The 72,089-nt window shown below is 38.7% G+C and overlaps 2 protein-coding genes and 2 long non-coding RNA genes across 13 annotated transcripts; all 4 read right to left on the reverse strand.

Moving 5' to 3' along the window:
• Window positions 1-8,052: 8,052 nt before the first annotated feature.
• On the reverse strand, window positions 8,053-9,593 carry si:ch211-262h13.4. Its single transcript, NR_186750.1, has 3 exons — window positions 9,456-9,593; window positions 9,062-9,176; window positions 8,053-8,579 (listed from the first exon to the last, which is right to left on the reverse strand). It is a non-coding gene; the product is annotated as a si:ch211-262h13.4 (long non-coding RNA).
• Window positions 9,594-17,869: 8,276 nt separating this feature from the next.
• LOC141375427 (uncharacterized) lies at window positions 17,870-37,228 on the reverse strand. Of its 7 annotated transcripts, none has more exons than XR_012383474.1 (11): window positions 36,017-36,555; window positions 34,841-34,966; window positions 34,567-34,677; window positions 34,011-34,145; window positions 32,831-33,667; window positions 32,633-32,727; window positions 32,480-32,524; window positions 31,068-31,560; window positions 30,674-30,788; window positions 25,342-25,435; window positions 17,871-19,025 (listed from the first exon to the last, which is right to left on the reverse strand). XR_012383474.1 is itself a non-coding variant. In XM_073908870.1 (10 exons), exons 1-9 carry the CDS (start codon window positions 36,300-36,302, stop codon window positions 30,703-30,705), a joined length of 2,214 nt encoding a protein of 737 aa, XP_073764971.1. In that variant the 5' UTR covers window positions 36,303-37,228; the 3' UTR covers window positions 17,870-19,025; window positions 30,674-30,702. The 7 variants fall into 7 exon arrangements, 3 of the variants coding, with proteins under 3 accessions (XP_073764971.1, XP_073764974.1, XP_073764972.1); XR_012383476.1 differs by lacking the exon at window positions 17,871-19,025 and adding an exon at window positions 21,102-21,195; XR_012383475.1 differs by lacking the exon at window positions 17,871-19,025 and adding an exon at window positions 25,091-25,273.
• A 1,691-nt stretch (window positions 37,229-38,919) lies between these two features.
• On the reverse strand, window positions 38,920-47,087 carry LOC141375428 (uncharacterized). 4 transcript variants are annotated; one of them, XR_012383478.1, is made up of 11 exons: window positions 46,096-47,087; window positions 45,177-45,302; window positions 44,903-45,013; window positions 44,347-44,481; window positions 43,215-44,003; window positions 43,017-43,111; window positions 42,864-42,908; window positions 41,451-41,943; window positions 41,057-41,171; window positions 40,129-40,573; window positions 39,770-39,998 (listed from the first exon to the last, which is right to left on the reverse strand). XR_012383478.1 is itself a non-coding variant. In XM_073908874.1 (10 exons), exons 1-9 carry the CDS (start codon window positions 46,379-46,381, stop codon window positions 41,086-41,088), a joined length of 2,166 nt encoding a protein of 721 aa, XP_073764975.1. In that variant the 5' UTR covers window positions 46,382-46,651; the 3' UTR covers window positions 38,920-40,573; window positions 41,057-41,085. The 4 variants fall into 4 exon arrangements, 2 of the variants coding, with proteins under 2 accessions (XP_073764975.1, XP_073764976.1); XM_073908874.1 differs by having other exon boundaries at window positions 38,920-40,573; window positions 46,096-46,651; XR_012383479.1 differs by lacking the exon at window positions 44,903-45,013 and having other exon boundaries at window positions 39,778-39,998; window positions 46,096-46,643.
• Window positions 47,088-59,480: 12,393 nt separating this feature from the next.
• Window positions 59,481-62,334, reverse strand: LOC137496193 (uncharacterized). The gene is made up of 6 exons (XR_011016342.2): window positions 62,278-62,334; window positions 61,847-61,953; window positions 60,749-60,875; window positions 60,489-60,574; window positions 60,121-60,163; window positions 59,481-60,023 (listed from the first exon to the last, which is right to left on the reverse strand). It is a non-coding gene; the product is annotated as an uncharacterized lncRNA (long non-coding RNA).
• Window positions 62,335-72,089: the final 9,755 nt, after the last annotated feature.

Genomic DNA, 72,089 nt, shown 5'->3' on the forward strand with positions numbered 1-72,089 from the left:
ATCAATTTGAGAGGTGAGTCTTCTGTTTATCCTATTTGTCACCTGTAGGGCAAAGATCTGCCTAATGCATACAATCAAGTTTTTCTAAACTAGAACTTTCTCAGTATTATTTTTGTCTCTTTCTCCTGCAAAAAAATCAGGTGGAGAATTAAAAGTTGCAAAAGGAGAGCAATGTCAAGCCCTTGATGGTGAAAGTCAAGGCAATCACTGGGTGAGCTTTTTTTTTTTTTAAATGTTTATGTAGTTATTTTAAGCTTTAAAGACTGTGCTACAGTATGTCTTAGTAATATAGTGATGAATATAGGATATTAAATCCTTATATATTCACCCCTTTACAACCTAGGAATGTAAATTTTCACTTATTAGCCTTATGTACATGTGTATAGTTCAGTAGCAAAGTTGAAACTGTTTGCAAAGGAAAAAATAAGCAAATGATCAATTTATTAATTGTGGGTTGCACGATTGCCTCACAACAAGGTAACTGCCACAACACCAGCCACTGCCAATTCACTAGCCACAAGGGCAGCATAGCTGCACCCGGAAGTAAGGAGATCCACACATTACTTTTTTTTTGTCATTATTATGATTTATTGTGACAAACAAGCATATGTTTTAATACATTCATAACCGTGTTCATGTTTTAAAATAAAAAACGCTAAATTTGGCTATTTATAATCCTTAATAATAACTCCTGTATAGCAGTTCCACAACATTCTGACACTCGAATACCCTGTCAGTAATATCTAGTGGCTGGAAATGACCTTTTTACGGTGTCTGCTATAATGTAAATGTAGTTTTTGGTGTGTTTACATGGATGAATATGGCCACTGCGTAAATGCACAGTACTGTTACAATCTTATTGCTACATTAGATCATTATGATAACATGATATATGCCTTAGGGGATTTCCTGAAGATAAATAGCCTACCAAAAAATAACACAACTGAAATAACTATAGCAGTCACGATCGTCTGATCTTATATGAAGCAAAAGATCATGATGACATATGATGACGTGTGCAGGTGCTGTAATGATGTCCCATTTCTTAGGTGTTTATTTTGAAGCCGTTTATACTGTTTCAAAGGCCAAGGGGAAGGAGTAGGGGTAGGGGTACAAAAATAGAATTGGGATTGGGCCTATACCTACAGACAGTTCTGTCCAAACAGCTTAGAAAAGTAAATTTTTTATCCTTTTATTTTATTTTTTTATCCTAGGTGCCCTTTAAGTGAAATGCGTATGCAATATGCATCTTTATTTTTTATAAATACAAGGCTAAACATCATTTGCCTATATATTAGCATGTATTTTACTGGCATATATGGCGTATATGTGTCATATATGTGTCAATTTTGACACTTATATTTATGTAAGGAAACAAAATATATTGTAATACTGTAAATATATATATATATATATATATATATATATATATATATATATATATATATATCTATATATATATATATATCTATATATATATATATATATATATATATGCATTATATATATATATATATATATATATATATATATATATATATATATATATATATATATATATATATATATATATATATATATATGCATTATATATATATATATATATATATATATATATATATATATATATATATATATATATATATATATATATATATATATATATATATATATATATATATGCATTATATATATATGCATTAGGGATGTGCGGAGCAGCCGGTATTTGTATTTGTATTTGTTGAGGGGGGAAAAGTATTTGTATTTGTATTCGAGTAAAATTCAAAATGGCGCAAAAATATATATATATTTTTTCTATTACACTTCTAATTTACGTTATAGTGAAAGTATTGTTTAATTATACCCATTATATAAATTAGATATGCAATATTGGCTGTTGTTTTTGAACATGTGATAAGAAATGTCATTGAAAAGAAAATAACATAGAAGCCATTATCTCATCCATGGTTAAACCAACAACTAATAAAATACCATTGTGAATATTATGAACCCCACCACCACCGTTCTTGTTGAAGGACACTGAATAGACAGAATAAAAACGACCGACGGTCTCCCCCGATGGCCCGCGCTCACACCATATCGGGCCTCGGCACGCTTACGTCATCGCTGCTGCTCTGTTCAGTGAGAAGCGCTCTTTATGGCAAGCCTTTTTAGCATTTAAATCTTTGTTCTGACTCCATAAATATATTAGAGATATCTCTAATTATATTTTGACTAGTCATAATTATAATTCCACTACTCAGAATGACAATTAGACATATCTGCAATTACAATTGTACTAGAACGAAATCAGATGAATTTTGACAAGTAACAATTGTAATTGATATCTCTGAGTTTTTACTAGTCATAATACATTTAGAGATATTTACAAATATATTTGAAGATATCTCTAATTAATTTACTAAAAGTCTAATTACAGTTGTATATCTTGAATTGGATTTTTGACTAGTCAAAATTCGTTTGGAGATATATCTAATTACAATTGTGACTAGTCAAAACTTATTTAGAGATATCTGCAAATATTTTTCAATGGAAGTCAATAGAGGAATATAACTAGTCAGTCATAATATATTTGCAGATATTTCCAATCTGACTAGTCAAATTATATTATGACAAGTCAAAATATAATTAGAGATATCTCTAAATATATTTATGGATAGTCAGAACAAGGTTTAAATGCTAAAACGGCTTGCCATACACTCTCACCTAGTAGCACAGTGGAGAGTTCTCTAGTTATATCCTTTCAGTCCTTTGTTATGCATTGACATGCAGTCAAATATTTCGCCAAACAGTCCTTAGGGATGCGGCGACAAGCAGTCAGATATTTTACCGGACAGATCCGCCACTTTTGGCGCGCATAAACAATCATAAAGTCCTCGTGCTGCAGGAATGAGGAGGTCTGCTGAAGGCGCGCAGCTGACGTGCAGTGAGAGGTTTGCGTCTTTAATAAACCACGGCAGTTTGCGATCACTGAACAGTAAGAATGATTAATAAATCCATATGAAACAACCCCTTAAAAGTCACGTCTCGCTTTCAGTTTCGGGCTTTGGCGCGTTTTGTACTAAGCGTGTCTCTCGCCTCCGTGAAGTTGGCACCCCATAGAAACAAATAATCCCCAAAACTATGCCATTCGTTTGTGCTACGTTTGTGCTGATTTGTGCCGCAAAAACGAACGTTTGTGCTGGTTTGGGGTCTGAGATATTAAGCATTATTTTTTTTACCGTGTGACGTCACTCTCCACCCCATGTTGCGCAATTGACTTCAAAACAGCACAGGTCGTTTGTGCTCGGTTTGTGCTGGTTTGTGCCGTTAAAACGAATACGGTATCCGTTTTCCTCTTTTAGATATAAGCTAAATATTTCGGGAGCCGTGACGTCACTCTCCACCCCATTTCCTCCAAATCGCACAAAACTGGTGAGAATTGTATTAAAGTGTGATCAAATTATTGCTTGTTAATTAGTAAACATGGATCATAATGTACATCATGTTACATAAACCTGTATTATAAATACACCAATATTGAAGAGGTTTAATTATTTGAAGGCATTAAAAAAAGCCATCTGCTTATAAAAAATAAACTTTTCATTGAGAAATCACTAAAAGTCTGACCTAAATGTGATATAAAAGGTTTTTGCATACTGTTTTAGATTTTAGAAATAAAATTCTGCCATGTGAGAGGGAAAAATCAGCAATTTACACACATAATTTATTATTTACTTCACATTTCTTTTGGACAGATTCATCTAAAACAAAATTCCCATTCATTTTCAATGTGGGGTCAGCAACTACAGTAAGATCAGCTTTAAACATGTTCGATCAACAATCCGTCTCTCAATGACTTTCAAATCCAAGCTTATTTAATATGAGATGTGTTGATCTGAGATGCTGTACAATTGACACACAAAGCACAATTGAGTTTGTATTTATTCCTTTTCACCACACATTTTAAAGGATTTTCACAATACCTTTAAAGGTTTTTGAGTCAGACAGCTCCAACTTATTAATAACAATAACACAACTCATATCTACATTTACATTTACATTTAGTCATTTAGCAGACGCTTTTATCCAAAGCGACTTACAAATGAGGACAAGGAAGCAATTTACACAACTAAGAGCAACAATGAATAAGTACTAAAGGCAAGTTTCAGGTCTGTAAAGTCTAAGAAGGGAAGTGTTAGTAGTTTTTTTTTTTTTTTTTTTTTTTTTTTTTTTTGTACAGTTAGTGTGATATTCAAATAGGCAATTGCAGATTAGGAAGTGAAGTGGAGACTAAATAGTTGAGTTTTTAGTCGTTTCTTGAAAATAGCGAGTGACTCTGCTGTTCTGATGCAGTTAGGGAGTTCATTCCACCAACTGGGCAGATTGAGCGTGAGCGTCAATTCTTTCAAAATACCTGATTTATTACACCTGAAGATGAAACAAACGAATCACAATATTTATAATACATCACAATAGTCAGCGCTGAGAAGGCAAATGCTTTAGGTGTTAATTTAAATATGAATAATACACACACACACACACACATATTTAATAAAAGAAATCCAACAAACTCAACAATTATTGAATTATTTAAGTCCTCACAAAGGAATTATGTGGCAGCAGTGTGTGAATATCAGTCGCTGGTGATTATAACTCCAGCAGGTCATTTTGAATAAGGCTCTAAGGTCAAGTATAGGAGCGGTACTAACAGTGTACATATATATGTGTGCATATATACTGCTTATGGTCGCAAGAAGTGAAGAGTGTTGTACACAGTATGGTGTCCCCTTCACGTTTACTGGGACATCAGGACTCACACAATCTCTCTAACAGCACTTCCACCAGCAACACTGACCATCTATACCAGGGGTGGCGAACCCGCGGCTCGCGAGCCGCTTGCGGCTCTTTTACTGCTCTTGTGCGGCTCAACCTCTCGCGCGATTTAACATACATTAACCAATTGACTAACGCCCCATTCACACGGGGCTTCTGCGTCTCTTTCTGCTTTTGTGCGGCTCAACCTCTTGCGCGATTTAACATATAATAACCAATTGACTAATGCCCCATTCACACGGGGCTTCACGTTGCTCGTTGCAGAAGCTGGGAGTAGCTCAACTTTTCAAGCGCTTACGGACGCGTTAGCCAATCAGATCGCTGTATGCAAATACACCTGCTAGAAAGTGGCCTATTGCTGACTGAATTTTATTTTCTGACGCTTCCATTCAGACACGCCTTCAGTCAAGGGTTGACACTGAAGCCCCGTTTGATTGGGGCGCAACACGAGTGACGTGCAGTTCGTTAATATCAATCGTCATGGCAGAGTCAGGAAAACGTACAGCTAAGCGTAAATACGAAGATGAGGGCAGAACATTTTTATCTGAATGGGATTTTACACTGAAACTAGTGAAATCAAAGCATCGCTTTGTTCTTACTGACACACATGTGAAAGAGTTACTACGAGTAGCCACAACTGAATACGAGCCAGACCTGAAAAAGATTGTGGAAACCAAGGAATGTCAGGTGTCCCACTGAGTCAAGTAAAATGAGGTAGGCTAATTTAAATCCATGAAAACTATTGCGTTATATAATTAGGTGTATAAGTTATTGTGACAGATATACTGTTGTTTGCACATCTGTTGTGTGGCTCTTTGCAGTGATAAAGTTTTTTTTTTTTGGCTCATCATGCCAAACAGGTTCGCCACCCCTGATCTATACTGACCAGCCCTGCTTAGCTTCAGAGAGTCTTGTGCTGCAGGGTGAGATTGCTGTGGTGGTTGGTTGACAGTGTGAAGTGAAGATCGCTGTGTGTGTCTCTGTTTGACATTTACATGTTTTACATACATTTTTCTGAATTGATATACATGCGAGGGTGACATGGTGGCGCAGTGGGTAGTGCTGTCGGCTCATAGCAAGAAGGTTGCTGGTTCGAGTCCTGGCTGGGTCAGTTGTCATTTCTTGTTGGCGTGGGTCTCTGGATGCAGCCTTTATGATGCAAGCTGAGACTGCATCACTCAGAGATGCAACGTCAGACACAGTGCACTCAAATAGAGCTAGTGACATCATTGTAAGGGGTGGGGTTAGGTGAGCGCATTATAAAGCATTAGATGCAGCTCACATTGCACTGCACCAGGTCTGCATCCCGGTTTCCCCCACAGTCCAAACACATGCGCTATAGGGGAACTGAATAACTGCCACAGTGAATTACGCTACATGAATGGACCAAGTCTGGCTTCCATACAAGAGGCAAACATGGACCATATCTGGACCGAGTCTCAGCCAGGTTAATAACCCATAACTGGGCCTGAACTGGGCCAGATATGTTGGTGTGTTGCGACTGCAATGTTTTTATAAACCCATGAAGCATTTCGCATTACGGCTGAGCTTTTTCTTGAAGCCACCTGATTGACGGAATTTTTTCTTTACTCAAAAATAATTTAAATGTGTTTTAAAAGTGGGTCAAGATAGACCAAACTTACATGGCCCACATATACATTTAAACATCTGGGCCAAATACTACATTTGATATCTGGCCCAAGTCCTGTGTGCCGCCTGTAAGACGGTGCCACCTCAGCTAAACCTGGGCCATGTTGGCCCACATGCTGCATGCCAGTGCTGGACGAATGCCTGCTGTGCCAGCTTTATACCAAATCTGGGCCAGAATTCTTTGCTACCCGGGAATATTAACTTTGATCTAAACCATACCGGTCATCTGCTGCATAAAATATGTGCAGGATAAGTTGGTGGTTCATTCCGCTGTGGTGAACTCTGTGAAATCAGAATTATTCGCCCGCCTGTCAATTGTTGTTTTCTTTTTAAAATATTTCCTAAAGGATGTTTAACAGAGTCAGGCATTTTCACAACAAACTCTTCATGTACTCTCAATATACAAGACTATATTTAGAATAACAAAGTGCTTAAATGATTCAAAATGAGAATAAAACAGAACTGACAGCAAACTCACCGTTATCCAGCTCATACTCAGAGGCTCCAGGGAAATATTAGCAGTGTTTAGGAGACAATATCTGCATGAGGGACCACTTAAAGGGAGCGTTCACCCAGAAATAGAACTTCTGTGGTCATTTTCTTCTGTTGACCACAAGGGAAGATGAACTGAAGAATGTTGCAAACGCATGACCACTGACATCCATAGTAGAATAAACAAATAGTGTGGAAGTCAATGGCTATTCTTCAAAATATCCACTTTTGTGTTCAACAACAAACTCAAGCTAGTTTTGAACAAGTCTGGAATGAGTAAATAATGGCAAACCTTTCATTTGTGGAAATACAATCAACTTTATTCAGAGCAAAGTTCACACTGCCTCTGTAATGCTGATACTGCAGGATATCGATGGTAAGATCATCTGAAGAGGATGTGTTGTTTCTCCAGAGATTATGAGGATGATGATTAAATAAATCCACCATGAATGAGTTGAACACCGGCACTCTCAACATCTCTGATTTCACCTGTAAAATTCTGTCAGCATTAATCCCTCTTTACTTGTTTATGTGTGTTAGTTTATGTATATGTATGTGTATTATTATTATTATTATTATTATTATTTATTGTTATTAAAAGGCCCTCCACCACCACCTTACTCCTCCTAGATCATTTCTGATATCAGTAATTCTGAGATCTCCCTCATCCACAAAGTCCAGAAAAATACCAGAATTGTTTTCTTGTGGCAGTTTCTGGACTTTGTTTCTGAGCAACTTGGGGCTGTTGCTGTCCATGAAGGATGAGGGAGCTCTCTGATTTCATCTAAAAATATCTTCATTTGTGTTCAGGGGATTTATTTGCCAGATTAGTAATGCTTGCTCATTTCAGCCTAGGGCTGTCCAAACATAACATTACAAATATAGAAGTCTACAATTACTTTAGGGTCAGTGTTAGTAATGCACACATCCACCCACAACACAAACTGAAGAAAACAAGGCCCTCCACCACCCCCTACTCCTCCTAGATCATTTCTGATATCAGTAATTCTGAAATCTGAGATCTCCCTCATCCTCAAAGTCCAGAAAAATACACAAAAAAGATTTTCCGGCAGTTTCTGGACTTTGTTTCTGAGCAACTTGGGGCTGTTGCTGTCCATGAAGGATGAGGGAGCTCTCTGATTTCATCTAAAGTTCTCTTCATTTGTGTTCAGGGGATTTATTTGCCAGATTAGTAATGCTTGCTCATTTTTTAACAGTTTTGTAATTCATTATTGTTTTAAACCTTCTGCTTATCATATAAACCTGACCCAATGCTTTGTTCTGGTGCTGGTGTTTCTTCATCCTCATCCTCTAGAGGAACAACACGTCCTCCTCAAAATGCACTCAGATTTAACCATCCACATCCTCAGAGTCCATCACGGGTTTCCATTTCTGCCTGCACAGAAGAGGCAGTTTCCTGGCACTGATGACGACGCTGATCCTGCAGTGTTTGGGTCTCAGGACAGACTCTGGATCAGGCTCTGGTTCTGGATCAGTTAGATGTGGGTTCTTCTTGGCTTCTTTATGACGTTTGTGTTGGTTTTTATGAGTTTTTTTATAGAAATGTTTTGTTAATTTTCTGCAGAAGACCTTGCTGCTTTCTGTGTGAAGTCCATACAGAGAAAAACACAAGAGGAAATATAAAAACATGTCTGGCATTTGTCTAGCGCATATTTATATGACATGAGAAGCATCCCAGCGGGCACCTTGATGACAAAACTACATCAGAAACAGCATAAAAATGCAGATCGATTTATGTCAGCTGATTAACTTGACGTGTTTTTGACGCCAGTGTTAGATTTCAATTTGATGTCGTTTAGACGTCAAGCTAGTTTACATGCATTGTAGAGATATTTGTAATTTGTTCTTGAAGCTTTCAGATAAATAAAACATTTCTTATAATACTTTATGTGTCTTTATTTTAGTGGTCAAAAGGACATCAGTGTGTAGATGTCAGGTAGACGTCAAGGTTCTGACATCAAATTGATCAGGGTTTTGGACATGCTTTCTTATGTTGTTTTGACATCAAAGTGAGATCCTAAACCTGGTAAATGTAGTTCCCTTCAGGCTGTGTTGTGTTTACCTTCATCTGTATCGTGTCTCGTCTTCATTCTACGCTCTCTTCATCCAGTCGTGTTGTAAGAACTGATCAAGCGTCATGTTTTGTCTCAGACACTTTGTGATCAGATCTCGGCAGTCTGTACAAGGGGAAAGAAGGTTAATACACTGCTTATAAGACTACATCTTACTTATAAGACTGTATAATATTCACTAAAGCTGACATTTATCAAGATACCTTCTGAAATGTGGGATTAAAAGACTAACAATGACAAGGGCTGTATCCTAAACCGCCCCCTATACCCTTAATAGTGCAGTATTTGCCAAGATGTGCATAAATCTTCAGAATGTGCATAAAAATGTAGGTTTAACTTAAAAAATGAAGGTTATGGAAACACAGCTAGTGTCTGTTCACTCACCTCTCATTAAGCTGGGTGGAAGCGAAATCTTGCCCTTGACTTTAACATCGAAGTAGTTGACCAAGTCTCCGGTCATCATGTAATGCAGCAGGCAGCCTATAGCCCAGGCGCTAGATAAGACTGCTTTATCGTAGTTGTGTGCTTCCACTTTGTAAGCGCAGCCGAAGTCGATCAGCTTGATCTGCATAGTCTTCTTGTTGACCAGGATGTTGTCAGAATGCAGGTCGTTGTGCACGATTCCTTTGTCGATGCAATGCTGGACTGCCAGGACTATTTGTTGCACTAGGCATCGTGCCACAGGTTCGGCCAGCTTGCCCTTCTTGCTTACAAAGTCAGTCAGGACTACACAAGGCTTGGGGTACTCCAGGACCATTGAAATGCATTTAGGTTCATTAAACCACTCGTACATTTCGATTACGTATTTGCACAATGGCGGACGCTTCAGCATGAGCATGATCTCCACTTCTTTAAAAGGTTTGGTAGCTAAACCAGGCTGTGAGAAAGAGAGAACAGGGGTTAGTAGATGCAGATCTGAAGGAAGACTTCATTTAAAAGAGTAGTTCACGCAAAATAAATGTTTTCAGATTTCAGAAAAGCTTTATGCTCTTAATGCTCTAATAGCAATATATTTTGCAGAAGATTTTTCCGATATCGTGCGGCCCTAGTTCAACTGTAATCAAACGAAGCTCCAAGAACACTTTTGTGCACCAAAACACTGTAAAATGGCTGTGTGTGTGTTTGTCTTCTGCATCAGATCAGGGTTTGTGTTTACTGTGGTCAATGCAACTCTTGCCTGTTGCTCTACTGACTCTAATGGCCATACGCCATGCTGACCATAGTGTTGACCATAGTGAACACACTCTGAGCTGATGCCAACAAGAATACAAGAATTTGTTTGGTGTACAAAAGTGTTCTTGGAGCTTCGTTTGATTACAGTTGAACTACTGGAGATAACTGTTTTGACAATGTTTCTGGTATTTTTCAAACATTTTGAGTCCCTTGTTGTCTATGAAGGATGAGGGAGCTCTCAGATTTCATCTAACACATCTTCATTTGCGTTCTGGTTATGAACGGAGGTCTCGGGGATGAGGGATTAATAACAGAATTTCCATTTCTGGTAAACTAATGTTTAAATGCATGCTACGTTGCTTTAGTATTTCTGTATTACAGCCACAAACTACAGTAACTGTTCACATTAATCAGATTTCACCACAATATCTGGGCATAAAGGTCAATTTTACAGTAGTTTAGCGATGAAGAACTGCAAAATGACTTTCTTCAACTGGACCATGAGTGAAATGTTCATGCAGATTCACATGACTGGATTTGGCCTTTTGAAATTCAACTACGCAACAGTAAATGTGTCCAAACCATCAACGAATTAAACACAGAGTGATTGTTTTCCAACTTACTACATGGGTGGCATCGTTTCCCTTCTCAATCTGCTTGATGGCAACCTGCAAAGAGGAAATGCAATTATTCTTTTGCTCCCACATATTCTTCATCAACACAGATGCTCAATTAGACAATTAAAGACAGCAAAATGTGTAGTAAGAGAGTTTTACCTTCATGCAATCAGATTTACGGAGCGCTTTTTGCACTGTGCCGAAGGCCCCGCTTCCCAGAATAGCTCCCAGCTTGTAGAAACTTCCCAAAGGTCCTGAAAAAGAAGAGTTTAAGAGCTTTCAGGTCCATCATACTGATATTATCTTACACTAACAAATATATGTTGTATTAGCAAATATTATAGTACTGACGCCTACCATCAGAGGCTCCTAACGCCGAGATCTGGAGCCCCGAAGGTCCAGGGACAGGCTCTTCATCCGAATCTGGCTCTTTATCTGGATCTGGCTCTTCATCCGAATCTGGCTCTTCATCCTGATCTGGCTCTTTATCCGGATCTGGCTCTTTATCTGGATCTGGCTCTTTATCCGGATCTGGCTCTCGATCTGGGTCCGGCTCTTGATCTGGATCTGGCTCTTCACCCGGATCTGGCTCTCGATCTGGATCTTCACCCGGATCTGGCTCTTGATCTGGATCTGAATCTCCACCCGGATCTGGCTCTTCACCCGGATCTGGCTCTTGATCTGGATCAGACTCTGGATCCGGCTCTGGGTCTTCATCATACTCTTGATCTGGATCTGGCTCTCGATCTGGCTCTTGATCTGGCTCTTGATCTGGCTCTCGATCTGGCTCTCGATCTGGCTCTTGATCTGGCTCTTGATCTGGCTCTGGATCTGGCTCTGGATCTGGACCCAGCTCATGATCTGGATTGTGCTCTGAATCAGGATCTGGCTCTTGATCTGGATTTGGCTCTTGATCTGGATTGAACTCTGTATCCGGCTCTTGATCTGGATCAGAATCAGGCTCCCCTTTGTTCCGTCTTCTGCGGAGGAAAGGCTTCTTCATGAGCTTCCACACCCTCCTGAAGAAAGCCTGGATTTTGTTCCTCCTGCTGCCTTGTGTTTGGATTTCTGAAATGAAGGAAAAGAACAAAGAAAAGATCAGAGACGTGACGGTCAGTGATTGTGTTCGCTATTAGGAATATATAAATGTAAAACAGGAAAAATATAAAACATTAAATACATTATTTTAATTTCACAGGACCTTTAAGGAGTATAAATCAGGCCTGTGAGAATAGTTGCTTCATGTCTATAATAAGTGCATTAAACTATCATATTGTGTTGTTGATCTGATGATGTTCAGGTTTGATTTTGCCCTCTGTCTGCAACTTTTGAGCTGCTGATTTTCTCACGATTTGTACTAAGAGCAGCTGAATGTCTGTCATTTCTTTTGTGTGTGTGCAGACGGTCTCACTGGTTGTGTTTTCCTCCACATTGTTATCAGGAGAGGACTCATACGGTGCTGTACTGTCATCAGAATGCATTGACCAGTCCTCTTCCAGCCACGGACAGAAGTCGCTGCAGAAGCTGATGATCTCCAAAAGTGAGCCTGCATGACAAAACCAGTCTTAATGGTCAATAATCAGAAACGGAGATTAATGCAAACACTTTACTGGACTCATCATGATACTGTCTCATAAATATGGATGAGAGTTTATGCATGCTTATGACTGTCAACTATTACAACAGTCACCTGTGTGCCTTTGTTACCTGTATTACTGTAACTTGACATAAACAAATACATCATAACCTGTTATTGTCAGGAAAATTTACCAAGACAACATAACATGTCATAAATCTGTCATCAACATGATTGGCATGAGGCCGTTCTATTTTAAAATCACATTATTTCTCATTTTGTTTCATATATAACGTGTCTAATTTCATTTATACATTTATTTTAATCCTCCAATACACTCATAGATCTCCTCACCCAGTTTATAAAATGGTTTAAATGTAAGAAAGCTTACCTGTTGTGTTTTTCTCAAGTGCTGTACCGGCATCGGAAACCACAGTCCAGTCCTCCTCGTCCAGCCAGGGACAGAAGTTACTGCAGAAGCTGATGGTCTCCAAAAATGACCCTGGACACCAAAATCAGTCATAATGGTCAGTTTATTAATAATAAAATATATGAATGAAAATCTTCATGGATCAAAGTCTGTGTAAAACCCATTATTGATCATTTCTCATTTGTGTTTAAGAGTGTTTTAGTCATTTAAGTCTAGTGGCTGCTGACAAACTCACCGGTTGTGTTTTTCTCCACATTATTATCAGTAGCGGGTTCACCGGCATCCGAAACCACAGTCCAGTCCTCCTCGTCCAGCCAGGAACAGAAGTTACTGCAGAAGCTGATGGTCTCCAAAAATGAACCTGAAAAACAAAATCAGTCATGAGGGTCGATTTTCAGAAACTTTCTGAACTATTCATAACAAAACTTCTCCATGGAAAATGATGAACTATTCCTTAATGCACTGAAGATTGCTGCACGAACAGAAAATCATCCATTTTAACTCATACAATGAATTTCTGGCGTTCTAAAACATTTATTCCTAAATTATATATATATATAGTTCACAGTGTGTCTGATAATGTTTGATACTATTTGTTCTTCTGGAGAAAGTCTTATTTGTTTTATTTGGGCTAGAATAAAAGCAGTTTTTAATTGTTTAAACAGCATTTTAAGCTCAATATTATTCGCCCCTTTAAGCTATATTTGTTTTGGATAGTCTACAGAACAAACCATCGTTATACAATAACTTGCCTAATTACCCTAACCTGCCTAGTTACCCTAATTACCCTAGTGAAGCCTTTACATGTCACTTTAAGCTGTATAGAAGTGTCTTGAAGAATATCTAGTCTAATATTATTTACTGTCATCATGACAAAGAGGAAATAAATCAGTTATTAGAGATGAGTTATTAACACTATTATGTGCAGAAATGTGCTGGTGAAATCTGCTCTCCGCTACACAGAAAATAAGGGAAAAAATGAACAGGGGGGCGAATAATTCAGACTTCAACTGTACATATATATATATATATATATATATATATATATATATATATATATATATATATATATATATATATATATATATGTGTGTGTGTGAGTGTGATATCTGCATTTTCTAATAGGACACATCCTGAGGGGGTTAAGATAGTGCTGGATGTGTATTGATTGTTTTGGCTAGGCCCAGTGAATAGAAAAGTCTCGCTTTTGGACAATTTACCTCACAGGACAACTTTTCTCATCCTAAAGTCTATTTAAACCCCATTATTGATCATTTATTGTTATTGTTTCATGTGTAATGTGTCTTTTTCAATTCTACATTTATTTTAATCCCTCAATGCTTGGAGAATTATATCTCTACTCTTGTTTTTAATGGTTTTAACAGCTAATTAAGCTTGAGTGTTTGCTGATAGTCTCACCGGTTGCATTTCTCTCCACTTTATTAGCAGTAGAGGGCTTGTGAAGTGCTGTAGCGGCCTCTGAAACCACAGTCCCGTCCACCTGGTCAAGCCAGGGACAGAAGTCGTCGCAGAAGCCGATTGTGTCGAGCCACAAACCTGCCTCCGCTTTCTCCATTCCACCACACACAGATGCTGTTGCTGCCATCGCGTGGTCAAACACAGGCATCGTGTTTTCACTCATAAATTGTTCTACTTCACTCGTAAAAGTGCTGTAAGTCGACAGATAATTAGTAAATCGATCCATTTACTCAAACTCTGTAAACGCGCTCAAATGACAATCCTTTCACTAGCTTGATAATCACTGAACTGGAGAGTGGTTAGCCGCGTGACGTCACTTATGGAATTTTTGGAATGGCGTCTCTAGCCGCGTTTATTTTCAAAAGTTCAGATTCTTCAGAACAGCACAGAAATGAGTGAATATTACCGAGCCAGCACTGATTTCATATCTGAAACCGGGCCGTAATCAATACACAACAGCTCCTGTCAGAGTCTGCCTCAGAAATAACAGCTCGTCAATGTCAAAATGTCAGCCAATCAAATCAAACAGGGCGGGCTTTACAGTTCGCGGAGAATATTTCAAAATTAATTTCCCAAAATACTAAATTAATACTAAATTAATTAAATTGTTTTAGATTACCCCATTTGGGTTGGTGAATGTAACATTTAGACTACCTAATAATTAACACAAATCACAATAAATGTTATAATTGGGGGGAAATGAAGAAAACCACTGATTAATCTGAGTGAACACAGCAAATTGACAGTTTATTAAAGGAAAAGTCACATAGTTAAAGGTTCATTATTAGTGAGAATTGTATTAAAGTGTGATCAAATTATTGCTTGTTAATTAGTAAACATGGATCATAATGTACATCATGTTACATAAACCTGTATAATAAATACACTCATATTGAAGAGGTTTAATTGTTTCACGGCATTAAAATAAGCCATCTGCTTAAAAAAAATAAACTTTTCATTGAAAAATCACTAAAAGTCTGACCTAAAGGTTTCTGCATACTGTTTTAGATTTTAGAAATAAAATTCTGCCATCTGAGAGGAAAAAAATCAGCAATTTACACACATAATTTATTATTTACTTCACATTTCTTTTGGACAGATTCATCTAAAACAAAATTCCCATTCATTTTCAATGTGGGGTCAGCAACTACAGTAAGATCAGCTTTAAACATGTTCGATCAACAATCCGTCTCTCAATGACTTTCAAATCCAAGCTTATTTAATATGAGATGTGTTGATCTGAGATGCTGTACAATTGACACACAAAGCAAAATTGAGTTTGTATTTATTCCTTTTCACCACACATTTTAAAGGATTTTCACAATACCTTTAAAGGTTTTTGAGTCAGACAGCTCCAACTTATTAATAACAATAACACAACTCATATCTTTCAAAATACCTGATTTATTACACCTGAAGATGAAACAAACGAATCACAATATTTATAATACATCACAATAGTCAGCGCTGAGAAGGCAAATGCTTTAGGTGTTAATTTAAATATGAATAATACACACACACACACACAGCTATATATATATATATATATATATATATATATATATATATATATATATATATATATATATAAAAGCTGTTTTTTTTAAATGTCAGATTTTGTTGACAAATATCAAGCGTAATTTGTCCACCGTTTAATAAAAGAAATCCAACAAAGTCAATATTTATTGAATTATTTAAGTCCTCACAGAGGAATTATGTGGCAGCAGTGTGTGAATATCAGTCACTGGTGATTATAACTCCAGCAGGTCATTTTGAAAAAGGCTCTAAGGTCAAGTATAGGAGCGGTACTAACAGTGTACATATATATGTGTGCATATATACTGCTTATGATCGCAAGAAGTGAAGAGTGTTGTACACAGTATGGTGTCCCCTTCACGTTTACTGGGACATCAGGACTCACACAATCTCTCTAACAGCACTTCCACCAGCAACACTGACCATCCATACTGACCAGCCCTGCTTAGCTTCAGAGAATCTTGTGCTGCAGGGTGAGATTGCTGTGGTGGTTGGTTGACAGTGCGAAGTGAAGATCGCTGTGTGTGTCTCTGTTTGACATTTACATGTTTTACATACATTTTTCTGAATTGATATACATGCGAGGGTGACATGGTGGTGCAGTGGGTAGTGCTGTCGGCTCATAGCAAGAAGGTTGCTGGTTCGAGTCCTGGCTGGGTCAGTTGTCATTTCTTGTTGGCGTGGGTCTCTGGATGCAGCCTTTATGATGCAAGCTGAGACTGCATCACTCAGAGATGCAACGTCAGACACAGTGCACTCAAATAGAGCTAGTGACATCATTGTAAGGGGTGGGGTTAGGTGAGCGCATTATAAAGCATTAGATGCAGCTCACATTGCACTGCACCAGGTCTGCATCCCGGTTTCCCCCACAGTCCAAACACATGCGCTATAGGGGAACTGAATAACTGCCACAGTGAATTACGCTACATGAATGGACCAAGTCTGGCTTCCATACAAGAGGCAAACATGGACCATATCTGGACCGAGTCTCAGCCAGGTTAATAACCCATAACTGGGCCTGAACTGGGCCAGATATGTTGGTGTGTCGCGACTGCAATGTTTTTATAAACCCATGAAGCATTTCGCATTACGGCTGAGCTTTTTCTTGAAGCCACCTGATTGACGGAATTTTTTCTTTACTCAAAAATAATTTAAATGTGTTTTAAAAGTGGGTCAAGATAGACCAAACTTACATGGCCCACATATACATTTAAACATCTGGGCCAAATACTACATTTGATATCTGGCCCAAGTCCTGTGTGCCGCCTGTAAGACGGTGCCACCTCAGCTAAACCTGGGCCATGTTGGCCCACATGCTGCATGCCAGTGCTGGACGAATGCCTGCTGTGCCAGCTTTATACCAAATCTGGGCCAGAATTCTTTGCTACCCGGGAATACTAACTTTGATCTAAACCATACCGGTCATCTGCTGCATAAAATATGTGCAGGATAAGTTGGTGGTTCATTCCGCTGTGGTGAACTCTGTGAAATCAGAATTATTCGCCCGCCTGTCAATTGTTGTTTTCTTTTTAAAATATTTCCCAAAGGATGTTTAACAGAGTCAGGCATTTTCACAACAAACTCTTCATGTACTCTCAATATACAAGACTATAGTTAGAATAACAAAGTGCTTAAATGATTCAAAATGAGAATAAAACAGAACTGACAGCAAACTCACCGTTATCCAGCTCATACTCAGAGGCTCCAGGGAAATATTAGCAGTGTTTAGGAGACAATATCTGCATGAGGGACCACTTAAAGGGAGCGTTCACCCAGAAATAGAAATTCTGTGGTCATTTTCTTCTGTTGAACACAAAGGAAGATGAACTGAAGAATGTTGCAAACGCATGACCACTGACATCCATAGTAGAATAAACAAATACTGTGGAAGTCAATGGCTATTCTTCAAAATATCCACTTTTGTGTTCAACAACAAACTCAAGCTAGTTTTGAACAAGTCTGGAATGAGTAAATAATGGCAAACCTTTCATTTGTGGAAATACAATCAACTTTATTCAGAACAAAGTTCACACTGCCTCTGTAATGCTGATACTGCAGGATATCGATGGTAAGATCATCTGAAGAGGATGTGTTGTTTCTCCAGAGATTATGAGGATGATGATTAAATAAATCCACCATGAAAAGGCCCTCCACCACCACCTTACTCCTCCTAGATCTTTTCTGATATCAGTAATTCTGAGATCTCCCTCATCCACAAAGTCCAGAAAAATACCAGAATTGTTTTCTTGTGGCAGTTTCTGGACTTTGTTTCTGAGCAACTTGGGGCTGTTGCTGTCCATGAAGGATGAGGGAGCTCTCTGATTTCATCTAAAATATCTTCATTTGTGTTCAGGGGATTTATTTGCCAGATTAGTAATGCTTGCTCATTTCAGCCTAGGGCTGTCCAAACATAACATTACAAATATAGAAGTCTACAATTACTTTAGGGTCAGTGTTAGTAATGCACACATCCACCCACAACACAAACTGAAGAAAACAAGGCCCTCCACCACCCCCTACTCCTCCTAGATCATTTCTGATATCAGTAATTCTGAAATCTGAGATCTCCCTCATCCTCAAAGTCCAGAAAAATACACAAAAAAGATTTTCCGGCAGTTTCTGGACTTTGTTTCTGAGCAACTTGGGGCTGTTGCTGTCCATGAAGGATGAGGGAGCTCTCTGATTTCATCTAAAGTTCTCTTCATTTGTGTTCAGGGGATTTATTTGCCAGATTAGTAATGCTTGCTCATTTTTTAACAGTTTTGTAATTCATTATTGTTTTAAACCTTCTGCTTATCATATAAACCTGACCCAATGCTTTGTTCTGGTGCTGGTGTTTCTTCATCCTCATCCTCTAGAGGAACAACACGTCCTCCTCAAAATGCACTCAGATTTAACCATCCACATCCTCAGAGTCCATCACGGGTTTCCATTTCTGCCTGCACAGAAGAGGCAGTTTCCTGGCACTGATGACGACGCTGATCCTGCAGTGTTTGGGTCTCAGGACAGACTCTGGATCAGGCTCTGGTTCTGGATCAGTTAGATGTGGGTTCTTCTTGGCTTCTTTATGACGTTTGTGTTGGTTTTTATGAGTTTTTTATAGAAATGTTTTGTTAATTTTCTGCAGAAGACCTTGCTGCTTTCTGTGTGAAGTCCATACAGAGAAAAACACAAGAGGAAATATTAAAAACATGTCTGGCATTTGTCTAGCGCATATTTATATGACATGAGAAGCATCCCAGCGGGCACCTTGATGACAAAACTACATCAGAAACAGCATAAAAATGCAGATCGATTTATGTCAGCTGATTAACTTGACGTGTTTTTGACGCCAGTGTTAGATTTCAATTTGATGTCGTTTAGACGTCAAGCTAGTTTACATGCATTGTAGAGATATTTAGGGACCGAGCACCGAACGGTGCAAGGCCCTATTGGAATTGCTCCGTTTATTATTATTATTATTAGGGACCGAGCACCGAACGGTGCAAGGCCCTATTGGAATTGCTCCGTTTATTAGGGACCGAGCACCGAACGGTGCAAGGCCCTATTGGAATTGCTCCGTTTATTATTATTAGGGACCGAGCACCGAACGGTGCAAGGCCCTATTGGAATTGCTCCGTTTATTATTATTATTATTATTATTATTATTATTATTCTTTTCCGGAATGAATCGCGATTTTGAGGGGCTAAACATGCCCGAAAACTCACGGAACTTTGCACACGCCTCAGAAGTGGCGAAAATTTACGTTTATTATGGGTCTCGGAAGTGGGCGTGGCAAAATGACTCTACAGCGCCACCTAGAAAAATTAAACGGACGAGCCCCCGATCCATGAATCACGCACATGCACGAAAATTGGCACACACCTCAAACATGCCAAAACATACGAAAAAGTCTCTTGGAGCCATATCTCAAATCCAACAGGAAGTCAGATATTTTTAACTTCCTGCAGCGAAAAAGTGGCATTTTTGCCATTTCCAGGCGTTGTATTTTAACGAACTCCTCCTAGGGATTTTATCCGATCAACACCAAAATTAGGTTTTGTCATATAAAGGCCTTGGCGATGTTAAATTGCGAAGCTTTAGAGTTTTCGTCGATGGGTGTGTCCGTGGCGGCTTCGCAAACTTTGACGATTCGCCACAAAACAGGAAGTCATTATAACTCAGTGATACATTATCCGATCTGCCTCAAAATTCACACGCTTGATAAGCGTCCTGACCTGAACACGTTTACATGCCACTATCCAGATACAGTTATAGCGCCACCTGCTGGCCACAGGAAATGACATGTTTTACAGTGTGACAAACTCCTCCCACAATCTTTATTGTACCAGCACCAAATTTGAGTGGTGTTATCTGAAAGCTCTAGCGATGATATATTGTGAAGATCTAGAGTTTTCGCAGAGGGGCGTGTCTGTGGCGGCATGACAAACCTCAACGCTTCGCCATGGAACAGGAAGTCCTTATAACTCAACCACACCAAGTCCGATCAGCCTAAAACTTCACATGCTTGATAAAAGTCCTTTCCCGAACACATCCCCATAACAATAGTAAAGTGGGCGTGGCAAAATGACTCGACAGCGCCACCTATAAAAATTAAACGGACGAGCCCCTGATCTACGAATCACGCTCATGCACGAAAATTGGCACACACCTCAACCACGCCAAAACATACGAAAAAGTCTCTTGGAGCCATATCTCAAACCCAACAAGAAGTCGGATATTTTTAACTTCCTGCGGCAAATAAGTGGCATTTTTGCCATTTCCAGGCGTTGTATTTTAACGAACTCCTCCTAGGGATTTTATCTGATCGACACCAAAATTAGGTTTTGTCATCTAAAGGCCTTGGCGATGTTAAATTGTGAAGCTTTAGAGTTTTTGTCAATGGGCGTGTCCGTGGCGGCCTCGCAAACTTTGACGATTCGCCACAAAATCGGAAGTCATTATAACTCAGGCATGCATTATCTAATCTGCCTCAAAATTCACATGTTTAATAAGAGTCCTGACCTGAACACATTTACATGCCAATATCCAGATACAGTTACAGCGCCACCTGCTGGCCACAAGAAATGTCATGATTTACAGAGTAATAAACTCCTCCCACAAAATTTTTCGTATCAGCTCCAAGTTTGGTTGGTTGTTATCTGAAAGTTCTAGCAATTACATTTTGTTAGGGTCTGAAATTTTCACAGAAGGGCGTGTCTGTGGCAGCATGACAAACCTCAACGCTTCGCCATGGAACAGGAAGTCCTCATAACTCAACCACACAAAGTCCGATCAGCCTGAAACTTCACATGGTTGATAAAAGTCCTCCCCTGAACACATTCACATAACAATATTGAGTCACAGTCATAGCGCCACCTGATAGCAGAAGGTAGTTTGGCTTATAACTCAGCCAAACAATGTCCGATCTGCCTGAAAATTCACAGGTTAGATGAGATGCCTCTCCTAAAGACATCTACATGCCGATCTTGAGTCACAGTTATAGCGCCACCTGCTGACAGGAGGAAGTTTTGCATAAATCTGTGATTTTTTCTCAGGTTCTTTATATATATCGGCTGAAATTAATATTGTTCGCTGTTCTCTGTTATCCTGAGGCTACCGGGCGGCGGTGAGCCTGGGTGCGAGGTCCCTATCATCGCTGCTTGCAGCTTTAATTATTATTATTAGGGACCGAGCACCGAAACGGTGCGTAGGCCCTATTGGAATTGCTCCGTTTTTTATTATTATTATTATTATTATTATTATTATTCCGCCCCCTATCGGGGCACTTTTGAGGGTCTAAACATGCCCGAAAACTCATGAAAATTTGCACACACACCAAACCCGGTGTAAATAGCAGGTTGATATGGGTCTCTGAAGTGGGCGTGGCAAAATGACTCGACAGCGCCACCTAGAAAAATTAAACGGACGAGCCCCCGATCCACGAATCACACACATGCACGAAAATTGGCACACACCTCAAACACGCCAAAACATACGAAAAAGTCTCTTGGAGCCATATCTCAAACCCAACAGGAAGTCGGATATTTTTGACTTCCTGCGGCGAAAAAGTGGCGTTTTTGCCATTTCCAGGCGTTGTATTTTAACGAACTCCTCCTAGGGATTTTATCCGATCGACACCAAAATTGTGTTTTGTCATCTAAAGGCCTTGGCGATGTTAAATTGCGAAGCTTTAGAGTTTTCGTCGATGGGCGTGTCCGTGGCGGCCTCGCAAACTTTGACGATTCGCCACAAAACAGGAAGTCGTTATAACTCAGGCATGCATTATCCGATCTGCCTCAAAATTCACACGTTTGATAAGAGTCCTGACCTGAACACGTTTACATGCCAATATCCAGATACAGAAATAGCGCCACCTACTGGCCACAGGAAATGACATGTTTTACACTGTAACAAACTCCTCCCACAAATTTTATGGTATCAGCACCAAAATTGAGTGGTGTCATCTGAAAGCTCTATCGGTGATATATTGTAAAGATCTAGAGTTTTTGCAGAGGGGCGTGTCCGTGGCGGCATGACAAACCTCAACGCTTCGCCATGGAACAGAAAGTCCTTATAACTCAACCACACAAAGTCTGATCAGCCTGAAACTTCATATGGTTGATATACGTCATCTCTTGAACACATCCACATAACAATATTGAAGTGGGCGTGGCAAAATGACTCGACAGCGCCACCTAGAAAAATATAACGGACAAGCCCCTGATCTACGAATCACGCACATGCGTGAAAATTGGCACACACCTCAAACACGCCAAAACATACGAAAAAGTCTCTTGGAGCCATATCTCAAACCCAACAGGAAGTCGGATATTTTTTAACTTCCTGCTGCAAATAAGTGGCATTTTTGCCATTTCCTGGCGTTGTATCTTAACGAACTCCTCCTAGGGATTTCATGCTATCGACACCAAAATTGGGTTTTGTCATCTAAAGGCCTTGGCGATGTTAAATTGCGGAGCTTTAAAGTTTTTGTCGATGGGCGTGTCCATGGCGGCCCCGCAAACTTTGACGATTCGCCACAAAACCGGAAGTCATTATAACTCAGGCATGCATTATCCGATCTGCCTCAAAATTCACATGTTTAATAAGAGTCCAGACCAGAACACGTTTACATGCTAATATCCAGATACAGTTATAGCGCCACCTGCTGGCCACAGGAAATGTCATGATTTACAGAGTAATAAACTCCTCCCACTATTTTTTTTGTATCAGCACCAAGTTTGGTGGGTTGTCATCTGAAAGCTTAAGTGATGATATATTGTGAAGATCTAGAGTTTTTGCAGAGGGGCGTGTCTGTGGTGGCATGACAAACCTCAACGCTTCGCCATGGAACAGGAAGTTATTATAACTCAACCACAAAATGTCTGATCTGCCTGAAACTTCACATGATTGATAAAAGTCCTCTTCTGAACACATCTACATAACAATATTGAGTCAGTCATTGCGCCACCTGCTGGCAGAAGGTAGATTGGCTTATAACTCAACCACACAAACTCCGATCTTTCTGAAACTTCACATGGTTGATTAAATTCCATTACTGAAGGCATCTACATGCCAATCTTAAGTCTCAGTTATAGCGCCACCTGCTGGCAGATGGTAGTTTGCAGTATAACTCAACCACACAAAGTCCGATCTGCCTAAAACTTCACATGGTTGATAAGTTTCCTCTCATGAAGACATCTACATGCCAATCATGAGTCACAGTTATAGCGCCACCTGCTGACAGGAGGAAATTTGGCATAAATCTGTGATTTTCTTAGATTTTTTTAATATATTGGCTTAAATTAATATTGTTCGCTGTTCTCTGTCATTGTAAGGTCACCGGGCGGCGGTGAGCCCGGGTGCGAGGTCCCTATCATCGCTGCTTGCAGCTTTAATTATTATTATTATTATTCTTTTCCGGAATGAATCGCAATTTTGAGGGGCTAAACATGCCCGAAAACTCACGGAACTTTGCACACGCCTCAGAAGTGGCGAAAATTTACGTTTATTATGGGTCTCGGAAGTGGGCGTGGCAAAATGACTCGACAGCGCCACCTAGAAAAACTAAACGGACGAGCCCCCGATCCACGAATCACGCACATGCACGAAAATTGGCACACATCTCAAACATGCCAAAACATACGAAAAAGTCTCTTGGAGCCATATCTCAAATCCAACAGGAAGTCAGATATTTTTAACTTCCTGCAGCGAAAAAGTGGCATTTTTGCCATTTCCAGGCGTTGTATTTTAACGAACTCCTCCTAGGGATTTTATCCGATCAACACCAAAATTAGGTTTTGTCATCTAAAGGCCTTGGCGATGTTAAATTGCGAAGCTTTAGAGTTTTCGTCGATGGGTGTGTCCGTGGCGGCTTCGCAAACTTTGACGATTCGCCACAAAACAGGAAGTCATTATAACTCAGTGATACATTATCCGATCTGCCTCAAAATTCACACGCTTGATAAGCGTCCTGACCTGAACACGTTCACATGCCACTATCCAGATACAGTTATAGCGCCACCTGCTGGCCACAGGAAATGACATGTTTTACAGTGTGACAAACTCCTCCCACAAACTTTATTGTACCAGCACCAAATTTGAGTGGTGTTATCTGAAAGCTCTAGCGATGATATATTGTGAAGATCTAGAGTTTTCGCAGAGGGGCGTGTCTGTGGCGGCATGACAAACCTCAACGCTTCGCCATGGAACAGGAAGTCCTTATAACTCAACCACACCAAGTCCGATCAGCCTAAAACTTCACATGCTTGATAAAAGTCCTTTCCCGAACACATCCCCATAACAATAGTGAAGTGGGCGTGGCAAAATGACTCGACAGCGCCACCTATAAAAATTAAACGGACGAGCCCCTGATCTACGAATCACGCACATGCACGAAAATTGGCACACACCTCAACCACGCCAAAACATACGAAAAAGTCTCTTGGAGCCATATCTCAAACCCAACAAGAAGTCGGATATTTTTAACTTCCTGCGGCAAATAAGTGACATTTTTGCCATTTCCAGGCGTTGTATTTTAACGAACTCCTCCTAGGGATTTTATCTGATCGACACCAAAATTAGGTTTTGTCATCTAAAGGCCTTGGCGATGTTAAATTGTGAAGCTTTAGAGTTTTTGTCAATGGGCGTGTCCGTGGCGGCCTCGCAAACTTTGACGATTCGCCACAAAATCGGAAGTCATTATATCTCAGGCATGCATTATCTGATCTGCCTCAAAATTCACATGTTTAATAAGAGTCCTGACCTGAACACATTTACATGCCAATATCCAGATACAGTTACAGCGCCACCTGCTGGCCACAAGAAATGTCATGATTTACAGAGTAATAAACTCCTCCCACAAAATTTTTCGTATCAGCTCCAAGTTTCGTTGGTTGTTATCTGAAAGTTCTAGCAATTACATTTTGTTAGGGTCTGAAATTTTCACAGAAGGGCGTGTCTGTGGCAGCATGACAAACCTCAACGCTTCGCCATGGAACAGGAAGTCCTCATAACTCAACCACACAAAGTCCGATCAGCCTGAAACTTCACATGGTTGATAAAAGTCCTCCCCTGAACACATTCACATAACATTATTGAGTCACAGTCATGGCGCCACCTGATAGCAGAAGGTAGTTTGGCTTATAACTCAGCCAAACAATGTCCGATCTGCCTGAAAATTCACAGGTTAGATGAGATGCCTCTCCTAAAGACATCTACATGCCGATCTTGAGTCACAGTTATAGCGCCACCTGCTGACAGGAGGAAGTTTTGCATAAATCTGTGATTTTTCTCAGGTTCTTTATATATATCGGCTGAAATTAATATTGTTCGCTGTTCTCTGTTATCCTGAGGCTACCGGGCGGCGGTGAGCCTGGGTGCGAGGTCCCTATCATCGCTGCTTGCAGCTTTAATTATTATTATTCTTTTCCGGAATGAATCGCGATTTTGAGGGCCTTACCATGCCCGAAAACTCACGAAACTTTGCACACACCTCAGAAGTGGCGAAAATTTACGTTTGTTACGGGTTTTGGAAATGGGCGTGGCAAAATGACTCGACAGCGCCACCTAGAAAAATTAACCGGACAAGCCCCCGATCCACGAATCACGCACATGCAAGAAAATCGACACACACCTCAAGCATGCCAAAACATACGAAAAAGTCTCTTGGAGCCATATCTCAAACCCAACAGGAAGTCGGATATTTTTAACTTCCTGCGGCGAAAAAGTGGCGTTTTTGCCATTTCCAGGCGTTGTATTTTAACGAACTCCTCCTAGGGATTTTATCCAATCGACACCAAAATTGGGGTTTGTCATCTAAAGGCCTTGGCGATGTTAAATTGCGAAGCTTTAGAGTTTTCGTCGATGGGCGTGTCCATGGCGGCCTCGCAAACTTTGACGATTCGCCACAAAACAGGAAGTCGTTATAACTCAGGCATGCATTATCCGATCTGCCTCAAAATTCGCACGTTTGATAAGAGTCCTGACCTGAACCCGTTTACATGCCGATATCCAGATACAGTTATAGCGCCACCTACTGGCCATAGGAAATGACATGTTTTACACTGCAACAAACTCCTCCTACAAATTTTTTCGTATCAGCACCAAATTTGGGTGGTGTCATCTGAAAGCTCTAGCGATGATATATTGTGAAGATCTAGAGTTTTCGCAGAGGGGCGTGTCCGTGGCGGCATGACAAACCTCAACGCTTCGCCATGGAACAGGAAGTCCTTATAACTCAACCACACAAAGTCCGATCTGCCTGAAACTTCACATAGTTGATAAAAGTCCTCTCCTGAACACATCCCCATAACAATATTGAAGTGGGCGTGGCAAAATGACTCGACAGCGCCACCTATAATAATTAAACGGACGAGCCCCTGATCTACGAATCACACACATGCACGAAAATTGACACACACCTCAAACACGCCAAAACATACAAAAAAGTCTCTTGGAGCTATAACTCAAACCCAACAGGAAGTCGGATATTTTTAACTTCCTGCGGCAAATAAGTGGCATTTTTGCCATTTCCAGGCGTTGTATCTTAACGAACTCCTCCTAGGGATTTTATCCGATCGACACCAAAATTGGGTTTTGTCATCTAAAGGCCTTGGCGATGTTAAATTGCGAAGCTTTAGAGTTTTCATCGATGGGCGTGTCCGTGGCGGCCTCGCAAACTTTGACGATTCGCCACAAAAGAGGAAGTCGTTATAACTCAGGCATGCATTATCCGATCTGCCTCAAAATTCACACGCTTGATAAGCGTCCTGACCTGAACACGTTTACATGCCAATATCCAGATATAGTTATAGCGCCACCTGCTGGCCACAGGAAATGACATGATTTACGGAGTTACAAACTCCTCCCACAAATTTTATCGTATCAACACCAAAATTGAGTGGTGTTATCTGAAAGCTCTAGCGATGATATATTGTGAAGATCTAGAGTTTTCGCAGAGGGGCGTGTCCATGGCGGTATGACAAACCTCAACGCTTCGCCATGGAACAGGAAGTCCTTATAACACAACCACACAATGTCCGATCAGCCTGAAACTTCACATGGTTGATAAACGTCATCTCTTGAACACATCCACATAACAATATTGAAGTGGTCGTGGCAAAATGACTCGACAGCGCCACCTAGAAAAATTAAACGGACGAGCCCCCGATCTACGAATCACGCACATGCACAAAAATTGGCACACACCTCAAACATAGCAAAAAATATGAAAAAGTCTCTTGGAGCCATATCTCAAAACCAACAGGAAGTCGGATATTTTTAACTTCCTGTGGCGAAAAAGTGGCGCTTTTGCCATTTTCAGACGTTGTATTTTAACGAACTCCTCCTAGGGATTTTATCTGATAAACACCAAAATTGGGTTTTGTCATCTTAAAGCCTTGGTGATGTTAAATTGCGAAGCTTTAGAGTTTTCATCGATGGGCGTGTCCGTGGCGGCCTCGCAAACATTGATGATTCGCCACAAAACAGGAAGTCTTTATAACTCTGGCATGCAATATTCGATCTGCCTCAAAATTCACACATTTAATAACAGTCCTGACCTGATCAGGTTTACGTGCCGATATCCAGTTACAGTTATAGCGCCACCTGCTGGCCACAGGAAATGACATGTTTGACACTGTAACAAACTCCTCCCACAAACTTTCCCGTATCAGCACCAAAATAGAGTGGTGTCATCTGAAAGCTCTAGCGATGATATATTGTAAAGATCTAGAGTTTTTGCAGAGGGGCGTGTCTGTGGTGGCATGACAAACCTCAACGCTTCGCCATGGAACAGGAATTTCTTATAACTCAACCACACAATGTCTGATCTGCCTGAAACTTCACATGGTTGATTAAATTCCTCTCCTGAACACATCTACATAACAATATTGAGTCAGTCATAGCGCCACCTGCTGGCAGAAGGTAGTTTGGCTTATAACTCAGCCACACAATGTCCCATGTGCCTGAAACGTCACATGGTTGATAAGATTCCTCTCCGGAAGACATCTACATGCCAATCTTAAGTCACAGTTATAGCGCCACCTGCTGACAGGAGGAAGTTTGGCATAAATCTGTGATTTTCTTAGATCTTTTTTTATATATTGGCTTAAATTATTATTGTTCGCTGTTCTCTGTCATCGTAAGGTCACCGGGCGGCGGTGAGCCCGGGTGCGAGGTCCCTATCATCGCTGCTTGCAGCTTTAATTATTATTCTTTTCCGGAATGAATCGCGATTTTGAGGGGCTAAACATGCCCGAAAACTCACGGAACTTTGCACACGCCTCAGAAGTGGCGAAAATTTACGTTTATTATGGGTCTCGGAAGTGGGCGTGGCAAAATGACTCGACAGCGCCACCTAGAAAAATTAAACGGACAAGCCCCCGATCCACGAATCACGCACATGCACAAAAATTGGCACTCACCTCAAACTCACCAAAACATACGAAAAAGTCTCTTGGAGCCATATCGCAAACCCAACAGGAAGTCGGATATTTTTAACTTCCTGTGGCAAAAAAGTGGCGTTTTTGCCATTTTCAGGCGTTGTATTTTAACGAACTCCTCCTAGGAATTTTATCCGATCGACACCAAAATTGGGTTTTGTCATCTAAAGGCCTTGGCGATGTTAAATTGCGAAGCTTTAGAGTTTTCGTCGATGGGCGTGTCCGTGGCGGCCTCGCAAACTTTGATGATTCGCCACAAAATAGGAAGTTGTTATAACTCAGGCATGCATTATCCGATCTGCCTCAAAACTCACACGCTTGATAAGTGTCCTGACCTGAACACGTTTACATGCCGAAATCCAGATATAGTTATGGCGCCACCTGCTGGCCACAGGAAATGACATGTTTTACACTGTAACAAACTCCTCCCACAAATTTTATGGTATCAGCACCAAATTTAAGTGGTGTCATCTTAAAGCTCTAACGATGATATATTGTGAAGATCTAGAGTTTTTGCAGAGGGGCGTGTCCGTGGCGGCATGACAAATCTCAACGCTTCGCCATGGAACAGGAAGTCCTTATAACTCAGCCACACAATGTCCGATCAGCCTGAAACTTCACATGGTTGATAAAAGTCCTCTCCTGAACACATCCCCATAACAATATTGAAGTGGGCGTGGCAAAATGACTCGACAGCGCCACCTATAAAAATTAAACGGACGAGCCCCTGATCTACGAATCATGCACATGCACGAAAATTGGCACACACCTCAAACACGCCAAAACATACGAAAAAGTCCCTTGGTGCCATATCTCAAACACAACAGGAAGTCGGATATCTTTAACTTCCTGCTGCAAATAAGTGTCATTTTTGCCATTTCCAGGCGTTGTATCTTAACGAACTCCTCCTAGGGATTTTATGCTATCGACACCAAAATTGGGTTTTGTCATCTAAAGGCCTTGGCGATGTTAAATTGCGAAGCTTTATAGTTTTTTTCGATGGGCGTGTCCGTGGCGGCCCCGCAAACTTTGACGATTCGCCACAAAACCAGAAGTCATTATAACTCAGGCATGCATTATCCAATCTGCCTCAAAATTCACATGTTTAATAAGTGTCCAGACCAGAACACGTTTACATGCCAATATCCAGATACAGTTATAGCGCCACCTGCTGGCCACAGGAAATGTCATGATTTACAGAGTAATAAACTCCTCCCACAAATTTTTTCATATCAGCACCAAATTTGGTTGGTTGTTATCTGAAAGCTCAAGTGATGATATATTGTCAAGATCTAGAGTTTTCGCAGAGAGGCGTGTCCGTGGCGGCATGACAAACCTCAACGCTTCGCCATGGAACAGGAAGTCCTTATAACTCAACCACACAATGTCTGATCTGCCTGAAACTTCACATGGTTGATAAGATTCCTATATTGAAAGCATCTACATGCCAATCTTGAGTCACAGTTATAGCGCCACCTGCTGATAAGAGGAAGTTTGGCATAAATGAGAGATTTTTCTCAGGTTCTTTATATATATCGGCTTAAATTATTATTGTTCGCTGTTTTCTGTCATCCTAAGGCCACCGGGCGGCGGTGAGCCCGGGTGCGAGGTCCCTATCATCGCTGCTTGCAGCTTTAATTGTAATTTGTACTTGAAGCTTTCAGATGAATAAAACATTTCTTATAATACTTTATGTGTCTTTATTTTAGTGGTCAAAAGGACATCAGTGTGTAGATGTCAGGTAGACGTCAAGGTTCTGACATCAAATTGATCAGGGTTTTGGACATGCTTTCTTATGTTGTTTTGACATCAAAGTGAGATCCTAAACCTGATAAATGTAGTTCCCTTCAGGCTGAGTTGTGTTTACCTTCATCTGTATCGTGTCTCGTCTTCATTCTACGCTCTCTTCATCCAGTCGTGTTGTAAGAACTGATCAAGCGTCATGTTTTGTCTCAGACACTTTGTGATCAGATCTCGGCAGTCTGTACAAGGGGAAAGAAGGTTAATACACTGCTTATAAGACTACATCTTACTTATAAGACTGTATAATATTCACTAAAGCTGACATTTATCAAGATACCTTCTGAAATGTGTGATTAAAAGACTAACAATGACAAGGGCTGTATCCTAAACCGCCCCCTATACCCTTAATAGTGCAGTATTTGCCAAGATGTGCATAAATCTTCAGAATGTGCGTAAAAATGTAGGTTTAACTTGAAAAATGAAGGTTATGGAAACACAGCTAGTGTCTGTTCACTCACCTCTCATTAAGCTGGGTGGAAGCGAAATCTTGCCCTTGACTTTAACATCGAAGTAGTTGACCAAGTCTCCGGTCATCATGTAATGCAGCAGGCAGCCTATAGCCCAGGCGCTAGATAAGACTGCTTTATCGTAGTTGTGTGCTTCCACTTTGTAAGCGCAGCCGAAGTCGATCAGCTTGATCTGCATAGTCTTCTTGTTGACCAGGATGTTGTCAGAATGCAGGTCGTTGTGCACGATTCCTTTGTCGATGCAATGCTGGACTGCCAGGACTATCTGTTGCACCAGGCATCGTGCCACAGGTTCGGCCAGCTTGCCCTTCTTGCTTACAAAGTCAGTCAGGACTACACAAGGCTTGGGGTACTCCAGGACCATTGAAATGCATTTAGGTTCATTAAACCACTCGTACATTTCGATCACGTATTTGCACAATGGCGGACGCTTCAGCATGAGCATGATCTCCACTTCTTTAAAAGGTTTGGTAGCTAAACCAGGCTGTGAGAAAGAGAGAACAGGGGTTAGTAGATGCAGATCTGAAGGAAGACTTTATTTAAAGGAGTAGTTCACGCAAAATAAATGTTTTCAGATTTCAGAAAAGCTTTATGCTCTTAATGCTGTAATAGCAATATATTTTGCAGAAGATTTTTCCGATATCGTGCGGCCCTAGTTCAACTGTAATCAAGCAAAGCTCCAAGAACACTTTTGTGCACCAAAACACTGTAAAATGGCTGTGTGTGTGTTTGTCTTCTGCATCAGATCAGGGTTTGTGTTTACTGTGGTCAATGCAACTCTTGCCTGTTGCTCTACTGACTCTAATGGCCATACGCCATGCTGACCATAGTGTTGACCATAGTGAACACACTCTGAGCTGATGCCAACAAGAATACAAGAATTTGTTTGGTGTACAAAAGTGTTCTTGGAGCTTCGTTTGATTACAGTTGAACTACTGGAGATAACTGTTTTGACAATGTTTCTGGTATTTTTCTAACATTTTGAGTCCCTTGTTGTCTATGAAGGATGAGGGAGCTCTCAGATTTCATCTAACACATCTTCATTTGTGTTCTGGTTATGAACGGAGGTCTCGGGGATGAGGGATTAATAACAGAATTTCCATTTCTGGTAAACTAATGTTTAAATGCATGCTACGTTGCTTTAGTATTTCTGTATTACAGCCACAAACTACAGTAACTGTTCACATTAATCAGATTTCACCACAATATCTGGGCATAAAGGTCAATTTTACAGTAGTTTAGCGATGAAGAACTGCAAAATGACTTTCTTCAACTGGACCATGAGTGAAATGTTCATGCAGATTCACATGACTGGATTTGGCCTTTTGAAATTCAACTACGCAACAGTAAATGTGTCCAAACCATCAACGAATTAAACACAGAGTGATTGTTTTCCAACTTACTACATGGGTGGCATCGTTTCCCTTCTCAATCTGCTTGATGGCAACCTGCAAAGAGGAAATGCAATTATTCTTTTGCTCCCACATATTCTTCATCAACACAGATGCTCAATTAGACAATTAAAGACAGCAAAATGTGTAGTAAGAGAGTTTTACCTTCATGCAATCAGATTTACGGAGCGCTTTTTGCACTGTGCCGAAGGCCCCGCTTCCCAGAATAGCTCCCAGCTTGTAGAAACTTCCCAAAGGTCCTGAAAAAGAAGAGTTTAAGAGCTTTCAGGTCCATCATACTGATATTATCTTACACTAACAAATATATGTTGTATTAGCAAATATTATAGTACTGACGCCTACCATCAGAGGCTCCTAACGCCGAGATCTGGAGCCCCGAAGGTCCAGGGACAGGCTCTTCATCCGAATCTGGCTCTTTATCTGGATCTGGCTCTTCATCCGAATCTGGCTCTTCATCCTGATCTGGCTCTTTATCCGGATCTGGCTCTTTATCTGGATCTGGCTCTTTATCCGGATCTGGCTCTCGATCTGGATCTTCATCCGAATCTGGCTCTTTATCTGGATCTGGCTCTTCATCCGAATCTGGCTCTTTATCCTGATCTGGCTCTTTATCTGGATCTGGCTCTTTATCTGGATCTGGCTCTTTATCCGGATCTGGCTCTCGATCTGGGTCCGGCTCTTGATCTGGATCTGGCTCTTCACCCGGATCTGGCTCTCGATCTGGATCTTCACCCGGATCTGGCTCTTGATCTGGATCTGAATCTCCACCCGAATCTGGCTCTTCACCCGGATCTGGCTCTTGATCTGGATCAGACTCTGGATCCGGCTCTGGGTCTTCATCATACTCTTGATCTGGATCTGGCTCTCGATCTGGCTCTTGATCTGGCTCTTGATCTGGCTCTTGATCTGGCTCTCGATCTGGCTCTCGATCTGGCTCTTGATCTGGCTCTGGATCTGGACCCAGCTCATGATCTGGATTGTGCTCTGAATCAGGATCTGGCTCTTGATCTGGATTTGGCTCTTGATCTGGATTGAACTCTGTATCCGGCTCTTGATCTGGATCAGAATCAGGCTCCCCTTTGTTCCGTCTTCTGCGGAGGAAAGGCTTCTTCATGAGCTTCCACACCCTCCTGAAGAAAGCCTGGATTTTGTTCCTCCTGCTGCCTTGTGTTTGGATTTCTGAAATGAAGGAAAAGAACAAAGAAAAGATCAGAGACGTGACGGTCAGTGATTGTGTTCGCTATTAAGAATATATAAATGTAAAACAGGAAAAATATAAAACATTAAATACATTATTTTAATTTCACAGGACCTTTAAGGAGTATAAATCAGGCCTGTGAGAATAGTTGCTTCATGTCTATAATAAGTGCATTAAACTATCATATTGTGTTGTTGATCTGATGATGTTCAGGTTTGATTTTGCCCTCTGTCTGCAACTTTTGAGCTGCTGATTTTCTCATGATTTGTACTAAGAGCAGCTGAATGTCTGTCATTTCTTTTGTGTGTGTGCAGACGGTCTCACTGGTTGTGTTTTCCTCCACATTGTTATCAGGAGAGGACTCATACGGTGCTGTACTGTCATCAGAATGCATTGACCAGTCCTCTTCCAGCCACGGACAGAAGTCGCTGCAGAAGCTGATGATCTCCAAAAGTGAGCCTGCATGACAAAACCAGTCTTAATAGTCAATAATCAGAAACGGAGATTAATGCAAACACTTTACTGGACTCATCATGATACTGTCTCATAAATATGGATGAGAGTTTATGCATGCTTATGACTGTCAACTATTACAACAGTCACCTGTGTGCCTTTGTTACCTGTATTACTGTAACTTGACATAAACAAATACATCATAACCTGTTATTGTCAAGAAATATTACCAAGACAACATAACATGTCATAAATCTGTCATCAACATGATTGGCATGAGGCCGTTCTATTTTAAAATCACATTATTTCTCATTTTGTTTCATATATAACGTGTCTAATTTCATTTATACATTTATTTTAATCCTCCAATACACTCATAGATCTCCTCACCCAGTTTATAAAATGGTTTAAATGTAAGAAAGCTTACCTGTTGTGTTTTTCTCAAGTGCTGTACCGGCATCGGAAACCACAGTCCAGTCCTCCTCGTCCAGCCAGGGACAGAAGTTACTGCAGAAGCTGATGGTCTCCAAAAATGACCCTGGACACCAAAATCAGTCATAATGGTCAGTTTATTAATAATAAAATATATGAATGAAAATCTTCATGGATCAAAGTCTGTGTAAAACCCATTATTGATCATTTCTCATTTGTGTTTAAGAGTGTTTTAGTCATTTAAGTCTAGTGGCTGCTGACAAACTCACCGGTTGTGTTTTTCTCCACATTATTATCAGTAGCGGGTTCACCGGCATCCGAAACCACAGTCCAGTCCTCCTCGTCCAGCCAGGAACAGAAGTTACTGCAGAAGCTGATGGTCTCCAAAAATGAACCTGAAAAACAAAATCAGTCATGAGGGTCGATTTTCAGAAACTTTCTGAACTATTCATAACAAAACTTCTCCATGGAAAATGATGAACTATTCCTTAATGCACTGAAGATTGCTGCACGAACAGAAAATCATCCATTTTAACTCATACAATGAATTTCTGGCGTTCTAAAACATTTATTCCTAAATTATATATATATATAGTTCACAGTGTGTCTGATAATGTTTGATACTATTTGTTCTTCTGGAGAAAGTCTTATTTGTTTTATTTGGGCTAGAATAAAATCAGTTTTTAATTGTTTAAACAGCATTTTAAGCTCAATATTATTCGCCCCTTTAAGCTATATTTGTTTTGTATAGTCTACAGAACAAACCATCGTTATACAATAACTTGCCTAATTACCCTAACCTGCCTAGTTACCCTAATTACCCTAGTGAAGCCTTTACATGTCACTTTAAGCTGTATAGAAGTGTCTTGAAGAATATCTAGTCTAATATTATTTACTGTCATCATGACAAAGAGGAAATAAATCAGTTATTAGAGATGAGTTATTAACACTATTATGTGCAGAAATGTGCTGGAGAAATCTGCTCTCCGCTACACAGAAAATAAGGGAAAAAATGAACAGGGGGGCGAATAATTCAGACTTCAACTGTACATATATATATATATATATATATATATATATATATATATATATATATATATATATATATATATATGTGTGTGTGTGAGTGTGATATCTGCATTTTCTAATAGGACACATCCTGAGGGGGTTAAGATAGTGCTGGATGTGTATTGATTGTTTTGGCTAGGCCCAGTGAATAGAAAAGTCTCACTTTTGGACAATTTACCTCACAGGACAACTTTTCTCATCCTAAAGTCTATTTAAACCCCATTATTGATCATTTATCGTTATTGTTTCATGTGTAATGTGTCTTTTTCATTTCTACATTTATTTTAATCCCTCAATGCTTGGAGAATTATATCTCTACTCTTGTTTTTAATGGTTTTAACAGCTAATTAAGCTTGAGTGTTTGCTGATAGTCTCACCGGTTGCATTTCTCTCCACTTTATTAGCAGTAGAGGGCTTGTGAAGTGCTGTAGCGGCCTCTGAAACCACAGTCCCGTCCACCTGGTCAAGCCAGGGACAGAAGTCGTCGCAGAAGCCGATTGTGTCGAGCCACAAACCTGCCTCCGCTTTCTCCATTCCACCACACACAGATGCTGTTGCTGCCATCGCGTGGTCAAACACAGGCATCGTGTTTTCACTCATAAATTGTTCTACTTCACTCGTAAAAGTGCTGTAAGTCGACAGATAATTAGTAAATCGATCCATTTACTCAAACTCTGTAAACGCGCTCAAATGACAATCCTTTCACTAGCTTGATAATCACTGAACTGGAGAGTGGTTAGCCGCGTGACGTCACTTATGGAATTTTTGGAATGGCGTCTCTAGCCGCGTTTATTTTCAAAAGTTCAGATTCTTCAGAACAGCACAGAAATGAGTGAATATTACCGAGCCAGCACTGATTTCATATCTGAAACCGGGCCGTAATCAATACACAACAGCTCCTGTCAGAGTCTGCCTCAGAAATAACAGCTCGTCAATGTCAAAATGTCAGCCAATCAAATCAAACAGGGCGGGCTTTACAGTTCGCGGAGAATATTTCAAAATTAATTTCCCAAAATACTAAATTAATACTCGAGTACAAATGATCAAATTCACTAATCACTATGCTCTGGACTGAGTTTTCTGTGTCAGATTACTGTATTGACACTTTATAAAGGACTGAATACTAAATAGCTGATAATATACGTTACTCTTCTGTTTTTTTGCATATAAAAAATAACTTTTAAGGCTGAAAATAAACTTTAAGAGCTCTTTAAAAATGTCCAGAGCTGATTGTTTTAGATTACCCCATTTGGGTTGGTGAATGTAACATTTAGACTACCTAATAATTAACACAAATCACAATAAATGTTATAATTGGGGGGAAATGAAGAAAACCACTGATTAATCTGAGTGAACACAGTAAATTGACAGTTTATTAAAGGAAAAGTCACATAGTTAAAGGTTCATTATTAGTGAGAATTGTATTAAAGTGTGATCAAATTATTGCTTGTTAATTAGTAAACATGGATCATAATGTACATCATGTTACATAAACCTGTATAATAAATACACTCATATTGAAGAGGTTTAATTGTTTCAAGGCATTAAAATAAGCCATCTGCTTATAAAAAATAAACTTTTCATTGAAAAATCACTAAAAGTCTGACCTAAAGGTTTCTGCATACTGTTTTAGATTTTAGAAATAAAATTCTGCCATCTGAGAGGAAAAAAATCAGCAATTTACACACATAATTTATTATTTACTTCACATTTCTTTTGGACAGATTCATCTAAAACAAAATTCCCATTCATTTTCAATGTGGGGTCAGCAACTACAGTAAGATCAGCTTTAAACATGTTCGATCAACAATCCGTCTCTCAATGACTTTCAAATCCAAGCTTATTTAATATGAGATGTGTTGATCTGAGATGCTGTACAATTGACACACAAAGCACAATTGAGTTTGTATTTATTCCTTTTCACCACACATTTTAAAGGATTTTCACAATACCTTTAAAGGTTTTTGAGTCAGACAGCTCCAACTTATTAATAACAATAACACAACTCATATCTTTCAAAATACCTGATTTATTACACCTGAAGATGAAACAAACGAATCACAATATTTATAATACATCACAATAGTCAGCGCTGAGAAGGCAAATGCTTTAGGTGTTAATTTTAATATGAATAATACACACACACACACACACACACACACACACACATAGCTATATATATATATATATATATAAAAGCTGTTTTTTTTAAATGTCAGATTTTGTTGACAAATATCAAGCGTAATTTGTCCACCATTTAATAAAAGAAATCCAACAAAGTCAATATTTATTGAATTATTTAAGTCCTCACAGAGGAATTATGTGGCAGCAGTGTGTGAATATCAGTCACTGGTGATTATAACTCCAGCAGGTCATTTTGAAAAAGGCTCTAAGGTCAAGTATAGGAGCAGTACTAACAGTGTACATATATATGTGTGCATATATACTGCTTATGATCGCAAGAAGTGAAGAGTGTTGTACACAGTATGGTGTCCCCTTCACGTTTACTGGGACATCAGGACTCACACAATCTCTCTAACAGCACTTCCACCAGCAACACTGACCATCCATACTGACCAGCCCTGCTTAGCTTCAGAGAGTCTTGTGCTGCAGGGTGAGATTGCTGTGGTGGTTGGTTGACAGTGCGAAGTGAAGATCGCTGTGTGTGACTCTGTTTGACATTTACATGTTTTACATACATTTTTCTTAATTGATATACATGCGAGGGTGACATGGTGGCGCAGTGGGTAGTGCTGTCGGCTCATAGCAAGAAGGTTGCTGGTTCGAGTCCTGGCTGGGTCAGTTGTCATTTCTTGTTGACGTGGGTCTCTGGATGCAGCCTTTATGATGCAAGCTGAGACTGCATCACTCAGAGATGCAACGTCAGACACAGTGCACTCAAATAGAGCTAGTGACATCATTGTAAGGGGTGGGGTTAGGTGAGCGCATTATAAAGCATTAGATGCAGCTCACATTGCACTGCACCAGGTCTGCATCCCGGTTTCCCCCACAGTCCAAACACATGCGCTATAGGGGAACTGAATAACTGCCACAGTGAATTACGCTACATGAATGGACCAAGTCTGGCTTCCATACAAGAGGCAAACATGGACCATATCTGGACCGAGTCTCAGCCAGGTTAATAACCCATAACTGGGCCTGAACTGGGCCAGATATGTTGGTGTGTCGCGACTGCAATGTTTTTATAAACCCATGAAGCATTTCGCATTACGGCTGAGCTTTTTCTTGAAGCCACCTGATTGACGGAATTTTTTCTTTACTCAAAAATAATTTAAATGTGTTTTAAAAGTGGGTCAAGATAGACCAAACTTACATGGCCCACATATACATTTAAACATCTGGGCCAAATACTACATTTGATATCTGGCCCAAGTCCTGTGTGCCGCCTGTAAGACGGCGCCACCTCAGCTAAACCTGGGCCATGTTGGCCCACATGCTGCATGCCAGTGCTGGACGAATGCCTGCTGTGCCAGCTTTATACCAAATCTGGGCCAGAATTCTTTGCTACCCGGGAATATTAACTTTGATCTAAACCATCATCAACCGGTCATCTGCTGCATAAAATATGTGCAGGATAAGTTGGTGGTTCATTCCGCTGTGGTGAACTCTGTGAAATCAGAATTATTCGCCCGCCTGTCAATTGTTGTTTTCTTTTTAAAATATTTCCCAAAGGATGTTTAACAGAGTCAGGCATTTTCACAACAAACTCTTCATGTACTCTCAATATACAAGACTATAGTTAGAATAACAAAGTGCTTAAATGATTCAAAATGAGAATAAAACAGAACTGACAGCAAACTCACCGTTATCCAGCTCATACTCAGAGGCTCCAGGGAAATATTAGCAGTGTTTAGGAGACAATATCTGCATGAGGGACCACTTAAAGGGAGCGTTCACCCAGAAATAGAAATTCTGTGGTCATTTTCTTCTGTTGAACACAAAGGAAGATGAACTGAAGAATGTTGCAAACGCATGACCACTGACATCCATAGTAGAATAAACAAATACTGTGGAAGTCAATGGCTATTCTTCAAAATATCCACTTTTGTGTTCAACAACAAACTCAAGCTAGTTTTGAACAAGTCTGGAATGAGTAAATAATGGCAAACCTTTCATTTGTGGAAATACAATCAACTTTATTCAGAACAAAGTTCACACTGCCTCTGTAATGCTGATACTGCAGGATATCGATGGTAAGATCATCTGAAGAGGATGTGTTGTTTCTCCAGAGATTATGAGGATGATGATTAAATAAATCCACCATAAAAAGGCCCTCCACCACCACCTTACTCCTCCTAGATCATTTCTGATATCAGTAATTCTGAGATCTCCCTCATCCTCAAAGTCCAGAAAAATACACAAAAAAGATTTTCCGGCAGTTTCTGGACTTTGTTTCTGAGCAACTTGGGGCTGTTGCTGTCCATGAAGGATGAGGGAGCTCTCTGATTTCATCTAAAGTTCTCTTCACTTGTGTTCAGGGGATTTATTTGCCAGATTAGTAATGCTTGGTCATTTTTTAACAGTTTTGTAATTCATTATTGTTTTAAACCTTCTGCTTATCATATAAACCTGACCCAATGCTTTGTTCTGGTGCTGGTGTTTCTTCATCCTCATCCTCTAGAGGAACAACACGTCCTCCTCAAAATGCACTCAGATTTAACCATCCACATCCTCAGAGTCCATCACGGACTCCTCATTTCCATTTCTGCCTGCACAGAAGAGGCAGTTTCCTGGCACTGATGACGACGCTGATCCTGCAGTGTTTGGGTCTCAGGACAGACTCTGGATCAGGCTCTGGTTCTGGATCAGTTAGATGTGGGTTCTTCTTGGCTTCTTTATGACGTTTGTGTTGGTTTTTATGAGTTTTTTATAGAAATGTTTTGTTAATTTTCTGCAGAAGACCTTGCTGCTTTCTGTGTGAAGTCCATACAGAGAAAAACACAAGAGGAAATATTAAAAACATGTCTGGCATTTGTCTAGCGCATATTTATATGACATGAGAAGCATCCCAGCGGGCACCTTGATGACAAAACTACATCAGAAACAGCATAAAAATGCAGATCGATTTATGTCAGCTGATTAACTTGACGTGTTTTTGACGCCAGTGTTAGATTTCAATTTGATGTCGTTTAGACGTCAAGCTAGTTTACATGCATTGTAGAGATATTTGTAATTTGTACTTGAAGCTTTCAGATGAATAAAACATTTCTTATAATACTTTATGTGTCTTTATTTTAGTGGTCAAAAGGACATCAGTGTGTAGATGTCAGGTAGACGTCAAGGTTCTGACATCAAATTGATCAGGGTTTTGGACATGCTTTCTTATGTTGTTTTGACATCAAAGTGAGATCCTAAACCTGATAAATGTAGTTCCCTTCAGGCTGAGTTGTGTTTACCTTCATCTGTATCGTGTCTCGTCTTCATTCTACGCTCTCTTCATCCAGTCGTGTTGTAAGAACTGATCAAGCGTCATGTTTTGTCTCAGACACTTTGTGATCAGATCTCGGCAGTCTGTACAAGGGGAAAGAAGGTTAATACACTGCTTTTAAGACTACATCTTACTTATAAGACTGTATAATATTCACTAAAGCTGACATTTATCAAGATACCTTCTGAAATGTGTGATTAAAAGACTAACAATGACAAGGGCTGTATCCTAAACCGCCCCCTATACCCTTAATAGTGCAGTATTTGCCAAGATGTGCATAAATCTTCAGAATGTGCATAAAAATGTAGGTTTAACTTAAAAAATGAAGGTTATGGAAACACAGCTAGTGTCTGTTCACTCACCTCTCATTAAGCTGGGTGGAAGCGAAATCTTGCCCTTGACTTTAACATCGAAGTAGTTGACCAAGTCTCCGGTCATCATGTAATGCAGCAGGCAGCCTATAGCCCAGGCGCTAGATAAGACTGCTTTATCGTAGTTGTGTGCTTCCACTTTGTAAGCGCAGCCGAAGTCGATCAGCTTGATCTGGAAAGTCTTCTTGTTGACCAGGATGTTGTCAGAATGCAGGTCGTTGTGCACGATTCCTTTGTCGATGCAATGCTGGACTGCCAGGACTATCTGTTGCACCAGGCATCGTGCCACAGGTTCGGCCAGCTTGCCCTTCTTGCTTACAAAGTCAGTCAGGACTACACAAGGCTTGGGGTACTCCAGGACCATTGAAATGCATTTAGGTTCATTAAACCACTCGTACATTTCGATCACGTATTTGCACAATGGCGGATGCTTCAGCATGAGCATGATCTCCACTTCTTTAAAAGGTTTGGTAGCTAAACCAGGCTGTGAGAAAGAGAGAACAGGGGTTAGTAGATGCAGATCTGAAGGAAGACTTCATTTAAAGGAGTAGTTCACGCAAAATAAATGTTTTCAGATTTCAGAAAAGCTTTATGCTCTTAATGCTCTAATAGCAATATATTTTGCAGAAGATTTTTCCGATATCGTGCGGCCCTAGTTCAACTGTAATCAAGCAAAGCTCCAAGAACACTTTTGTGCACCAAAACACTGTAAAATGGCTGTGTGTGTGTTTGTCTTCTGCATCAGATCAGGGTTTGTGTTTACTGTGGTCAATGCAACTCTTGCCTGTTGCTCTACTGACTCTAATGGCCATACGCCATGCTGACCATAGTGTTGACCATAGTGAACACACTCTGAGCTGATGCCAACAAGAATACAAGAATTTGTTTGTTGTACAAAAGTGTTCTTGGAGCTTCGTTTGATTACAGTTGAACTACTGGAGATAACTGTTTTGACAATGTTTCTGGTATTTTTTCTAACATTTTGAGTCCCTTGTTGTCTATGAAGGATGAGGGAGCTCTCAGATTTCATCTAACACATCTTCATTTGTGTTCTGGTTATGAACGGAGGTCTCGGGGACGAGGGATTAATAACAGAATTTCCATTTCTGGTAAACTAATGTTTAAATGCATGCTACGTTGCTTTAGTATTTCTGTATTACAGCCACAAACTACAGTAACTGTTCACATTAATCAGATTTCACCACAATATCTGGGCATAAAGGTCAATTTTACAGTAGTTTAGCGATGAAGAACTGCAAAATGACTTTCTTCAACTGGACCATGAGTGAAATGTTCATGCAGATTCACATGACTGGATTTGGCCTTTTGAAATTCAACTACGCAACAGTAAATGTGTCCAAACCATCAACGAATTAAACACAGAGTGATTGTTTTCCAACTTACTACATAGGTGGCATCGTTTCCCTTCTCAATCTGCTTGATGGCAACCTGCAAAGAGGAAATGCAATTATTCTTTTGCTCCCACATATTCTTCATCAACACAGATGCTCAATTAGACAATTAAAGACAGCAAAATGTGTAGTAAGAGAGTTTTACCTTCATGCAATCAGATTTACGGAGCGCTTTTTGCACTGTGCCGAAGGCCCCGCTTCCCAGAATAGCTCCCAGCTTGTAGAAACTTCCTAAAGGTCCTGAAAAAGAAGAGTTTAAGAGCTTTCAGGTCCATCATACTGATATTATCTTACACTAACAAATATATGTTGTATTAGCAAATATTATAGTACTGACGCCTACCATCAGAGGCTCCTAACGCCGAGATCTGGAGCCCCGAAGGTCCAGGGACAGGCTCTTCATCCGAATCTGGCTCTTTATCTGGATCTGCCTCTTCATCTGGATCTGGCTCTTCATCCGAATCTGGCTCTTCATCCTGATCTGGCTCTTTATCCGGATCTGGCTCTTTATCTGGATCTGGCTCTTTATCCGGATCTGGCTCTCGATCTGGGTCCGGCTCTTGATCTGGATCTGGCTCTTCACCCGGATCTGGCTCTCGATCTGGATCTTCACCCGGATCTGGCTCTTGATCTGGATCTGAATCTCCACCCGGATCTGGCTCTTCACCCGGATCTGGCTCTTGATCTGGATCAGACTCTGGATCCGGCTCTGGGTCTTCATCATACTCTTGATCTGGATCTGGCTCTCGATCTGGCTCTTGATCTGGCTCTTGATCTGGCTCTCGATCTGGCTCTCGATCTGGCTCTTGATCTGGCTCTTGATCTGGCTCTGGATCTGGACCCAGCTCATGATCTGGATTGTGCTCTGAATCAGGATCTGGCTCTTGATCTGGATTTGGCTCTTGGTCTGGATTGTGCTCTCGATCTGGACCCGGCTCATGATCTGGATTGTGCTCTGAATCAGGATCTGGCTCTTGATCTGGATTTAACTCTGTATCCGGCTCTTGATCTGGATCAGAATCAGGCTCCCCTTTGTTCCGTCTTCTGCGGAGGAAAGGCTTCTTCATGAGCTTCCACACCCTCCTGAAGAAAGCCTGGATTTTGTTCCTCCTGCTGCCTTGTGTTTGGATTTCTGAAACGAAGGAAAAGAACAAAGAAAAGATCAGAGACGTGACGGTCAGTGATTGTGTTCGCTATTAAGAATATATAAATGTAAAACAGGAAAAATATAAAACATTAAATACATTATTTTAATTTCACAGGACCTTTAAGGAGTATAAATCAGGCCTGTGAGAATAGTTGCTTCATGTCTATAATAAGTGCATTAAACTATCATATTGTGTTGTTGATCTGATGATGTTCAGGTTTGATTTTGCCCTCTGTCTGCAACTTTTGAGCTGCTGATTTTCTCATGATTTGTACTAAGAGCAGCTGAATGTCTGTCATTTCTTTTGTGTGTCTGCAGACGGTCTCACTGGTTGTGTTTTCCTCCACATTGTTATCAGGAGAGGACTCATACGGTGCTGTACTGTCATCAGAATGCATTGACCAGTCCTCTTCCAGCCACGGACAGAAGTCGCTGCAGAAGCTGATGATCTCCAAAAGTGAGCCTGCATGACAAAACCAGTCTTAATAGTCAATAATCAGAAACGGAGATTAATGCAAACACTTTACTGGACTCATCATGATACTGTCTCATAAATATGGATGAGAGTTTATGCATGCTTATGACTGTCAACTATTACAACAGTCACCTGTGTGCCTTTGTTACCTGTATTACTGTAACTTGACATAAACAAATACATCATAACCTGTTATTGTCAGGAAAATTCACCAAGACAACATAACATGTCATAAATCTGTCATCAACATGATTGGCATGAGGCCGTTCTATTTTAAAATCACATTATTTCTCATTTTGTTTCATATATAATGTGTCTAATTTCATTTATACATTTATTTTAATCCTCCAATACACTCATAGATCTCCTCACCCAGTTTATAAAATGGTTTAAATGTAAGACAGCTTACCTGTTGTGTTTTTCTCAAGTGCTGTACCGGCATCGGAAACCACAGTCCAGTCCTCCTCGTCCAGCCAGGGACAGAAGTTACTGCAGAAGCTGATGGTCTCCAAAAATGACCCTGGACACCAAAATCAGTCATAATGGTCAGTTTATCAATAATAAAATATATGAATGAAAATCTTCATGGATCAAAGTCTGTGTAAAACCCATTATTGATCATTTCTCATTTGTGTTTAAGAGTGTTTTAGTCATTTAAGTCTAGTGGCTGCTGACAAACTCACCGGTTGTGTTTTTCTCCACATTATTATCAGTAGCGGGTTCACCGGCATCCGAAACCACAGTCCAGTCCTCCTCGTCCAGCCAGGAACAGAAGTTACTGCAGAAGCTGATGGTCTCCAAAAATGAACCTGAAAAACAAAATCAGTCATGAGGGTCAATTTTCAGAAACTTTCTGAACTATTAACAAAACTTCTCCATGGAAAATGATGAACTATTCCTTAATGCACTGAAGATTGCTGCACGAACAGAAAATCATCCATTTTGACTCATACAATGAATTTCTGGCGTTCCAAAACATTTATTTATTAAATTATATATATATATAGTTCACAGTATGTCTGATAATATTTGATAATGTTTGTTCTTCTGGAGAAAGTCTTATTCCTTTTATTTAGGTTAGAATAAAAGCAGTTTTTAATAGTTTAAACAGCATTTTAAGCTCAATGTTATTCGCCCCTTTAACACTATTATGTGCAGAAATGTGCTGGAGAAATCTGCTCTCCGCTACACAGAAAATAAGGGAAAAAATGAACAGGGGGGCGAATAATTCAGACTTCAACTGTACATATATATATATATGTGTGTGTGTGTGTGTGTGTGTAAGTGTGATATCTGCATTTTCTAATAGGACACATCCTGAGGGGGTTAAGATAGTGCTGGATGTGTATTGATTGTTTTGGCTAGGCCCAGTGAATAGAAAAGTCTCACTTTTGGACAATTTACCTCACAGGACAACTTTTCTCATCCTAAAGTCTATTTAAACCCCATTATTGATCATTTATCGTTATTGTTTCATATGTAATGTGTCTTTTTCATTTCTACATTTATTTTAATCCCTCAATGCTTGGAGAATTATATCTCTACTCTTGTTTTAATGGTTTTAACAGCTAATTAAGCTTGAGTGTTTGCTGATAGTCTCACCGGTTGCATTTCTCTCCACTTTATTAGCAGTAGAGGGCTTGTGAAGTGCTGTAGCGGCCTCTGAAACCACAGTCCCGTCCACCTGGTCAAGCCAGGGACAGAAGTCGTCGCAAAAGCCGATTGTGTCGAGCCACAAACCTGCCTCCGCTTTCTCCATTCCACCACACACAGATGCTGTTGCTGCCATCGCGTGGTCAAACACAGGCATCGTGTTTTCACTCATAAATTGTTCTACTTCACTCGTAAAAGTGCTGTAAGTCGACAGATAATTAGTAAATCGATCCATTTACTCAAACTCTGTAAACGCGCTCAAATGACAATCCTTTCACTAGCTTGATAATCACTGAACTGGAGAGTGGTTAGCCGCGTGACGTCACTTATGGAATTTTTGGAATGGCGTCTCTAGCCGCGTTTATTTTCAAAAGTTCAGATTCTTCAGAACAGCACAGAAATGAGTGAATATTACCGAGCCAGCACTGATTTCATATCTGAAACCGGGCCGTAATCAATATACAACAGCTCCTGTCAGAGTCTGCCTCAGAAATAACAGCTCGTCAATGTCAAAATGTCAGCCAATCAAATCAAACAGGGCGGGCTTTACAGTTCGCGGAGAATATTTCAAAATTAATTTCCCAAAATACTAAATTAATACTCGAGTACAAATGATCAAATTCACTAATCACTATGCTCTGGACTGAGTTTTCTGTGTCAGATTACTGTATTGACACTTTATAAAGGACTGAATACTAAATAGCTGATAATATACGTTACTCTTCTGTCTTTTTGCATATAAAAAATAACTTTTAAGGCTGAAAATAAACTTTAAGAGCTCTTTAAAAATGTCCAGAGCTGATTGTTTTAGATTACCCCATTTGGGTTGGTGAATGTAACATTTAGACTACCTAATAGTTAACACAAATTACAATAAATGTTATAATTGGGGGGAAATGAAGAAAACCACTGATTAATCTGAGTGAACACAGTAAATTGACAGTTTATTAAAGGAAAAGTCACATAGTTAAAGGTTCATTATTAGTGAGTCTCTCTCACTCTCACTCTCTCACTCTCACTCACTCACTCACTCAAGCGGGCATGCACTGTGGTCTCATGAGGAAACGCTGCTTTTTGATATAAGGTGCGTTCGACATGAAGCTCAGCTGCAGCCGGTGATCAACGAGATTAGCCGAGCGCAGGTGGGGGCGGAGTTGATAACGGAGCCGTCAAGACGGACAGCTGGACACTTCGGGACTCAGTTGCTGCAGTCATGATGACCGATCACATGGGGTCATCATATATATATATATATATATATATATATATATATATATATATATATATATATATATATATATATATATATATATATATATATATATATATATATATATATATATATATTTTTTTTTTTTTTTTTTTTTGTTATTTTTATTTATAACAACAAAACATTTACAAATAAAACAGAATACAGTCTCTACAAACTGTAGTTCCTTTTTAAACAATAAGGGAGAATTACGAATAAAATATTACAAATGCATGAGAGAAATAAGAGGAAATAAGAGGTTAATATAAACATAACGAACAGGTCTATTAAATACAAAGCAATAAGCATAAATTCTAGGAGTAAAACATCAATCTTTAGGCTAATACTTTTTGTTTGAATATGCTAAAAAAAAGGTTTACATATATGTACATTTATAGATATAAACATTTCCAATGTAAAAAGCAAAACAAGGTGCTTTGATTAGGTCTTAATAAATTAGATTATTTTGGATAATGAATGAATTTTCAAAAAAGCATTTTAATCCAAAAATATTGTGTTGAAAAGAACAAAAGGTAAAATAAGTGAGCTATGTAGAAGTTTCCCAGAAAGAGCAGGTAGCCTTTAAACTGCTAGACAGGAAATAAAATATATATTTATATTATAATAATAAAACCATTTTATAATTATTTAATAAAAAAGTTATTTAGCTTAATTTGTTAAGAGAGCTTTAGGGTGGCAGGATCAATGATGATGATTATTTTATTTCAAGTCTGTAAGACCTATTTGAGTTCATATTTAGGTTATTCACTAAAATATACACTAAAATATATCATTTAAATCGTTCATGGAGATGAATGCAGTAAATAGTCTGTATAAAAAGGTTGAAAATAAACCTGTGCAAACAAGCTAACCTTTATAACCGGATTATTTAACAAAAGATGATACTGCAGTAAAATATTTGTAGTCTTTTAATAAGCAAGATGTGTACAGGATAGAGAGGGTGTGAAAAGTGAATTGTTTGTTTTGAAACTTTTGAATTGAAATTTGTCCAATTATAAACCCGAAATACACGTGTTTGTTGTCATGTGGTGAACTCGGCCAATCGTGTAATATCGGTGTTGTCATCAGAGCTCCTGCAGTCGATCTTCAGAAGCTGCACGGTCTGAGTTTGCCGTCTGATCTCGGAGCGCTGTCGCGGTACTTTGATGCCACATGTGACAGTCACATGGCGTCGGCGCAGCATCAATCCGGACAAGATTTCTAACCAGCATGCACCGCTTTAAGACAGATTTCGATCGATCTGCGCAGCGCTGCATGAAGTCGAACGCACCTATAGTGTTTTTCTTGCTCCCGAATACAAATAATTTTTCAAGTATTTGTTCGAATCAAGTATTCGTAAAAACACGCTATTCGTGCCTTTCCGAATACCGTATTCGGGTTCGGCTCCACCCTTAAATATGCATATATAAATGTATGCATTTTATTTCTAAATACAACATGAGAAGTATGTACATTTAGAAATATATTTTGGTCCATAAATTGACACGTGAGATATTTGTGTGTATAAATATTGAGTTTATCCCCCAAACCCCCATAAAAAAAAAATAAAAAAAATTACAGGTTTAAAAGTACTAGATTATGCAGCACTTTCATACTATTTAACTATTGCTGATCTGTTACTATGTATGTCCAGCAGATGGCAGAATATACGTCTTTCAATGAAAGTTTCTTAGAACTAGGCTAGAAGTTGATATCCATATAAGTTCAGATATCCAGATATCACAGCTCTCTAATTTAATTTCTCTTTTGCATAATTTATTATATCATTTGCTCTATAATTTTCTATGTGAAGCTGCTTTGACACAATCTACATTGTAAAAGCGCTATAGAAATAAAGGTGAATTGAATTGTATATTAAAGGAATAGTTTTCCAGAGATGGGTTGTGGCTGGAAAGACATTCCGCTGAGGCAACTCCGGATTAATAAAGGGACTAAGCCAACAAGAAAATGAATGAATGAATGATTTAAAGGAATAGTTCAAGCAAAAAATACATTTCTGTAAACATAAATATTTTTGGGTGAACTATCTCTTTAATCAGGCAGATGTCCTTGGGTCATTACATGTATTATTTGAATAATAATTTTATATTTAGCTGCTATTAAATAATTTCTCTCTGACTCTAACAATGCTCATCTCACATTGTACGACACCAGACAAGACATTATCCAAAATCAAGTTTTTTATTACTTAAATCTCTCCTAAAAAAGTAAATAAGTCTGTTCTGACCAGCTTTAACATAGCACTGAATATGTGTGAGGTTATGCTTTGTATATTCTAGAGTATAACAATGTTGTGGATGGTAAATTGCACATTAATGTGAATAAAAGTTAAACAGTCTCATATATTTATCCATCATGCACAACACAACACATAGCCAACTATTGAGTTTTTATTGAATCCGGAAAAAGGTTCTTTTTTGAAGCATCAACACAATATCTAATAAAACAAAGACTCACAGCTCGGTGGACTTGAATGTAATAGTTATGCTTATGAAGTTAACTCTGGCATTATTTAAACAGTGTTTAAAACTCTGAATCCGGTGATTACAATGGTTGCAGAGTGTGAAATTAGATGAAGATAGTAGTTTCTCTAGGAGATTCGTCTGGAAACTAATGGAAACAGGGCTCATTACACTCGCCTTATATTTAATTAAGTCTTTCCCATAGAAATTAAAAGCCTGATCTGCAATATTAAACACAAAATGTTCCCCACAGGATATAAGCTTACGGGGAATAACGCTACAGCGTGGCTGTGTATAGAAGCTGACAGCAGTCTCTACTTCACTTAGATTGGGTTGACAGACAGCGGCGCTGCTGTGCTGGGGACCAGGGGAATTCTAGGTGATGTATGAATTTGCAGACAAATGAACTGTGAATGTGGGACAAGAGTGAACTCCACCCCTTAGAGGTCAGAGAATGCACAGACTCCCATAAGAGAATAACATATGGTGTATCAGCATATCAGACATATAAGGAAAGGAGTATAATGGTCCAATGTTGTACTAATATTACGGTGCAAAACAATCTGTTAATTCACAGTTTTATGACTGAATATGTTACCAGAAATGGTTCATAGCCTGTGATTGATGGGGGTACATTTTCTTTTTTTTAATGCATTATGGGACTGATATCTGTTTTAACACTTTTTTATGTTGAAAATGTTTCTAGAGTTTAAGTTACTTTTATTGACATAATTATTATGAAACAATACATTTATCAAGTTCACTCAGAAGGGATTTGTTTTAGGAAAGTTTACAATTTCAAAACACTTAATAGAGCTGAAATATGGGAATGTCCTCTGAAAAAAAGATATCTGGTCATCTTATTAAGACGTTTAAATCATAGATGACCTAAGTTGGCCTATGGTAACCTTTGATTTGGTCCACCATCCCATCTGAAAAGAGAGGGAGAATGATAGGGAGGTGGCTGGGGCAAATTCCTTTGACAGAGATTGTTATTTCGATTCTAATGTAACCTTTTGTTTCTTTGTTTTATTGCTGAGCTACAAAAAAGCCAACTAAAAGTAAATGATTCAATTAATGCATTGTAAATAAATCAGACTTTTAAAATGTAAAACCTGTCACTTGACAAAAAACAATGCACAAGACATCGTCGAGCAAATCAGCAGCACATCGACTAGTGTTTTCAGCACTGAACTCCATTGTGTTATAAATGAGACTGTTTATGTTTTTAATGTAATAAGTTGCAAAATGATACTGCATTAGTTAATATAATTTAAAACAATGTTTTCTAGTTATTTTTAAAATATTAGCGAAAATATTAAGAAATTAGCCATGGCAAATTTAATATAAAACGGTGTGATATATTCGGTTTGGTAAATAATCGGCCCACATCCCTCAATCAAGTTTGATTTTTAGGCCTGTATAAGAAAATGTTTGGGCACCCCTGGTTTGAAATTTTTATATAAAATTAGCATTTTTCTAAGGCTGTTGTGTGTAGTATTGGTAATTTTACCCATAGTACAAATAATAGGTTATTATCATTGTCTTACTGTGAATTCACTGAACGTAAACAAAGGAGGCTGAGAAAAACGCCCATTTTAGAGGAAATTTTTAGAAGGCTTTTCTGAAGACACACTGGACTCTTCAAGTATTTATTAGAGTGTAAATTGAATTTTACTACCAAATAAAAATTCTAAATGTAGCAAAATAATGGTAAATGAAGTGCAATTTACCCATCCTGTTCAGGGCTTGTTGTTTCTAGTGTTATTTAGTATTACGGTTGAGGTTATTATTATTACTATTACATTTTTTTTTCTTTCCCCCAGTTTCTGTTTAATGGAGATAATCTATATTTTTTAAATATCTAATTTCTAACTGATTTATTTTTATTTTTGCCATGATGACAGTAGATAATATTTTACTAGATACTTTTCAAGATATAGTATTTAGCTTAAAGTGTAATTTAAAGGCTAATTAACTAGGCAGGTTATGGTAGTTGGGGAAGTCATTGTACAACAGTGGTTTGTTCTGTAGCCAGTAGAAATAACAGACAATGTTTTTAATCTGGTGAGACTTTAAATGAAATATTTTTAAAAGCTTATCCTAAATTTGTACATTTTTTATCAAAAGTAATCCTTTTAGATTTTTATCTTATATTTTATTATTATTATTAATTTATTTTATCTTGTGAATTATTTATTGTTTATTTGTTACAATATTTTTATAGGTATAGAAAAGTGGCATTTAGGTGTCATGGTGGCGCAGTGGGTAGCACAATCATCTCACAGCAAGAAAGTCGCTGGTTTGAACCTTAGCTGGGTCAGTTGGCATTTCTGTGTGGAGTTTGCATGTTCTCCCTGTGTTGGCGTAGGTTTCCTCCAGGTGCTCCGGTTCCCTCATTTTTTGCCATGACATAGCCAGAGAAGCTGATATGGCAATAAACTCAAAATTCTCTCTCTGTAGCCAGTAGAAAAAAAAATCTGCAGACAAAAAAATATATATATTAGAAATACTGTGAACATTTCCTTTATCCGTTAAATATCACTTAAGAAATATTTAAATAATAATTAACTAATAATTTTGCCCTCAACTGTGTGCATGCACTGTATGTAAACATGTTTGAGTAAGTGTTGAAAATATAAACTGTGTTTACATATGCACAATTTTAGAAAGGTAAAAGAAAATCCATTATTTATCATTAATATAATTATATTTGTATATCAACTGTAATGAATCATTTGAATAAGCTAGGCTTGATTAAAATAATGAAATCGTTTAGCAATTAAATAAAGTTAAATAGGGTATATGCACAGCTAATGTTTCATTCCATGCTAATAAACTTCAGATGAATGGTTAGTGTGACGTTTTTCAATTTTATACGGTTCCTTTTACAGCATCGATGTTGTAATGTAATTACAATACATTCAGTTAAATAGACTTCGGCATGCATTTAGTTGTTCAAATGTAAAACAAGATGAAAAGTCGTTTAACACGCACGCGCCCGTCAGAAACTCCATTGAAAATACTAGAGTAAAATAAATTTTCGTATTTTAAAGACATGGCGCTGACATTCTGAGACCCACATCATATCGTATAAGAATCAGGCAGTGAAGATCATTGATTTTTAAAGAAAACAGATTTTAGACGTGCCGATTTTGTAATGGCATACAGTTCACTGGAAGCGTTTGACCCAGGTTACTGAAAAATTAAAAGTCCTTCTGCATACTTTCGCATATGCCTTATTAGCTAAAATAAAAATAGGAACAAAATCAAATGCTATTTAAATAAATATAAAAAATGCATTTGATGTCATTAAACATTTCATGATCACATTGTGAGTTAAAAGAAAAAAAAAAACTGCCCAATAATCCAATGGACTCATTGTATATAATAAATGTACATGTATGTCTGCATAAGCCACAGTTTACTTACAGACAACCACTATTTCTAATGAGACGACATTGGTTTATTGTAACCTGCATTGGCCTTACAGTCTAGACCCCTTGTTGTGCTTATAAGCACTTTGTAGTTTATATGGCAGTTACAAGGTTGTTATCCTGTCCAATATTCTGTGCTGTCTGAGTCGAATGTCCCTGCACTACCTCTCCAGTACAGTTTACACTTTTATTGCTCTTTAAAAAGTGCCCTATGAAAATCCTTGAAACTTGAATCTAAATATTTATCCTCCATTAAGTCACATATTCCCTCTCATGCTCCTACATTTTATACATCCTCAGGCAATCCGGACAATATTTGGCTCCCTCTAAGATACACGGCAAACAATAAAATTACCCTCCATCATTGACAAAGTAATCCTTGCTAGTCTCCACACACTTCATAATCGGCGCAGGAACAAGCAGAGTGACACACACCCATCAACACATGCTCTTTTGCAGAGATTATCTCACCAAACAAACCCTCTGAAGGTTTGGAAACACTCCAATCCATGCAAGAACAGTAAAGTTGCGTGAAATGCACAAATCATAGCGATGGCGGGTCTGCGGTTGTTCGTGATCCAGACTCTTATACCTACTCGCAACTGTAGTTTAGAGTGACATTGAAATAGCTTTATTGCATTAGCTCTGACACATCCAGACAGAAACAATTCAGGAAATCAGCACTCAGTCTACAAATTACGCAGGTTTTAAAATGGTTCGTGTGACAACTGAAATTACCTTCCCCAAAAGCAAATACAAGGAAAACAATAGCCTCATTTTAATCAATTAGTTTGAAACTCAGGTATGGTATTGGGCTTGGCATATTGCTATAAATCTGTCCATATGAATGTTGTAGCAACATGGCCTATAAATACCAGAGGTTGCTAGTGTGAATAAAGCTACAAATTTGACATTAATAAGGTGAAAAAAACATCACTTTGTGAATGCCAGTATGATCTCACCACGTATGAAATACGTAATGGCTAATTTATATTCATCATATATCAACATTCACATTCATCTGAAGTTCAAAGACAGCTAAAATGCCATATTATCTAAAGACTCGCATCTGCCGCACAATATCCCATGCTATACTTATTATCAACCTTGTTTCCATTGCATTTGTTGTTTTGTCTGTTGTTGGGTCTATGGTATATTTAAAGAGTTTTTTATCAAATCTTTTTTAAAGTTAGGTTTTTATTAATTTATTTTTATGATACTTTTTTTCAAATATATGATGCTTGAGTCATTCTATAGCTTGTAAGTCATTTCAAACCAGAGGGTGCTTTAGAGCTATATTACGGCCACTGACAGTGAGCATCCTCTTTATATCAAACTGACATTCTGTAAACTAACCAGCATGTAAACAATTAGAATTTGGAAAATTACAAAATGTTTGGTAATTAGGATTAGAACTTATGTTGGGAGAAAAATCTATGTCAATTAAAATTGTAAAAAATATTAATGTTTTATTAATTTATTTTGTTCATAAACACTTTTTTTTTTTTACTTACACTACATTAAAAACAGGATAGCAAAATTAATGGTGTTGTTTATTATTGACACATCGAAAAGTGTAATTAACAAAGAAATGTTTTGCTTTGATGGTGAAAAATAAAATATTACATCAGTGCAAGTAGAAAAATAGTATTAGATATTTCTTAGATGTAGATGTATAGATTAGATATATCTTTAATTGCCCTTTGAGTAACATTTTTGATTAACATTTTTGTTAATTAGGCTAGACATTGGACAAAAAAAATTTTTTTTTAAATAATACTGACCTAAAAAGTCATTTTTAAAAATGGAGAAAAAAAGGCGGAACATAAATAAGACTTTATCCAGAGGACAAATATAATAGGAAATACTTCTGTTCTGAAAATTTCTGTTTTGTTAAATATCACTTGGGAAAAAATTAAAAAGATTTACTATATCTGATTTCAGACTTGTTATTTACAACTTATTTAATAATGAGTTTTACATTTTTAAATGTTGGTCCCTAAAATTAAATGTCCCTCTATTCTATGTGTATTGGCAACACCTCTGGTTCTGTCTCTTATATATTTTGTGTGCAAGTATCAAGTTGCTAGCTGCTTTTCACTTCTTTTCCCAATGTTATTACTAATAACAAAGGTTTCTGAATTCTACATATAGCCCCTTTAACAGTGGAATTATCTAGTGAAAAATCTGTCTCTCTATGCTCTCAAGAGACTTTGCTCTCAGTTTTTATGTTGTTTTATAGCACCACTGCTGAGTGCAGATCTCAGCTGATTCTAATATTCAATACTAATATTTAATATTTTTGTGACATTCACCATCATCTATGCCAAAGCTATATATCAGGCTCTTGTATTTCATGTACAGTAACTGCATCATGATGAACTTGTGTCTTGCTGATCTGTTGTAGTGAAAATGACCTAAGGGGACTTAGCAGCATTCTTCTTGTTGCTAGACTGATTTGTAGAAGATCCAGGACAATATAAATGCATAATGATTAAATAATTTAAGCTGAATCAACAATTCAACATGTCCATTTATAAGCAGAGGTAAATCACATTTAGCAGATGGACTTAACCCTATAGATGTGTCTGTGTAAACCATTAGCCACCAACAAATGCCACTTGCTTCATCTCTTTGGTGTTCATCTTACAGAACAAACAGTTTGAATTGGGTAACAATGTGGAATGTCTGAGAAACAATGAAAAAAGTCAACTGTAGTCCAAAATGTCAGGTTTCTACAGTATTTCTACTCTGACAGGCTTGTTTAGTCTCTGGCAGTATTATTAGTCACCAGTGAGGGGTTCATTTTGACTGTGATTATTGCCATGTTAACTGTGAACTGATGGAGCCCATTATCCACTGAAAGTATGACGTCATCACTTTTTGAATGGATAGAGCGATAAGGCCATGCTGGCAACCAGAGGCAGGCTACAATTGTGGGAAAGAAGGTGACCACGTAAACTGGTGTTCCTCATACATAATGAATGCTTATGGAACAGTCTTAAATGTATATAAATGCAATTCTACACCGACTAACTAAACTGCCTGAGAGTTTGAAGGCTCTCTCACATAAATGTTAAGTATGAGTTCTCTCAGCAGATCATCAGCACCCTGAGGACAGACACCGTAAATTAAATATATTTTAAAACATAAAGATAAGTCTGTAAAGTTAATATGTGATATACTACTAGAGCCCAACAAATTTGTGTAATCAAATCTAGTTGTTTGTTGTTCCAAATTTCCTTTCAAAAAATACAAATAAATAAATACTATTAACACATATACAAAAATCTTACAAAGCCAAGTTTAACCTTAATGTCCTTATGAATTGAAAATTCATGTTTATTTTGCTAGTAGTGACATTGTTATTATTTAGGTGAAAAATATTATTCTTTATGATAAAATAATGTGAAAAAATATTGTGGAAGTTAATCTACTAAAAAAATGTTTTGGTAATCTTTCATCAATGTCTGAATATTTACTTCCTTGTTTGAAGTTGCTGCCCTTGTGTTGACATCGATTTGACAGCTTTAGCTACAATACTCTTAACCATGCCCATCTTACCATTAGTTTGCTACAGGGAAATGATTTGCAAAAATAAAGCCCCAACCCTACTCAGTATTTCCTTTCAGTTGAAAATACATCAGCATTGTAAAATAAAAGTCTCCGCAACTTCAGGTTCACATGGACATTAACGTCAAATATTATTTGGTTCTAGTTTTGGGAATAGATTTGTTTGACCTTCATAATGGTTCTCAGACATACTATTCTGCTAATGTGGACAAAACTCTAAAATACTCTGAAAGTGCGCTATTATTCAGAGAAAAGTCATATTCCTGCTTAAGATACTTTTTTGAGACACTTTTTTTTTCTGTCAGTTAAATATATAGGTTCTGTTCAAAATGATAATCCTTTTGATCTGTAGGTATGTGTATAATTTTTAATTTCAGATTTCAGATGAATGTCCATGAGAACTCCTTTGTGGCTCATATGTGTCTTTAAATCATGTCTCTGCTGAGCCTGCACTTCCCAACTATCTAAACAACTTTATGTCATGAAAATGTGAAATTCATGAAAAAGGCCACAAACACTCAAAGTGTCATTTGTGACAAGGCCATGCTGTTCAGGAAGTAATGTCCTTAGGAAAAGTAATTTTTTTTAGAAAAGATAGAGGAAGAAAATAAAAAAACACAAATTAGTGAAGTCTAAACCTTGCCCACCAGTTCAGATGTGCACAATCTTAATATTTCTATTTTGTTTCCTAACCTCTGAGTGGGGTTGTTCATTTAGTTGTCCCTTTTTAGAGTGTGGCTGCAGGTACTCCACTGTCTATCTGAATCAGGATAAATCTGACCAGAGTGTTACAGAAACCACACGGCCAAAAGCATTGGCAGTAGCATGGCCACAGCATGAAGTGTGAGCTGCAGGAACTTTCTAGATTAATGACAGGTTTAACAGATTCTTGCGTTCACACTCCCAAGCATTTACACAAGGGGATCTTACTGGACTAGGCACAGTCAAACATGATTTCTGTTAAAATCCCCCTTCAGTCCTCTTTGGCTGGGATCCACGCAGTGCTACCTGCTTGATGAAACCTTATCCCTGAACTTGCTCCAGATGCCCCCATGAGGTGCATCTTAGCCATAATGCTTTCTACACATGTGAGGGGTGGAGTTGGGTGTTGTGGCGTTGACGTTTTGAAGCAGTAGGGTCTAAAGAAGCTTCTCAACAGGGGAGGTGAGAGAGTAAGAAAACAATATAAATAAAACAGACTGGGATGAAGAAGAAAACACAATGCATAAAACTCTAGTTTTTGCTTTGAACTAGATAAGAAGTGGGATAAAGGGGAGCAGGAGACAGAATACGAAGCCAGCGGAGCCCACAGGTACACAAACATGTGGTTTCAACTTCCAGAAGCTTTCAGCTTGATTCTTTGAATTAGCTATTCAAGTGCAGACATGCTCAAACTGATTCGTTTGCTCCATGTCCAAAAATATGGGTTCCTCTGTAGCCTCTGGAACTGGAGGGTTACTACCTTTAAGTTATTATCATGAATGAGAGATTAAAAAAAAGCAGAGAACCTGCTTAAGACAGCCAAAGGAGGATGAATGGGGTGAAAGCGCAGGGTGAAAACCTCAAATGGAGATTAAAAGTTAGTAAATGGGGGAAATAAGAGAGGGCTTTGCTTAGTACTAAATGTGGGTCAGGCATGACCATGACCTTCCCATACTGCAGATGTTGTCTTCTTTGAAGCACATTCTTACCATCCTAGAGGGAGTCTACCAATAACACAGGTGTAGACACACTTTCCTGCGCTAGGCTGCGTAATTTATGGCAATGGGTTGCCTAAGGGAGTCATTAGAGAGGGGTATTCCCTGTCAGAACGAGATCCTTGTTGCTGGCAATGGCCCTAGATAAAGTCGACGATGAGAACCGATGTAGATAAAGTCATGAGCACAGAACGGAAAGAGGCCCCTCTTGTCTCTTGTATACACATCCTCTCAGGCCGCCAAGCTTGGAGTTGCATGTTCTGCACAGCTCACCATAAACAGCTCTCGCAGGCCAACAGACTTCATGCCTGAGTGGGGCTCCTTCAACCCGCTGAATCATGAAATGTTTCAAGAATGGTGTCACCACACCAAAGACTCATCTCGCAATGAGCTGCCACTGGGTGGAGATGGTGAGCAGCTGTAAGGGCAGTGTAAATGACAGTAAACTGCTGATAAACTATTAGTTTATTGTCATATTTGTTATTGTTTACCATGATAAACTACATATTAATCATATTAATCATATACATTAATACATTTGACCCAGCTTAAAATTTACTGATTTTGTTTAAAACTTAAAATCTTTTAACATTTTTGCTAAATGACATGCACATATTGTTCACCACACAACTACACAGCAAAATATGGGGACCCAAAACAACTCTATGGGTGTTAATTTCAACCCTTTGAAAGTGTCTCATGGGGTCCACTCAAAAAAGAGTTAAATCAACACTTTCAAAAGGGTTGGCACATTGACACCGAAGTAAGGGTTAATTTTAACTCTGGGCAGAGTTAAAATATGTAACTATATTTAACACCGCCTGGTGTAATATATTGTTATTTCATTCAACTCTCTTGAGTGTAAATATGGTAAAAAGGTCAAATAGACTGTAAATTACAAAATAAAAAACATTTTATTTGAAAACATTCACCACTTCAACAATTCATCCAGTTTTTAAAATGCAACAATATCAAATATGCTTTAAATGTTTTATTAGTACAAACAGTATCAACAAAATATGTATGACCAGTGCTCAAAAAGGCTGTTTCAGTCCTTTGGTCCAAACTTGATGTTTCATCAGAGCCATTTGAAAGTTCAATATAGCGTCACTCATAGTTTTCTTCTGAACGCATAGTTTTCTTCTGAAATTACATTTTAAACAACTTGGCATGCAAATCTTTCACTTCTGGTGTTTCCTTGGTCCTCCATATCAAACACAGCAGTTTAAATGAAGGTACAAATGCTGTAAACTTGTGTGAAAACAAACTGGAGCTAGGAAATCTCATCAAGCATGTCCTGTGAATGAAGTGCTTCCCAGCCACAGGATGACCTTTTTATCCATGACGATGTAGTAGCTGCTGATCGCTCGTCTGGTGGTTCCTGATGCACGGATATAGGGTGATGCTCATCTAAGAACTCTTCAAGACTCCAGCATGACTAAGAAAAATGTTTGAAAACAAATTGCAATCAAATTCTATGATATATTTAAAAGAACATTTAAAGTAAATAAAACATTCAAGAAATCTAAACTCACCTTTTGAAAATCTTTATGATGATCCACAACTTGACTCTCCCAGCTGGTTGAGGTGACAGGATTTGGAAAAGTAGAAAAAAACACATACATCACTGTTGGATCTCCAAAAACAATTAGGTTAACCACTATGGCTAGAACTGGAAAAACAGGCAGCTGTCTGTCCAGAATCCTGAATTTAACACAACACTTGGAGCTAAATTTAGAGGAGCTTAAAATCTTTTATATCATTTAGTGATGCTGACTTCCCCAAAATATTGGCCACAGTGTAAAAAATATTCATAAACTTACAGTTTTCTGTAAGCGTGTGCGTGCATGTGTGTGTGCGTGTGCGTGTGTGTGTGTGTGTGTGTGCGTGCGTGTTTCTTTACCAGATTCAACTTGTTAGGCCCTTTCAGGTCCAGTATTGACACCACCTTTCCTGGAGTCTAGCAGATGTTTCAGGTGCAAATATAATCTAAAATATTAGGATAAGCAGAAGAGGAAAAGTGCAAAGCAGAGCAAAACATTATTTAAGTAACAGTTCACCCACAATACAAAACTTATCACCTTCATGTCATTCGTTATTCTCTAATGCTCTAATACCCTCTTAGCTTATTGTGAAACAAATACAGAACTTTATCAAACATACCTTCATTATTATCACCACATATGACCAAGAAGGTGTGCTTGGTCATTTCACCAACTCTGGAAATACACCATCCGTCTCTAATCAGCCACCGTCACAGGGTCTTGTGTTATTGTATAGAGAACTGTGGCTGTTAAAAAACAACAACACATTAGTATCTAACACATATGCATAACCTTCAGATAAAAGAGAGATAAACATCACAAAGTATACCTTACACTTTTTCAGATATCTTTTGATTCAGATTTTGATTATTGATAATAAATCTACAAATCAAACCTGTATCATCATTAGGCTGCTCAAATATGAATCAGTTGATTAATTTTACAGACAGGTGGCTGTTTACAACGCACTAAATTGTCTTTAATAAAACGGAAATGTTGTGTACAGTACATGCTAAGTTTAGCCTATAGTTTTAAGCACAATATCATGTGGGAGAAAAAGCTTGATTAAGATGTTCCTGACTACAGAAATAGCCTAACTTACTAACGTCAGACATCCCGAGTTGGGAAAAGTCATTTTCGGGGGATACAGAGTTGATTTGCGGGAGGTAGCGGGAGAGATGGGTACCTGAAGAGTAATGAGATAAGTTGCGCGCGACGTACCTAAAGAGCGGTGGGGGTGACTTGCGCGCGACGTACCTGAAGAGCTGGGAGGGATGCGGTGGAGAGGGGTGTGCAAAGTGTTTAATGACCGGGCGGGAGACGCGCGATTTCCAGGAGATTATCATTCATTTGCGGGCATCTACTTGGGCATCTGGGAGTCTCTGTGCATTTGCGGGATAACGTTAACGTTAGTCCCGCAACTTCCGGGAGACTTCTGTAACGTCAAATGTCTGATAAAGTGCAAACGCGGTCATTTAAAGACATTAATGTTAACATTCCGACTTTAATGGTTGTCAACACTTAATATAATTCAAGCGTAACTGTTACGTTATCACACGAGTCTATGGACTAACGTTATATGGACGGCCACGAATGAACCAGTTTAACTTAAAAGGGCCGTGGTGTTTAAAATAACCAAATTAACGTACACGAATAACAAACAATCATATGTTTCAGTCAGGAAGCCTTTTACAAGTAAGCATGTTCATTTACTCACCAGATATGTTTTAGAAACTTTCCTGAGCTTATGGAAACCGTCCTGTGTTGCCGTTAGCATCTGGGCAGAGTAGGCTAGGCGGCTCCGGGGATTCCCTCGCTAGTTTGCTTCGAATTAAAGGAGAAGTGTCGATTTTATTTTACAGATGGGTAACAACGCACAAAATAGCATTAAGCGTGACAGAAATGTGTTGAACATGTACATTTGATGTTTTTATGCACTATGTATGCGTGAGCAAGCATATATAAAAACATTCTTGAAAAGAAGTCAATAGTAATGCAGTTAAGCTAGATACACAAACGACCATGAATGAACCGCAGAAGTTTAAAATTGTCACTCCATTCTAAAGTTATTAACTTAACAATATGTTTACAACTGTATTTCCTTAAAGAAAGTCAGTAAAATACCAACATTTAGGTAGTTTGACTCACCAGTTGCTGTTCTAAACCTCAGATGGAAAATGGCGTCTGGAAAATTCTTCAGTGACTGGGGCTGCATGAATTCCCGGATGTTGGAAATAACACCACCAAGTGTTGAAAAGATAACTCCTTGATTTCGCATTCAATAAAATCAATTTTAACTCTTATTATATTCATTTATCAAAATCTAACTCTTTAACGTCAACACTTTACTCTGAAATGCTTCAACACCGAGAATTTAACTCTGATGAATTTGCTGTGTAGCAATGTGAGCTAACAAAATCATATGGTTAGTTTTGATTTCTTGGGCACTTTAAGGTTGTCTTGTTCAAGTCTTTGGGACTGTAGGTGTAAAAGATGTTCATACTGGGAATCAAATCTTTGAATTGATACTCTAAAACAACTAGACCTAGAAAGCATTAATGAGATTGCACAGATTATTCACAAATCTGCCAAAATATAAGTAATAGCTGTCTAGATGGCTTTGTTGGTTGTAAGGAGACACCTACAACCTGAGCTGACTTCAAAAGGGAGAGTGATATAACTGCTGGGTTGAGCTGAGGGCTGTGGGAGCAGAGCGAGATTGGTGGTGCGAGTGGTAAGGAGTGCCATACCAATCTCAAGTCCCACAGAGTTGCTCCAGAGGGATAAAGAGATGAACAACTACAATAAATGATGAGAGAGGACAAGGCTCTAGCAACTTGTGTTGTTAATTTTTGTTTCTGCAGCAGTCATTAATAAAGCGTGCTGCTGCTTACTTTACATTTACTGACTAGATTCCACTTTTCTAATCTTTTAACCTTGCTACATTGGTGCCAAAGTGTAGAAGGAAGAATGGGCTGGTGGTGATTGCTCCTGTGGTTGCTTGTTGGATTGGTAATGGAGCAACTTGTTGACAGCTTTGTCGGTAACAGGCAATTGTGTTCATCCAGTCTGAAAGTTGCATAGTGTTGCTTTAAAGCTGTTGTGAAATGAAAGTGTATGTTTTTTTTTTAATTGCGACATGTGAAAAGGTTGTTGAGCACTCCATTCTATTAATTAGGTGTTGTCTGAAGTGTTCTTGCTCTGAAGTGAAGGCAGTTGAATGTGAGTGAATAATATTTCTAAAACGTAGGGGTTTAACCCTGGCATCCTGGCCAAATTTGCCCACTGGCCTCTGTCCATCATGGCCTCCTAACCATCCCCTTATCATAATTGGCTTCATCACTCGCTCAGTTGGCGTTTTTGTGTGGAGTTTGCATGTTCTGCCTGCGTTCTGTGTTCTCCCGGAGATGGGTTGCAGCTGGAAGGGCATGTTCGTAAAAACATGCTGGATAAGTTGGCGGTTCATTCCGCTGTGGCGACCCCGTATTAATAAAGGGACTTAGCCAAAAAGAAAATGAATGAATGAATGAGTAGAGGTCACGTCCCCAGGTGCTTGATCCACAAGAACAGCAAGCACCGAAATCTGCCCACTTTTCATCTGATTACTGACGGCAGGCTTAGAGGGATCACTCTTGATTTTAATAATGTCTTCAGATGAAACGGCAACCGGGGCGCTCCCTTTCTTTAATCTTCCTTTCCGGTGACATCAAATCCTCATTATTGTCTAAAGCACATGTGAATGTCTGTATGACCTTCGTTGTCTGATGCAGAAAGGAAAGGTAAGCGATTATGCTGCTGTCACAGAGGCTCACCTGTATGAGAAAATAATGGTCTGAAACCTGAAAAATGCCCAATGGACGGTATACAGAGTAGGGGATTAAGGCATGTATGAATTTCAAGGTTTACATAACATCCTGTCTACTATGATATAGTCACAGGCACAGCTATAAACTTTACACCCACAAACCGTTGGCTGAACGTCTGATGCGTAAGCCATACAAAATTGGAAGCATTTTATAATTTAAAGCATAGACTCTTTATAATATGTCCAAGAGTTTCATACACTGCTCCGTTATTGCAAGTCATAAACACTCCATTTTCACACCCTTAAACATGACTCTTAATTAAACAAACTGCAATTTGGTTGGTTTACATGTCAGTCAGATGGCCTCTGTTTGGTCCTTAGCCAGTAAAGGTTTGGATGGAGACCAAAATAGAGAATCGTCACCCAGAAGAGATTTTTGCTGCTTGTTTAAACTACTCATTTAAAAGGAGCTGAATCAACACAATACTTGAGCTTTGGACAATTTAATTTGAACAATATAATTGTTTTATGTTCAACCCACTCAAATTTGTAAAAACAATTAAGTTAACTTAATTGATATTTGTTGGGACAACATGAAGAATTGTGTATAACCCAGCATTTTTACAGCATTTCTTTTTATAAAGACTATGAAATCAGTGCTTATGATAAAGTCTTCATGTTCAGTTTGGGGATAAAAAGAGAAGCGAAATATAAAAGATGGGAGCATGATTAAAAATAAATGTTTACAATTTATGATTTAATTAACAGATTACCATTAGATATCACTTTATAACAGACAAAGGCTGTTTATTAATGCATTACATTTACATTTAGCCATCTAGCAGATGCTTTTATCTAAAGTGATGTACAAATGAGGACAATAGAAACGCTTCAGGTCACCGAAGAGCAGCAATATATAAATGCCATTAAAAGTCTTAAGTTGATTTAGACTTTTTAGTTTTTATTTATTTATTTTTTTTAATCAGACAAACAGGAAAAACAGTTAAGGGTAACTAGTAAGTGTTGTTGTTAGTCAGTTAGGTGTTGACGAAACAGTCTTCGAGCATTTCTTAAAGATGAACAAAGACTTGTTTGTGTTGAGTTAGGTAGGTCAATCCATCTGGATTGAATGTTAAAGATGATTGTCCTTGCAATTGAATTTGTAGGGTATTGAACCCAAAGTGACGCTCGGTAGCAGTATGCAGGATTGGGCGACTACAGCAATGTGGTCAGTGAATTTCAGCTGGTCATCAAGCACCACTGATAGGTTACTGATGGTCGTGAATAGAATGATGTTCCCAGCTATATGGTGAAATTGTGAGCATGTGTTCGGGAGGTTGGAATTACCAGCAGTAAAATTTTGGAAAGGTTTAGTTGAAGGTAAAAGTCCTTCATCCAGACAGAGGTCAGACCTGCTGATATTCAAGAGTTCCCACTTAGATATGCTTGGCATTTATAGCAGGTTTGGCATGCTGTCCCGGGAGAGAACCCTGAGCTCGGAGATATATGAGCCTAGGGCTCCCGCCCGGTCTAGAAGCATATCAGGAGAACCGAGATCAGGTAGGTCTCGATCGCTCCCCCTTTAGAAGGGGAGAAAAAGGAGGAGATGGGGTGGAAGGGGGGATTCTTCCAAAAAGAAGATAGAGCAATAAGCAGAAAGTGATCCGTTTATATTAAGCTAGGATCATTCTGATTGGATTATTACTGATTACGGATGAGTGCCCAGCGGTGCACAATCATATCACGTGCTACTCTCGAAATTAGTTTATGAAACTTCACTTCATGCAGTGGTTGTTGTGTGTGAGAGGCAGAGATGGCTGTCATTAGAATGGAAATAATAGGAAAGTCATGTTTTTGAATGACAGTCCCAAGTGGTGTCATGTAGATGGAGGAGAGATGTCCTAGGACAGAGCCCTGAGCCACCCCAGTAAAAAAAAATGGCAGCTTCGATACGTGTTCTGCCTATCTTCAAGACACCCTAAAAGGTCTACCTAAGGGCATAAGTATGAAGAATGTGGAGATCAAAACACCTTTGGAACCCATTGATTAATTTGTATAGACAAACAACATACTTGAAAAAATATTTTCATTGTTTCACATCTTCATTTTTGGAAGTGGTATCTCTTTTTTAAGTTTTGTGTGTAGAAGTGTCAGTTGACAGTTGTTTTGGCATTGTAAATGTTTGATGAAGTGTGACAATGGAGCTAAAGCATCTGGTGAACCATATAATCCAACAGAGACAACAAGATGCTTCAGTGAGTATAAATATATATGTATACTGTTGTAATAATTTATTACCCAATTTGAACCCACTTTTACTTTTCTCTGTTTACTCTGTGTAGATGTTTATTCTTTTTTTTTTTCTTCTATAATAATAGTAAGTGGTCAGAGTGCAAGCCAAAACAAATTCCTTGTTTATATGAATATACTTATAGCCCATAAAGCTCGTTCTGAATCTCATTCAGATAAAACGTCATGCATTTTTTTGCATAGCAATGTGGAACGTGTCACTTCTTGTGCCTGAGCGGAATATCTTCAAAAACCCCTGAGCTTGCTTGAGTGCACTTAGAGAGACATGCCAGATGTTTGTTCAGATGCAAGAATGAGAGCTCAGGTGTCTTGCTGACACCATTCTGTTTCCTCCCAACAGAATGTCTTCCCATTCTGTCAATCACTGCTATAAGTACTCCTTAGAGGAGTTAATGAATAATTTGCCACCTGAAGGCTTGTCTTCTTACAGGATGCTTCTAATCTTTGACCCTTGCTCTAAAATCATTGCCACTGTCAGTTACCAGTCATGTTTTAATCCAGACAGTGATACAAAAAGAACTGTGTGTGGAGAATACACAAAATACAGTACACCCATCAATTTTGAGTAATACTTTATTTTGATTGCCCCTATTGCACATTTTGCTCATTAAATGTTGCATTAAAACTACATGTCAATTACTTCCCATTTGAGTATTAGTAGATTGTTTGCTTAATTTCTGTTGATACTGCTACTTCAACAGACATTTAACTGACTATAGGAAACTTTGCAAGTACATGTCAACTTACTCTAACCCCAACCCAACAGTCTGCTTATAATTAAATGAGAATTAGTTGGCATGTAGATGCAATGTAACTTAAATTCAACAAAATGCGTTAAAGGGACCATCAAAATAAAGTGATACTGAATTTTCTTAATTCTTTTGCACTCTTTATCAAATTAAAATATTGTTACCAAAATAACAAAAACTATTGACAATGGTAAAATAAAATGTATTAATTGATCCAAATTGTGATAACTGTTTTAATCTGTAATAAATAATAATAATAATAAAACATTCGATAGTAAAGCTGTTTTTATTTAGTGCAACATGATCTTTCAGAAATCATTCAGATATGCGGATTTGTTGCACTAGATATATTTGTGCTAATGAATATTTGTAAAAAAAAATTATGGCCCATTTCTTTTTTCAAGATTCTTAATAAATAGAAAATATTTTAAAAAGCTGTATTTTTTTGTCAACTGATCATTAAATAGCATCAAATATCAATTACAAAACAGTATTATAGAAAGACTTACTTCTTAAGTTGACAGTTTTAATTGTCTAAAAATGACACTTATAATGAAGGAATCATAAGTTGCTTAATTTCAGTATAAAGTTTATTGTATTTTGTACAATTTTTCATAATACATAATATTTTATTGTTCAGTATTTCTAATACTAAAAGATACTCATTATTGCAGGCATTTACAAATGTTCTGTTTTACATGTACAATCTATAGACAAAACAGTGAAACACTTTTCACATGCTCAATTACACTTATTTACTTGCAGTCCTTAACTTAAATATATGTTTTAATTTACATGTGCTGACTTTATTTTTTTGCAATGTGGTCTTTGAAGACCAACTTTTTATCAAAGATCTCCCCAAGATTCCTGACTGATTTAGAAGGTACAATATAATTGTAGATGACTCCAGCTGGATAGTCAAATTATGTACTGTATTATGTACAGGCAGAGTTTGAATGTTCTCCCCGTGTTAGTGTGGGTATCCTCTGGGTGCTCCAGTTTCCCCCACAGTCTAAAGACATGCGCTATAGTTGAATTGGATGGACTAAATTGGCCGTAGTGTATGTGTGTTAATGTAAGTGTATGGGTGTGTCCTAGTACTGGGTTGCAGCTGCATCCGCTGTGTCAAACATATGCTGCATAATTTGGCGGCTCATTTCGCTCTGGCAACTCCTTATGAATAAAGGAACTAAGCCGAAACAAAATGAATTAATGAATTATCTACAGCCAGATTTGTAGGGAAATGCTCAGGGAAAGCACCAAATGGTGATATTTCATCAATGCTGAGATTTCCTTCAGGCAGTGCAAGATCCACAAAGCTACTGTTGGATCGTTTAGTTGAACTGAGAGATAGATCTGTGTGCCATCAGCAAGCATAACAATAGTAAAAAAAAAACATGTTCTGGAATGATAGGACCCAGGAAAGTGGTGTAATCTGAGAAGGTGTCCAAGAACTGATCCCTGAGGAACCCCCATGACCAGATGTGCTTCGGATACCTCTCTCCTCCAGACAACACTTAAGATCTATTCGTGAAGTTAGACTTAAACCATTAATGTGGAGTTAAACATGCCCATCAAGAATATATGGATAGAACAATCTGATGATTCACAGTGTAGAAGGCAGCAGACAGGTCTAGCAGAAGCAGAACTGATGATTTAGAACCAGCTTTAGCAATCTTCAGCTTATAGCAGTCTCCTCAGGTCTAATAAATAATTAATTAATTAATTAATATAATTCTTGTTGTTATTATTATAAAAATATGAAGAAGAAAAACATCCATTTACTGATTAAAATTCCAAACTGCTTGTCCAACCTTTGCAGGGTCTCAGGAATAGAGAACACCATACTAAGCGTTTGAAGAAGCATTCATATGCATGGCATGTCTTCCATCAGGCTGTTTGAGTGTTTAAACTGTGTTGCTCTTCTGTTGTTTGTGGGGGCGAGTGCTTATGTGGGTGTATGTGGGTAACCCTTAACCTCCGCTGTGGCCTCTAATCGATCACGTCTGCTCCTGCCCTTTCATCTGCTGTTAGCTGGGCTTGACTGGCCACGTGGGCTTTGCTAAGTTCATCCAAACTGAAGCCCTGACTCAGCAAGTGACCAGAGGGCAGGGAATCCGAGGCTGGGAAAGAGCTTTAGCCTCAGGATGCACAGAGCCGGAGTCTGCATTTGCCAGCAATCCTCCAACACTGAGGCTCTGTTTCGGACTCTCCAGGATACTTCTTATTTCTTTCACTGGCTCAGGTTTTCAAACCACCATCAGTCTCAGTGAAGTGGGGATGTGTATTAAGGCGTTTCGGAAAGTAGTTTCCATTATTCGAGAAATTTAAGTCAATATTTGGCTTTGACACTAATGACTCTCAATTGAAAACACTAATGTGGTAAAGGGATAAAGGCCGTCTCTATCCGTCAGACTGAGAGACAGTGGAAAGTGAGCTGGACTGTGCTCTCGCTCACAGTTAGAGGTGTGGTGCTGTACTGTATGTGGGTGTGGGGTTATGGGTGGATGGAGGTGGTGGTGTAAACCCAGGCTCTGTGTTATGGATTTTGTCGGTTAATGTTTCTGCATTTCCCTATCATCATTCTAAATCCAGCACTCAGTTTGGGAAAGGCCCTATTCTTACTCTGTCTTCCACAGAGTTGTCCTATAGAGGCTTAATGGAACTTAACCTGCCTTTTTTTCACCGATGGCCTACAATACTATGAACTTATTCATTTTTAAACATTAGATGCTGAACTTTTATTTCGTTATTGGCCAATCAGATGCTCTTATAGAAGGAAGATATACATTTGTAACACTCATAATAACCATGTAGAAATAAATCCATTTTTGTCAGGGAACAATTTTTTTTATTTTTGAAGAGATATAACCATTAAAGAAATGTATTATGTGTTTGGATTACTTTGGATTCAGATATGTGGACTTATGTTGAGAATTATAAAACAACAATTTCTTCTAATGCTGTGTTCACATCAGACGCGGAACGCGCGGATAAATCGCACTATTCGCACGTAAATTGCCGCGTGAACATTTCAGTTTACTCGCATTCGCGCCTCAAACCCTGCTTCATTCGCATGTCAAATTCACTTCAGAACAGACGCGGATTAGCGTGATAAGCAGGGCTTCTGTCTTCCCGAAGACTTTAGTTTCATAGCTAAATGGCTAACATGGATTTTATGAAGAAAATAATAGTGTTTATGTGCTTCATGAAGATTGAAAAACAGCGTCGATACGTTTAGGGTCGTGTCTGAGTCCACTACATCCTTTCAGAGGTGCATCCAGCTCTGGGAGCTCATAAACTCCTCCAAAAACTTAATCTGGATGACAGAGGCTTTTAGCGGTGCTTCTGACTGAGCCAAGCCAAGTTTGATGAACTGTTGTCGGTGAAGGCTGGAGGATTTCCTTCGGAACACCGACAACAGGTTCTATGTCACAATCACGCCCCAACAAGAGCAAGCTTCTTATTGGTTAACGCAGCGCGAATGTACGCTGAAGTTCAGATTTTCGAACTCGAGAGATTCGTGTGAAACGCTCGTTAAGCACGTCAAATGCGCAAAACGCTCAATTCGCGCCGCTGCATTCGCACAATTTGCATTATTCGCGCCACGCCATTCGCGCGTATCGTGCCGCAGGATGTCTATTCGCGCATTTGCATTGACTTAACATGTAAATAACTCGTGCTTGACGCGCGTTCCGCGTCTGGTGTGAACGCAGCATAATACACCTTGAATGCAAAATTAATATCCAACTTTTTAGCCCATTGTGAAGGTTAATATGACTTAATCCTGGCTAGAGCTCCTGCTCTTTTTCTTTCTCCTGAGAAAGTGTCTTTTTCTAGAGAGTATTTTTTGTTCAATAAATGAACATGAAAATTTTAAATCAAGTCAAGTCGAGCTACATGTGTGGACATACAGAGGAACGAAATGTTGTGTCTCACTGGACAAAAATTCTACATAAATTAATTTTAATTATAAACACAACACAGGACATAAGAGCTATTTTAAAAACCTATGCATAACACATATATACTTTAAGATACTTAACTATACACATAAGACAAGCTATCCAAGTACTTTTACATGAGACTGAACAATGCTGTGCAGGATATTGTGTAAGAGAGGTATTCAAGGTAAATATTGTGCAAAAGAAGTATTTAAGGTTTAATATTGTGCAAGAGATCGCTTATGTATCGCTTTATATCGCTTATGTACCTGACATTTAGATAAAATGTCAGGTACATAAGCGAGAATAATGTTTCTACAGGTCAAGCCCACTCACCTGAATGAAGCACAATTTAAAATTCACAGTGTTTCCAAGAGACATGGACTGATTAACAAAGTGTCTATAGTGCAAATGTGCAACCTTGTGCAAGAGTCAGAGAGATGAAAGGGTGTCTTTTCTTTAGTTGGTTTGTTAAGCCCACTCACCTGTATGGGACATACTCAGGAATGCATGGGGATATTTGTGAGCATGTTCTGTTTGCGGAAAGCTTTTCTTGTCAGACAAATAAATAAATCTAAATATTAGGTTGGATGACTCAACATCTGATTAGTAGGGACTGCTTATGGATGTCAGCAGACCACTTTTGGACATGACTGGATGTCAGGGGGCCACTTTTGGACGTCAGTGCAAAACAGGTTTGGTGTCTGAGTGTTCGATTGGTAGGGACTGATTTTGGATGTCCGTGGACCACTTTTGGTCGTCAGTGGACATTTAAAACAGGTTTGGTGTCTTAACCTCTCATAAATTGGAACCACATTCTGGTGTCACTGGACACTATAGTGAATGCTAGTATAGGCTACCGCTGCATTTGGATATTACTGGATGTCAATGGACTGCTTTTTAATGTCAGTGGACAGTTTGGCTATGATGTAGCCAAAAATGGAAATGTTTTTCTCTTTTAAAAAGTTTGATTAAAAAAAAAAAATATATATATATATATATATATATATATATATATATATATATAGAGGTCTGAAGCGGGACCCAACCGGATTTCTTGTGCGCAGGATTGAATCAAAAACTGTAGCGGTCGGTAACTCTAATGTAATTTGAATGGAAGTAGACGGGCTAACAATATATCGTTCTCCCAAG

Source organism: Danio rerio, chromosome 7 (assembly GCF_049306965.1).
Source record: "Danio rerio strain Tuebingen ecotype United States chromosome 7, GRCz12tu, whole genome shotgun sequence".
Lineage (NCBI taxonomy): Eukaryota > Metazoa > Chordata > Actinopteri > Cypriniformes > Danionidae > Danio > Danio rerio.

Bases quoted from the DNA above. Each gene is read 5' to 3' on its own strand.
- LOC141375428 (XM_073908874.1), bottom strand. From the start codon at position 46,381: ATGGATCGATTTACTAATTATCTGTCGACTTACAGCACTTTTACGAGT. The intron at 44,004-44,346 runs GTGAGACCGTCT...CCTTCGTTTCAG, and splicing joins TGTGGAGGAAAACACAACCA to AAATCCAAACACAAGGCAGC. The intron at 41,944-42,863 runs GTAAGTTGGAAA...TCTTTCTCACAG, and splicing joins GAAACGATGCCACCTATGTA to CCTGGTTTAGCTACCAAACC.
- LOC141375427 (XM_073908870.1), bottom strand. From the start codon at position 36,302: ATGGATCGATTTACTAATTATCTGTCGACTTACAGCACTTTTACGAGT. The intron at 34,967-36,016 runs GTGAGACTATCA...TTTGTTTTTCAG, and splicing joins AGTGGAGAGAAATGCAACCG to GTTCATTTTTGGAGACCATC. The intron at 34,146-34,566 runs GTAAGCTTTCTT...TTTGTCATGCAG, and splicing joins ACTTGAGAAAAACACAACAG to GCTCACTTTTGGAGATCATC.